The sequence below is a fragment of the Jaculus jaculus genome, chromosome 8 (assembly GCF_020740685.1).
Source record: "Jaculus jaculus isolate mJacJac1 chromosome 8, mJacJac1.mat.Y.cur, whole genome shotgun sequence".
Classification (NCBI taxonomy): Eukaryota; Metazoa; Chordata; class Mammalia; order Rodentia; family Dipodidae; genus Jaculus; species Jaculus jaculus.
In genome coordinates this window covers 134,760,577-134,821,524 of record NC_059109.1, presented here as the reverse complement: position 1 = coordinate 134,821,524, position 60,948 = coordinate 134,760,577, and the positions used below count along the sequence as shown (strand labels likewise).

The window sequence follows — 60,948 nt, the reverse complement described above, 5'->3', positions numbered from 1 at the left end:
CCGCAGCCCTGAGCGTGGTTGGCGTCCTGTGCACACCACACCCGCCTGTCTCCCCAACACAGGTGATGGTTTGCTTTTCAACATCAGGCTGCACGAATCCCCACAGAGGTTTTCCCAAAGAAAGGCTTGCTCAAGTGTATTTAAATTCATTATCACATTTAAATAATATATATTATGACAGACTTGGGACTGGTGAAGTATAAGCTTTTCCTGATTGAGCAGTGGCGTTTATCAACACAGGATCTACAGTGTACAGGACAAGTTAGTAGGGAACCCAACAGAACATGTAATGTATCATGCATCTTTCAGATAAGCTAATAGCAAAAATACATATTTGGGAGCTAGGGGACTGTTTATCTCAGTGGCAGAGCACAAGATTAGCATATGAGAGGCCCTAGGTTCAGTCTCTACCAATACACACACACGCACGTGCGCACACACACACACACACACACACACAATGCAAGAACCAAATACATAATTTGTACCACCCCACAGAGTTAATTCAATCTAAAATGAAACAACTCATTACATATTCTAATGAATGCAATATAAATTCCTTATTTGAAAACAAGCTCCCTTCCCTTTCCTTCCCCAACTTTCTTTTCTCTCTAACACCTGGCACATTGTACATGTGTTTCTTTACTCCCTCGTCTGTCTCCCCTGAGGGCAGCCTCTGCGGTGGCGCTGTCTCTCCTGCCCCAGTAACTTGGCATCGGTTGCTGTCTAATAAATAGGTGCTGAGGGGATGACTATAAACCACGCACACCTCTGATCAACATAAAGCATGACTTCTGCCCAGGCATGGTAGTGCACACCGTCAGTCCCAGCTCTCAGGAGCCAGGAGGATCACTCGAGGCTAGCCTGGGATGACAGATGAGTTCCAGGTCATTCTTGGCTCTAGTGAGACCCTGCCTCAAAAATAACTAAGATGAAAAATAAGGGGGCTGGAGAGATGCCTTAGCAGTTAAGGCACTTGCCTGGAAAACCTAGTGACCCTGGTTCAACTCTCAAGTACCCACATTAAAACCAGATGCACAAAGTGGTGCATGCACCTGGAGTTTATTTGCAGTGGCTAGGAGCCCTGGTGCACCTGTTCTCTGTCTCGCTCTCCTTGAAAATAAATTTTAAAAATTAAAAAAAAAGAAAGAAAAACATGACCTCCACAATACTACTTCAACCACCGCCCACATGGCACGGCATATCCAACCTCACCTGTTCTGACTTAACACTCGACGCTTCCCCGATCCCCTTGGGGCAAATGCGTGGCCTGGGGTGGCTTAGCCACTTGGCAGTCCACTTGGCTGTTTCAGGCTGTGTGACTTTCCACAGGACAGTGGCTCACGCTGCGGGTCTGAAGCTGGCCAGCAGTGGCCCTGTAAGGACGGCTTCACTCCAGCGTCCCTCGGAAGTGCCTCGTGTGACGCTCCAGCTTGTCCAGCGCCGCCCGGAGGTGGCTCAGCGCCGCGGGGCTCGGGTACTGGAGCACGGCGCGCTTGGTGGCCAGGGCCAGGTCCTTGAGCAGTGCGCACAGGTGGCCGCTGCTGCGGAGGATCTCGTTGCGCTCGTCCTTCTCCTGCGTCTCCTTGCACAGCGTGTCCACCAGCTTCTGCCCCACCATGATGACCAGCTTGCTCTGGGTGATGAAGACCTCGGGCGGCTGGCTGCTGCGGAGGCTGCCGGTCAGGACGCCCAGGGCTTTGAGGAGCGCCCCGAAATAGAGCCGGCAGTGCTCGGACAGGTGCACTTTCCCCTCGGGGTTCTGCTCGCCCCGCGGCGGGGGGACGCGAGAGCTGGGGCTCTGGAGGATAGCAAAGTTGGTGAGCCGTTAGCATTATTAGCACAGTGTGGTTGCCTTCCTTTTCCTGTTTCTTTTTTTTGGTGGGGGGGATTTCAAGGTAGTGTCACACCCTAGTCCAGGCTGACGTGGAATTCACTACGTCGTCTCAGTGTGGACTTGAACTCACGGTGGTCCTCCTACCTCTGCCTCCCGAGTGCTGGGATTAAAGGCGTGCGCCACCACGCCCGGCCTCTGGTTGCTTCTTATTCACTTTTAATTTTGGGAGGACTGGGGATAGAACCACACATCAAGCAAGTGATGCGCCATTGACCTACACTCTGAGTCACCTTTGCAGGTTTTTAATCTTTATTTTTGTCTAAGACAGGGCCTCTCACTGATCTGGCTAGACTGGCCAGCCGGCGAGCCCCGGGGAAGCTCCTGTCTCTGGTTCCTCACTGCTGGGATTATAGCCACGCATCTCCACACTTGGCTTTTTTTTTTTTAATTTAATTTATTTATTTATTTGAGAGCGACAGACACAGAGAGAAAGACAGATAGATAGAGGGAGAGAGAGAGAATGGGCGCGCCAGGGCCTCCAGCCTCTGCAAACGAACTCCAGACGCGTGCGCCCCCTTGTGCATCTGGCTAACGTGGGACCTGGGGAACTGAGCCTCAAACCGCGGTCCTTAGGCTTCACAGGCAAGCGCTTAACCGCTAAGCCATCTCTCCAGCCCCACACTTGGCTTTTATGTGAGTTCTCAGGATCCAGACTTGGGTCTTCATGCTTGTGCAGAGAGCACTTGACATTCGGAGCCATCTCCCCACCCTGGTGACACCCTCTCAAGTCTGGTCTGAGGCACACATGTCACGTGGGACAAAGAGCACAGCCTTCAGTAGGATGCCAGGCCAAAGCGAGGTGTGCAGGGTTTAGGGAGCTGAGCACCAGGAAGCCTGAGTGTCTCTGAGAAGACGCATGACCTTGTCCAAGTCATTGTCCTTCCCTCTCAACATGCCCCACAAGCTCGCTGTTAAGCTGGTTCACTAGATAGAGTCAGACAACTTTGCTAACCTTCCCTCCTTCTTGCCTCCCTTAGTATCAACCGACTTTATCCCTGGTCTTTAAATGGGCCCAGTACTTAATTTTTTTACTTTAATTTCATTTAGAGAAAACTTTAAAATTGTTAAGCAGAGGGACTGGAGAGATGGCTTAGCGGTTAAGCGCTTGCCTATGAAGCCTAAGGACCCTAGTTTGAGGCACGGTTTCCCTAGGACTCACATAAGCCAGATGCACAAGGGGGCATATGCATCTGGAATTTGTTGTCAGTGGCTGGAGGCCCTGGAGTTCCCATTCTCTCTCTCTCTGCCTCTTTCTCTCTCTATCACTCTCAAATAAATAAATAAAAATAAACAAAAATGTATTTAAAAAACTGGTAAGCAGAAAGTTAACATCATTTGCCACAAGCAGGAGATAGTCAATAAAAATAAACACAGTGATAAAATCTTTGCTTCAAAGAAGTAGATCAGGTGTGAAAGAAGTGTTAACAATATGCAAACCACAGACCAAACTGTTTTGTTGTTATAATCGGAAAGATGGAGAGATGGCTCAGCAATTAAGGTGCTTGCCTGCAAAACCCAACAAACCTGAGTTTGATTCCTCAGTACCTACATAAAGCCAGATACACAAAAAGGGCCACATGCATTTGGAGTTTGTTTGCAGTGGCTAAAGGCCCTGGTGTGCCCATTCTCTCTGCTTGCAAATATATATTTTTTAATTTGAAAAAAAGACCCCCCCCCAAAAAAAAGAACAACAAGCTATCAGGGGTGGAATACCTTCCAGTGAGTTGTTGGCTAGGGAGGCCCCTGATGCCCCTCAAACAATACTGGGCTGTTGCCAAGGCTCTTGGTTGCCCACAAGAACTAGCTGGTAAAAGCCTAGTGCTGAAAATGCCACATGTGTGGGCTGCAGGTCACTGAGAAGTCAAGCTGGAGCTGAGCTGGATGCCTGCTCCCTGTGGACTAGCTGTCAGGATGCTGGAGAGACTGACGCAGCATACAGCCTTTGAGAGGAGAAAAGTCATAAACAGTCTTAACCAGCCTTGGACACTGCAAGACTTATGGCTGGCCAGTCAGGCCACATGTACCAACTGGTGCAATGGTGGCATGTCTGTTCTGGGGGAAACCAACTGCTCTCGGATTGGATTTGAGGCCTGCTCCATGGGAGGAAATTCATGCTTGGTACTGAAAACCTTGTCAAAATCCCACATAGGTTGGAAGTGGTGGTGCACGCCTGTAATCCCAGCACTCGGGAGGCAGAGGTAGGAGGAGCGCCGTGAGTTCAAGGCCACCCTGAGACTACGTAGTGAATTCCAGGTCAGCCTGGGCTACAGAGAGACCCTGCCTCGAAAAATAAGCAAAAAGCAAAACGAAACAAAAAGTCTATGGAGGTCATAAGCCCTAAGGGAAACTAGTACTGTTGCCTGGCTAAATGAACATGTTTTGCCCACCAAACTGCCTTCTAAACACTTATGTTTATGCTCATAAATTAATGCCACTCTCACTTTTGGCTAGAGAAGCTTCTCTTTTCAGATGGCAGTGAGCACTGAGATAACTCAAAAATGGTCAAGAGCTGAGAAGAAGTGGCAGTGGAGTGTTCAGCACTAAGTGACAATCTCTGTCACGCCCGCCAAGGCTCAGGCACCATCGCAGAAGAGGTGGCAGAAAGAGTGTAAGAGCCAGTGGAAGGGGAGAAATGGCGACGATACTGCCTTCCAGACACAGAGCGGCCTTGACACTCATGACGTCACGGCGGCTGACGCTACCTACACAAGAGCGGCGTAGTCGGGGAAACAGTGATGACATCAAGAAAGAAGAGACACTAATTGGAAAGAGGAAGGGATTCAGTGGAGGGGGATTTGCGAGGGAGAAAAGGGAATATTGGGAGGGGATTATAATCATGGCATTTTGTCTATATTATGGAAGTTGTCAATATAAAGTTAAAAAAGAGAGAAAGTAACAGGCTTGGGTTGTAGCTCAGTAGAAAAGCACTTGTCTATCTTGCACAAGATGCTGGGTTCAATTCCTAGCACACGTGTGTGTGCACACGCACATGCACACAGAACCGTCACAGGAGACGAGACTGCACTCTCTAACACTGTGTTGGCTCTACGACGTAGACCCCTGACCCTGACGCTGAGGATGTCACGACCCACACTGAGTGTCCAGAGCCCGTTCCGCCACAAGAAGGCAAAGGACGCCCCCCCACCCCCGCCCTGCCCCCTGTATTGAGATGCCTGCGCTTGAAATGTCTCTCTGGTCAAAGTGCACCCGTCAGAAATGCTGGAGAGCGACCATGGCAGCTTACCATTGGGCCCAAGTCTTTTTTGTCATCCGACTTTTGTTCCACGATGGGGTTCTCTTTCTCTTCTAAGTTAGGTAACTTCTGCAAAATGAAATCATTCTAGGTCACCACCTGAATGGGTGTCGCATGGCTGGAAGACTGCTGCCTCGGCACCTCTGCTTGTGAGTTACTGTACTTGTCTTTGCTTTTTGGAGGCAGGATCTCACTCTAGCCAGGCTGACCTGGAACTCACTATGTAGCCGAGGCTGGCCTTGAACTCACGGTGATCCTCTTACCTCAGCCTCCCAAGTGCTGGAGTTCACGGATTGAGCCTCCACACTAGTTATTTAGTTATCTGTCCATTTATTTTGAGATAAAATCCTGCTGTGTAACCTGGAAACTGACATCCTCTTGTCTCGGCCTCCTCAGTGTCACGTTCACAGGCATGCGCCGCCATTCCCGGCTTAAGTTTACTGTTACGTCTAAGATTTTGCTCATGGTTCTACCTACCAAGGCCTCTTTTGTCACAATCAAGGGTTGAATTTTGCCTACCAATGTGGTCTAATGTAAAGACCCCTGTAGTTTCAAAGATTACATATGATGTCTAGGATGTGTTAAAGCTCTTCCATCACTAGGCCTTTCAGCAGAACCCTGGATGTGCCAACCCTGTCCTTGTCACACAGCCTGCAGGTCACCTGCTGGCTTCTAGGGCCTGTCCTTCCCTGAACTCAGGTCTCTTCCTATAAGGTCTGAGCGCATCCAGCAAAGGGTTCTCAATAACTACTGGGGCCGGCGGGTAGCTGAGCCCACAAGCTACTGGGAAGAACGCTTATACTCACTCTTCTTTTGGCCCTGAGAAACAGGCCAATGACTAAATTTGTATCTTCCAAACATGTAAGAAACTCTGGGGCTGGAGAGATGGCTTAGCAGCTAAGGTGCTTGCCTGCAAAGCCAAAGGACCCAGGTTTGATTCCCCAGGACCCACATAAGCCAGATGCACAAGGTGGCGCATGCGTCTGCATAGTGCAAGTGGGGGCTTCAGCTGAGCTTGGAGGCCCTGGCGCACCCATGCTCTCTATCTGCCTCTCTCCCTCCCACCCTCTTTCTCAAATAAAATAAAACAAAGCCTAAAACATTTAAAAATAAGAAACTCTGGAAGATTTAAAATTTAAGATTTAAATATCTATCTGAGCCGAGTGTCACAGTTCTACAACATCAGCTACTTGGCAGCCGAAAGGACTATAAATTCAAAGCCAGCCTGGGCCACCGAGGGTTTAAGAACCCCAGAAAAACTAAGGGAGGCCCTGTCTCCACATAAACAGCAAAAAGAGTACAGGGGATGGAGTTTGGCATGAAGTCCTGGATTGGGTCCCAAGAGCCTCACAAAAAAGATTTTTAAAAAATTCAAAACAAGAGCTTTCTTAAAAACATTATGGGCTACAGAGAGGGCTCAGTGGTTAAAGGTGCTAGCTTGCAAAGCCTGATGGCCTAGGCTTGATTCCCCAGCACCTATGTAAAACCAGATGCACAAAGGGGTACATGCATCTGGAGTTTGTTTGCAGTGGTAAAAGGTTCTGGCATGTCTATTTCCCACTCCCAAACATGCAAATTTATATATATTTAATTATATATATAATTTTTTTTTGTGGAAGTGCATTTCAAGGTAGGGTCTCGCTCTAGATCAGGCTGACCTGGAATTCACTACGTAGTCTCAGGGTGGCCTTGAACTCAAGGAGATCCTCCCACCTCTGCCTCCTGAGTGCTGGGATTAAGACATATGCCACCATGTGCAGCACAAATAAATAAATTAAAAAAATTCTTTCATGGTTGGGCATGGTGGCACACACCTTTAATCCAAGTACTCAGAAGGCAGAGGTAGGAGGACTGCTGTGAGTTCAAGGCCACGCTGAGACTACATAGTGAATTCCGGGTCAGCCTAAGCTAGAATGAGACCCTACCTTGAAAAACAAAATAAAACAAAAGAGTAAAATTAAAAATCACCCTTTTAGACTGAGTCAGAAGAGGTACCAAGAGTTGGTGGCCAGCCTAAGCTATATACCAAGTTCCAGGTCACACTGAGCTATACAGAAACAAAGCCCAAGATTCTGAGTGTCCCTCGAAGGAAGGAGTACTCCAGGACAGGCTCAGGTCCTTGTTGTACCACTCAGAGCCTTGAACCCCAGGATCACCTGAAGCCCCCTGGACCTGAAACTCCAGCTGCCAGCCCCCGTAGAAGCACTTGGAACCCCGAACTCACCTGACCACAGACATTCATCCTGCTCTTTGCTAAGCCCGGGGAGCGGTCCTGTGCCCCTCGTTTACTAGCGGGACAACTTTTTTGCAGTGGTTCAGTCTCTCTCAGGGGAAGCTGACTGCTTTTTGCACACTTCCACTCCTCCTTTGGGATCAATGGCTCAGTCTCTTCTCTTTCACAGTTCTGTTTAAAAAGGAGCCTTGCATTGGCCATGACAATAGAAGCAAATCTCTTGACATCTTCCGGAACCATCCGTGCCACCATCACAAACCTCTCTAGGTCATCCAGGCTGTTTTGGACTTCGTCTGTCACTAGAACTTCCAGGGACCAATGGCAGCTGTCCAGGTTTCCCTTTGTGTCCAGCAGGATCTGATAGGAGTTGGAAATGATCTCTAACTGATGTTGAATTCTGGCCTGAAGGTGACTATTGGTGAGGCTGCAGGCAATCACACCAACTTCTTGAGCAAAATCCAGAAACTCTCTTAACGATTCCTCAATGTGGTCCGCAGCCCGGCGGATGGCACCGATGTTGGCCTCCAGGGAGTCTCGGAACCTCCATGTCCTGCTCACGTAGAGCAGCAGACTGGCGGCAGAGCTGGCCACCTTGTGCTGCAGGGCCATTGCTGCCTCCTTGGCCCCGCTCGCGTCCAGGGAGAGCTCCTTGGCGGAGTCTTCCAAGGAGGAGGAGCTGGTGGAGGAGTCAGTCGACGCAGAGGAGCATGAGGACATCACACTAGCTCTGCTGTGTGAGTTGGAAACAAATAGCTGATGGAGGTCCGGAGACAGGGACGTGGTCTGTCTGGAGATCCAAGAGGGATGGTGGCCTGCGGAATTCTCCGGAGCATCCTTGGCTTTCCCTGGCTTGTTCCCAGGGTGGGACACGCCTGGCGTGGCTTTAGGGATGTCATAAATGTTGGGCTTGGTGTTCTGCTGTTCCACTCGGGGGATCAGAAAGCTGGAAGGAACCTTGTAGCTGATGCCTGCCTGGGCAGGGAGCGTGTTCCTGGGTACTGGAGAGGCGTAGTCAGAATCTTCTGGAAGGCACCTTCTCTTCTGCGCATCGTTGCACGGCTGTGGCGGGGGAGACGTGGCTCTGCTGCTCGGAGGACTGGGGACAGTGGAGATGGAACTGGGGGCACCGGCGGCTTCTGGTTCTCCCGTGAAGCTGGTGAGACATGGGTTCCTGGCATCACTCCTCCCCTGCAGCAGCGGAGTGTCGTAAACCCATTCTGACTTCTGAGGGTCTGGTAAGGTGTTGTAGCCACCTCGTCCCAAGGCAACCGGTACTGTCAGTGGGACACTCTGCCCCTGGGGAAGACACACATGAAGTAGTCCAGGTTAGTAGTAATAGAAAGAGAGCTGTCAGTGTCAATAAAAAGAAAAAAAAGTTTGTTCTTTTTTTTTGCTGGGCATGGTGGCGCACACCTTTAATCCCAGCACTTGAGAGGCACAGAGAGGAGGATCGCTGTGAGTTCAAGGCCATCCTGAGACTACATAGTGAATTCCAGGTCAGCTTGGGCTAGAGCAAGACCCTACCTCAACACCCCCCCCAAAAAAAAAAAAAGTTAAAAAATCTTTGAAGAACAGCAAGAGCAACAAAAAGAAAGCGTAACCTTTCCTTTCCCCCGTCACTTCTCAGATGGTGGCCAGGAGCCTAAGTACACTTGCCCTCACACTTGGCTTTCACACTATTTCTTCAATATCTCTCCTTTGTTTTACTTTGCAAAAGAGAGAAGGAGAGAGAGAGAGAAGAAAGCAGGAAGACAGGAAAGGACAGATGGAAGGAGGCAAGAGGAGGGGGCTCGGGCCGGGGCAGTGGCTCGGTGGGTGAGAGCACTTGTCACGCAAGCGTGAGGACTTCTGTCAGCCCTTAGCGCCAGTGTAGAAATGGCCATGCAAGCCTGTCACCCCAGCACTGCCGGGTGGGGCGGGAGGCTCGCGGGGGCTCACTGGTCAGCCAGCGTAACTGAGAACTTGCCCAAGTTTCAGGTTCAGTAAAGGACCCTGCCTCAGAGGAACAAGACAGAGGGAATAAGAGAAAGGATGCCCTCTTCTGCTTTGCTTTGCACACACAGCACGCATACTGAACACAAGAGGAGAGAAAAGAGAGGGGCTCTGAGTGACTCATTCTTTTAAAATAGTTTTATTTATTTATTTGCGAGAGAGCGAGAATGGGCATGTGCCAGGGCCTCCAGCCACTGCAAATGAACTCCAGACAAATGTGCCACCTTGTGCATCTGGCTTGTGTGGGTCCTGGGGCAAGTGCCGTAGCCACTAAGCCACCTCCCCAGCCCCACGAGTGACTCATTTAAGCCTGCTGTCACTCAGGTTTCTTCAGTGGCTCCCCATTGCTATTGTCACTAATGTCCCTTACAATCCGGCTTCACCTCTTTCAAACCTCTCTGCTCTTCACTTCCACCATGACGGCCCCATCTTGTCTGCCAGCCCCTCCTTGCGGGTTCAGAAGCTATTTACCTCCTCTGACCTCAGAACACTTCCTCGTGCCCCTATATTTAAATTGGCCCACTGTTGTGGTTTGAATGTGAAATGCCCCATGTGCTACCTTGTGCATCTGGCTTACGTAGGTACTGAGGAATCAAACCTGTATCCCTGGGCTTTGCAGACAAGTACCTTAACCGCTAAGCCATCTCTCCAGCCCCTGTACTGAATTTTGATCAAATGCTAGAGCTTGCATCTTGAACCCCGCCCCCCCCCCCCCCCCCACACACACAGAGGCTCAAGTGTTGAAGGCGCTGTTGAAAGAGGTAGGAGACTCTTTAGGAGGCAGGGCTAGAGGGAAGAGATTGGGTCATCAGGGAAGAGCCACTGAGGGGAGTTGTGGGACTCCGTCCCTAGCTACTCCTCTCACTTTGATCCACAGCCACTGTGGGGGAGAATCGTCTTACACAGTGCTCTCTCCAGGGCCATGGGCAGAAAGAAGCCTCTGGAACAGAGAAGCAAAGCAAAGCTTTCCTCCTCACAAGCTGTTACCTTGGGTGTTTCATCGCAGCACTGGAAAGCTGGCTACCCCATCACGCTAACCGAGCTCCCAGAGGACGCTCAGTCTCTGGGCTTTCCATCTCAGCCCTCGCTCATACTCACGCTGGTCTGGCTGGCCGAGGGCTGAAGCGCTGCCTTTGGGGAGCTGGTGGGTACGTCGTACAGCTGCTGCCTCTCTCGCTGTTAGGGAAAGACCACAGACAGGAAGGGCTCAGGTTTTGGTTTTTTGTTTTGTTTTGTTTTTTCGAGGTAGGGTCTCACTTTAGCACAGGTTGACCAGGAATTCACTATGTAGCCTCAGGGTGGCCTCGAACTCATGCGATCCTCCTACTTCTGGGATTAAAGACGTGCACCACCACACTGGCTTTTTTCTTTTTTATAAGATATTCTTATTTATTTATTTGAGAGAGCGAGAGATAGACAGACAGAGAAAGAGACACAGAATGGGCACGCCAGAGCCTCAAGCCACTGCAAAGGAATCCAGATACGTGCGCCATCTTGTGCATCTTGCTTATGTGCGTCCTGGGGAATCGAACCTTGGTCCTTTGGCCTTACAGTAATGTACCTTAACCGATATGCCATCTCTCCAGCCCATGCAAACCTTCTTTATGGAAGCAAAATGCTATGTCTGTGTGTTGGCAAGAGGCCTGGTGAGGCAGGGCTGCCGAGTGAAGCTCACCTTTGGGGTCGGGGGTACCCGGCTCTGGACAGGCACGTCACATACCTGGGAGGACAGAGGTGGCGACGAGGCCCTCGCAGGTCTGGGAAGCACAAACAGGGCCTTGAGAGGGAGAAAGAAGAGAGCCAAGATTGTCACAGTCATGTTCAAAGTCATCTTCCAAGTAGTGGAGAGCCTTTGGGTGCTCATGCAGGCCCTCCTTCACTGTGGAGCACGAGGCTGGTGGGCAGCTCCCATGGTGGAGGGCTAACAGGTTAGAATGCAGATTCCTGGGCTCTGGACCTGGTGCATCTAAGTACAGAGGGGCCGCAGGAGCCTATAGTGGAAGTGAGCGCACCCCATCTTCTTGAGTTTCTCTGCGGGCCAGGTGTCTGGCACTGAGTTACCCACACTCGTCTAAAGAAGCTGAGGCTGGACCACCAGCCACATATGCAGAGCCAGCTTTCCCAGTCATGGTGGAGGGACCACAGAGGTCTGGGGAAAACAGACCTTCCTAAGGGCATGCCACTTGGAGTGGCGCTGGGAGGGGTATAGGAGGTGGCCAGGGGACCATGGGTGGCGGCTTTGGCTGGCAGGAGCGGAGGAGACCTTGGTGTCTGAGGAGCAAGAGAGGGCAGGAGGGAGAGATCAGAGCCACAGCAGCATCAGGTTGTTAAGGAGAGAGAGACAGGGAGAGAGAGAAAGAGTAAGGTAGCTAGGCGTGGTGTCACACATCTTTAATCCCAGCACTCTGGAGGTTGAGGTAGGAGAGTTACTGTGAGTTGAAAGCCAGCTTGGGGCTGCAGAGTAAGTTCCAGGTCAGGTTGGGCTAGAGTGAGACCCTACCTAGAAAAGAAAGAAAGAAAGAAAGAAAGAAAGAAAGAAAGAAAGAAAGAAAGAAAGAAAGAAAGAAAGAAAGGGAAAAAAATAAAAAGAAACCGAGGTCCGGGCTTCTCAGGACCTCTAGCCACTGCAAATGAATTCTAAGAACTCGCGAAGCATGAGCCACTTTGTGCATCTAGCTTTACATAGGTATTGGGGGATCAAATTTAGACCAGTAGACTTTGCCAGCAAGCACCCTTAACAAGTGAGCCATCTCCCCAGCCCATTATTTGTTTATTTGCTTGTATTTTTGAGGAAGGGTCTCTCTCTAGCACAGACTGGCCGCAAATTTACCATCATCCTTCTATCTCAGCTTCCTGAGTGCTGGGATGACAGGGATGAGCCATCACACTTGGCTTTTGTTTTTGCTTTTCTTTTCTTTTTTTTAAATAGGGCAGAGGATGCTGGCTATTGGGGCTTACAGTCCAAAGGAAAAAGAGTATGACTTGGCACACAGAGGCCACAGATAGTGGAGCAAGATGGGCCAATAAGAGAGGCAGAGAGGCTGGAGAGATGGCTCGGCCATTAAGGCACTGTCTGCAGAGCCTGACAACTCTAGTTCAATTCCCCAGGATCCACATAAAGCCAGATGCACAGTTTCACATACATCTGAGGTTTGTTTGCAGCGGCTGGGGCCCCGGTGAGCTCTTTCTCTCTCTTCTCTCTCTCTGCTTGCAAATGAGATAATTTAAAAAGTTAAAAAGAAGACAGGAAGAGATAGAGGTGAAGTTTGCAAGAGTCCAGAGGGAAGCCGGGCGTGGTGGTGCACAACCTTAACCCCAGCACTCAGGAGGCAGTGGCAAGAGAACCATGGTGAGTTCGAGGCCACCCCAAGACTATATAGTGAATTCCAGGTCAGCCTGGGCTAGAGCGAGACCCTACCTTGAAAAACCAAAAAGAAAGAAAGAAAGAAAGGGGAACGAAGCCTCCCCCATCTCCACTCTGCAATTCCCAAGGGGAGGCCATGCAGCGCAGGCTGGTGCTGACCCCGGCAGCCCGTCCATGTCGGCTGTTGGCTTACATGTCACCTCCACCCGGCCTTTCCCCTAAGGCACACTTCTGCAGCTGTTTCTGAGACGAGACGCTCCAGTATGCTGCGCTCTGTGACCTTTGTCATGACAGCCAGTAGCCCTGCCTGTGTCCCTGAAGGCCCTCCAGGGGTTCCAGCCTTTTAACAGTGCAACATGACGCTGTCATCTACTCATGGCTTGGCCACATTCGTAGCTGTCCTGGATGAATGAGGCTGTGGACCCCAACCTGGACCAGGATGACTTAGCTCATCATGGTTCCTGCTATGATTTGAATTAAATCCAAGTGCTTCACCAGGCCTCACAGGCACTGTCCAGGGACCATGTAGCAGTGTCCCTAACCACCAGCGGTCACCTCTGAGTCTCTCTCTCAGCCCTTAGCCCAATCCCCCCAGCCGCCTGCCCCTGCTGTAGGCCTTTTCTAAATCCTTGCCCACCACCATCCCCCGGGACCTCAGCCCATTTTACTTATATGGCCAGCTTTGCGGGTCACACTCTCCTCCTGGAGCACCAACAGCTTGCCCAGGGACTTTGCTGTGTGTGACATCTCAGACAGAATGATGCCACCTAAAAAAAAATGCCCAGTATTTCTTGAAAATCTGTAGGTTCCAGATAGCCATCAGGTTAAGGAAGGAACATGTCTGGGCACTGTGGTTTCGGAAGCTTAGGGAAGTAGACGGAGGAAATAGTGGCTCCAGAAACAATCTCACCAGGAAATTTGTCCCTGTACACTCAAAATACCAAAAGCCTCTCAATTTAAACCAAAATCAAATGTTTTGTAAGTGGTCTTTAAAAAATTTTTTTTGCATGTGTATGTGTTTTTTTTTTTTTTTTTAAGCTAGGTTCAAAGTCGGGTTTGGGGGCACACACCTTTAATCCCAGCACTGAGGAGGCAGAGGTAGGAGGATCACTGTGAATTCAAGGCCACCTTGAGACTACCTAGTGAATTCCAGGTCAGCCTGAACTAGAGTGAAACCCTACCCCGAAAAACCAAAAAGTAATTCAGGTCTAGGAGGAAAAGATAAAAATTAAAGAGAGACTAATTGAGAGGGGGAAGGGATATGATGGAAGGTGGATTTATAAGAGGAAAAGCAGGGGGAGAGAGGGAATTATCATGGTTTGTTGTCTATAATTATAAAAGCTGCCAATAAAAGGGTTTTTAAAAAGTCATCAAAAAAAAAAGTCAGAAGCGGGGCATGGCGGTGCACGCCTTTAATCCCAGCACTCAGGAGGCAGAGGTAGGAGGACTGTCATGAATTCCAGGCCACCCTGAATCTACAGAGTAAATTCCAGGTCAGCCTGGGCTAGAGCGAGACGCTACCTTGAGAAACCAAAAAAAAAAAAACAAAGAAGTCAGGTCTACGTGTTATATATTAAGGAACTTGGAGTGAAACGTGAAGCAGAACTCAGGTTACCCAGGGGAAGTGGCAGGAGGAAGGGGCTGCGGGGGAGGGGTTCTGAGAGCTGTTTCCTCATTACTCTGGATGGATATCAAAGGTGAGACTTTTGCCAAAAGCTCTATAGAAAGGACAGCTGCCGCCAGGCAGAGGAGGAGGCCGGCAGTGAAGGAGGCGAGACGAAAGAACGGAGTGAGGCCGAAAGCTCTCCCTTTGGGCCCCATGGGAAGGGGGCACAGGCTCGCTCAGAGGGCCTGGTCCCAGCCCTTTATTCCCATCCAGTGGGCCTGGTGGGCAGTTTCGCCTTCCTGTTATGAATGTTCTTCTCTGTCAAATGGAAAACTGTATCTGCACAAAGCCTCTCCTGGTGGAGAAATAGCTGATGCTGACATGTAGATAATTCTCTCAGGACAGCTTAGGAAAGTGACACATTCCCATTACCTTTACTTATTATTGCTTTAAATTTCTTTTTATTTACTGATGGGGGGGGGGAGGCAGATAAAGAAAGAGAAAGAATGGGTGTGGCAGGGCCTCCAGCCTCTGGAAACTCCAGCCACATGCGCCAACTTGTGCATCTGGCTTAACTGCTAAGCCATCTCTTTAGCCCTTTATTTTTTATTTTTTCTCTCCAGCCCTTTGTTTTTATTTTTAAAAATATTTTCATTTATTAGAGAAAGACAGAACAAATAGGGTGTGCCAGGGCCTTCTGCCACTGCAAATAAACACCAGATGCATACGCCACTTTGTATATCTGGCTTTATGTAGGTACTAGGGAACTGTACCCACGCCATCAAGCTTTGCAAGCAAGTCTTTAACTGCAGAGCCATCTCTCTAGCTCTTCATATTTATTTATTTTGGATTTTTTTGGTTATTCAAGGTAGGGTCTCATTCTAGTGCAGGCTGACCTGGAATTCACTATATAGTCTCAGGCTAGCCTTGAATTTATGGCAATCCTCTTACCTCTGCCTCCCAAGTGCTGGGATTAAAGGTGTGTGCCGCTATGCCTGGCCTATTTTTTTTTTTGGATTTTTGAGGTAGGGTCTCACTCTAGCCCAGGTGGACCTAGAGTTTACTATGTAGTGTCAGGGTGGCCTTGAACTCATGGTGATCCTCCTTCCTCTGCCTCTCAAGTGCTGGGATTAAAGGCCTCTTCCACTACACCTGGCTCCAGTTTTTTATTTAAAAAACTATCTTTGGGGGTAGGGAGGGAATTACCATGGGATTTTTTTTTAATAATCATGGAAAATGCTCATTAAAATTAAAAAAATAAAAAATATCTTTAACCAGGCATGGAGTGAGACCCTACCTAAACACACACACACTCACACTCACACACATACATATATCTTTACTTATTTTTTTGTGAAGACAGAATAGGTGCACCAGGGTCTCTTGCCACTGCAAACAAACGCCACATGCACCACTTTGTGCATCTGGTTTTACTTGGGTACTGGGGAATCAAACCCAGGCTGGCAGGCTTAGCAAGCAAGTGCCTTTAATTGCTGAGCCATCTCCTCAGCCCCCATCTTGACTTTTAATTCTGGGTCCCTCTAAATGTAGACATAGTCAATACAAATATAAAGGGAGCCCATGCAATGACTCTCCCCAGCCAAGGCCCAAGCCTGTGAATGCCCAGTGGAAAACAGCTGGAAGCCAGCATCTGTGGAAGGGAGAGCGCTTCTGCCTGGAGCACGTTCCCTGCCCGACGTCAGGCTGAGGCATGACTTCCGCACGCCCAAGCAGGGAAGACCGGCCTGCCTTTGCGGTGGGCTAGAGCATTCCCAGCGGATCACACACCGCCCCGCTTTTCAGAGTAGAGGAGGCATGGAGTTACGTAGGATTGCCTAGTGGGGATAAACATGATGGCAAACGTTTTTAATCTCAGCTCTTGAGAAACGGAGGTAGGAGGATCACTGTTAGCTTGAGTTTGGGTACATACAGAGAGAGTTCCAGAGCAACCTTGGCCAGAGACTCTGCTTAAGAAAAAAAAGGGGGGGGGCTGGGTGTGGTGGCGCATGCCTTTAATCCCAGCACTTGGGAGGCAGAGGTAGGAGGATCACCGTGAGTTCGAGGCCACCCTTAGACTACATAGTGAATTCCAGGTCAACCTGGGCTAGAGGGAGACCCTACCTCGACAAACCAAAAAACAACAAAATGGGGGGTTCTGGAGAGATGGCTTAGTTGTTAAGGTACTTGCCTGTGAAGCCTGAGGACCCAGATTCTATTCCCTAGTAGCCAAGTAGGCCAGATGCACATACATCTGGCGTTTATTCATTTGCAGTGACTAGAGGCCCTGGTGCACTCATTCTTTCTCTCCTTCTCTCTTAAATAAATCAGATAGATGGTAGATAGATAGATAGAGATAAACAGATTGGCTGGAGAGACCACTCAGTGGTTAAGGTGCTTGCCTACAAAGCTTGCCAGCCTGGGCTCAGTCCCCCAGCACCCATGGAAAGCCAGGTGCACAAAGTGGAGCATGCATCTGAAGTGTGCTTGCAGTGACAAAATGTCCTAGAACACATGTATTCTCTTTAAAAACAAATTAAGTAATTAAAAAAAAAAGTATTTCCTAATGGTGCAATTGGGGGCTAGCCTTAGATGTAATTGGTCCAAATCTCTCTTGACACAGAGGAAGAAACAAAAACACCAAGGATGTTGGGGTGTTTCTAATGCCTGCGGTGACAGCGCCTGCCTCTGAAGCCAGGGGAGCCAGAACAGCAGACCACTAAGTGATGAAGAGGAGGATGAGGAAGAAGAGAAGAGGGAGGGTAAAGCCGAGGAGGAGGAAGAGAAGGAAGCTGAGATGTAGCTAGGACTGGCAAGGAAGGAACTTGAGAAAAGGCAAGGAGCCCTCAGGGGTTTTACTGTGATGCCCCCATAATCTACCCAGAGACACCAGAGGACCCAACACCCCCTCCAGTAACTGCTTCTCTTGGTGGCCGAGGGCAGAAGCCAGAATGGCAACAGAGAACCTCTTGCAGCCCACGCCCTGCCTTGCTCATCGTCCTGAGCTGATGGGCGTTGACGTCAACTCATCTCTCCTGACACAACATTGTCTCAGAGTGGACAGTGCAGTCTGCGTGTCTAAAGCCTTACGTTAGACTGGGCCAATTTATTCATTCTGCCAAGGGCTACCAAGTGTCCTCTGGTGGCCTGGCCCTGCATTGGGTGCTGAGGGCGCCTCACATCTGTTTTTCTTTCAGAGAGAGGGGGAAAATGCCATTGAAAATTTCTTTTGTGGCCGGGCGTGATGGCGCACGTTTAATCCCAGGCAGTGGTTGGAGGATCGCTGTGAGTTCGAGGCCACCCTGAGACAGCATAGTGAATTCCAGGTCAGCCTGAGCTACAGTGAGACCCTACCTTGAAAAACCAAGATAAATAAATAAATACATTCTTTTGTGTGTGTAGATATGTGTGGTGTATGTGCATATGTGTGGGCATATAGGTGTGTGTGTGTGTGTGTGTGTAAGAGAGAGAGAAAGAGAGAAACTGTGGAGGCAATTCCTTAATTGCCCTTTACCTTAATTATTTTATTTTTGTTTGGCTGATGCAAGGTCTTCCTCTAGGCCAGGCTGACCTGGAACTCACAGCAATCCTCCTTCCTCAGCCTGCTGACAGGCAGGTGCCACACACCCAGCATTTGTGTGGGTGCTGGTGATCCGAACTCAGCTCCTCATGCTTGTGCAACAAGCACTTTACCAACTGAGCCATCTCCCCAGCCTTTTTAGTGGTTTTGGAAAGAAATTCAAACTCTCCCCAGGCCTCAGTGCTGAGTCAGCTGCTCGATGCCTGGTGCAGACAGGCCAGTTGCTCTAGACAAGCAAGCCAGTGTCCACCTTGTGGATGGCTTTTGGAGGCCACACTGGCATCTGGAGCTGGCGTCTGTGTGTGGCAACTGTTCTGTGTGACAGCTGTCTTCGTCAATGCCTCACAGCTTAAGGACTTGGGAAGTATTCCCAACCTTTGAAAGAACCACTTTCCCATTTGCAAGAAGCCAGTAAGAGGGAAGTTCAGTGGTGAGTACCCAGGAGCCCAGCCACAAGTACCTGAGAAGAGCCTAGGCTAGCTACAGAGTGAATTCCAGATCAACCTGGGCTCAGTGGTGAGTACCCAGGAGCCCAGCCACAAGTACCTGAGAAGAGCCTAGGCTAGCTACAGAGTGAATTCCAGATCAACCTGGGCTAGAGTGAGACCCTGGCTCAAAAAGCAAGAAAACAACAGCAAAAATATGGCAGGTTGTGGTGTCTCATGCTGTAGGAAATTGCTGAAGAGTTGGAGGCAGGAGGGCCAGAAACCTGAGGCCAGCCCGGGGCTACACATCTTAGTCAGGCATGGTGGTGCATGCCAGCCCTTGGGAGGCCGAGATAGGTAGGTAGGAGGATGCTATGAGTTCAAGGTCAGCCTGGGGAACTTACTCTGTAAGTTCCAGGTCAGCCTAGGCTAGAGAGAGACCCGGCCTCAAAGGAAAAATTGCAGATGTCATGTGTGTCTTCTGGAACACCCAAGCCAACTTCTGTTTTGCCATCAGCTATTTATCAAGGACCTGCCTCCTGCGAGCTGTGGCGCTGAGTGGGACAGGGACAGAACAAAATCAAGGTCTTCATTTCCTCCCTCCTTGCTTCACTTCCTGGAAACCACCACTGATGTGAGTTCTTCTAGGTCCTCCCCACTTATGAGCCTACATGTGGGTATCTGCTTGCACAGATCCATGTGGTGCACACATGCACATATGTGTGCCCATGCCTGGACACACACACACCCATGTGCACACATATCCGCTTACACAGGCACACACATCTGCATACGTGTGTACATGCCTGAAGACACACACACAGCCAGGCACACACATACATGCGCTTTGTTTGGCTAAAGGGCTCCGTCTTCCCTCCTGCAAAATGCTTCAGGGAAACACCTCATTTCTTACCCTGGCATATGATACCTGCAAACTTATCCTCCCCACAGGAACCCTTGGGCGCCTTGGGCTTTCCCTAGCACCAATCATGGGTTCCTCCTCCTCCTGGTCTCTGCTTGCCTCACTGTGTATTCTGTAACAATTCTAGAAGCAAACCTCCTGTTTTTTTTTTGGGGGGGGGGCAAGGTTTTTGAGGTAGGGTCTCTCATTCTAGCCCAGGCTGACCTGTAATTCACCATATAATCTCAGGGTGGCCTTGAACTCACAGCAATCCTCCTACCTCTGCCTCCCAAATGCTGGGATTAAAACTGCGCCAGCACGCCCAGCTTTAGCAGTAAGCTTTCCGGGTGTGGAGAAACGCGCATGACAAATGGGTGAGGGCCTTTTTGTATTGGACACAATAGGAATTCAACCTGTATCTGTCACCAGCAGCCCTGGGACACACATGAGCCTTCAGTTGACAGCATCCAGTGGCCAGTCCTGGCAAGCTGAGCATTTGCAGGGCTCCTTAGAATATGGAGGACATAAGGCCAAGAGGACGTCATGATTACCAGTGCTCTGGGGCCCCTGGGCCCTTTTGACCCGGTGAGGGCAATGACTGAGGTTAGTGAAGCCCACAATGGCCGAGCATTCCTGTGCTCTTGGCCCTTCTCCGTTCATTTGGAGACATGCATGCTCACCTGTTTTGGGAAGCTCAAAGTCTTTTCACAGATGATCCTGGCACTAGAAGGTGGGTAAGGCAAGTCGTTGGCTTGGGCTTTGGCTGGCAGCGGCCCTTCCACCCAGCTCTTCATCGGCTCGTACACGGGGCCCGGGGGTGGAGGGTGAAGCAGTGTGGGCACCTGGTGGCTCTCCTCTGAGCTGGCGAGGTCTGTGTCGGGGCTTCTCAGGACCGGGGCACAGGATGCGTCCGCAGCAGCCTGCGGCACGATCCGGAGGCGGTTGGCCGGGGCCAGGCCTTGTCTCCCACGCAGCGCGCACTTCCACCAGCCCTCGCTTTCCGGCACGTTTTGCTCCAGGACGGTCAGGATGTCTCCCCTGGAGAAGGCCAGCTCGTCGGAGCAGTCGGGGTGGTTGTCATACAGTGCCCTGGCCAACAGGGTCTGCAGTGGGGGAGGGGAGAGCACACCGTTACCATCACTGCCAAGGGCCCCGCTAGGTCAGTGCCACCCAGGCCGACACCGCGTGCTAGCGACCCAGCGGCTCGCTTTCTTCCCTCCTCCCACGGTGGAGGCGCCGGCGTTGCTCCTGCCGTCCCCTTCCCCTTCTTGGGCTCTCTGGTAATGCCACACCCTCAGGGCACCTTTAGCTGCAGGTCCACCTTCCAGAGATGCCTAGGCAGGGCTGGGGAGATGGCTCAACAGTTACAGGTGCTTGTTCGCAAAGCCTGTGAGCCCAGGTCTGCTTCCCCAGTGCCCAGGCAGAGCCAGATGTGAATTCACTTGCAGCAGCGAGAGGTCCTGTTGTGCACACGCACACACAAATGTTTAAAAAGAGATGCCTATGCATATTATTTTGGTATTTGCCCTTACAGCTCTTTTTGTTTTGTTTTATTTTTTAAATTTAAAATTGTTTATTTGAGAGAGAGAGAGAAAGAGAATGGGCGTACCAGGGCCTCTAGCCACTGCAAATAAACTGCAGATGCATGCACCACTTTGGGAATCTGGTTTTATGTGGGTACTGGGATTTGAACTCAGGTCCTTAGACTTTGCAGGCAAGTGCCTTAACTGCTAAGCCATCTCTCCAGCCTTCTTTTTATTTTCTTTTTCTAAAAATTCTTTTTATTTATTTGACAGAGAAAGAGGGAGAGAATGAGAGAGAGAAAGAGAGAGAATGGGCACACCAGAGCCTCCAACCACTGCAAACAAACTCTAGACACATGCGCCCCCTTGTGCATCTGGCTAACGTGGGTCGTAGGGGGTTGAACCAGGGTCCTTTGGCTTTGCAGGCCAATGCATTAACCTCTAAGCCATCCCTCCAGCGTTTTTTATTTTCTATAAATAAGTTTATTATGCTTTTTTATCCTTTCCCTGACTTATTCCACTGAACCCCTTCTTTTGCTCAACTAACCCCTCTTCTTGTGTGTGTGTCTGAGAGAGAGAGAGAGATCCACTGAGTTTAATTAGGATTGCCTGCATGAGCTTGGTAGGAGGATATTCACGGAAGCACGCGTAATTTACCAGTGGCCACACTGCTGCAGAATGTGCTTCCCACTGCCCCTTGCAACCATTAACTGCCAGTAGCTGCTCAGGTGGGGGTGAGGCCCTCATGCCCTCTACCATCCCTGACTTTTTTTTTAATTTTTAAATTTTTATTAACATTTTCCATGATTATTAAAAAAAATCCCATGGTAATTCCCTCACCATCCCTGACTTTTAATACTCATTAGCCCTCGTGTATACCCTTTATAAACGAAACAAAAGTGAGCCGTGGCCCCGTGACATTGGTTGGGGTTTGTGCTTCTTGCGTAACAATTTTTTTTTTTTTCTGTTACAGAAATGAAATAGGGGGCTGGAGAGATAGCTTAGCGGTTAAGAAAAAAAAAAAGAGTTGCTTATCCAGTCATCATAATTCCTGTGGATACGTTCCCAGCACTTTTAAAGGGGAAGGCCTAGGCTAGGGAGGTGGCTCAGTCTGTAAAGCCTGCAAGCCCGAGGTTCAATTCCCTAGCCACCACGTAAAGCCAGATATGGACATTGTTCACAGTGCCAAGAGGTGCCAGTGTGTGCGCACACGCATGAACACATATGTGCACATGCAAACAAATACGTACATAAATAAAATGCTGCATTCTTGGTCTAGTAATCTGAATTTCATGCAAGTACTGAAAAATAAACTGTGGTGGGAAGAGTGTGGCATCTGTCGAATTCACTGTGGTGTCCAAGGACAGTCATTGAAGAACAGCTGAAGGCAGTGGCTTCCTGCTGGGTCAGACAGCTGTGACAGGAAAGGATGTTTCCAGAGGACAATAGGCCTTTCGGATCCTCTACTCCAGGCCTCCTCCCCATAGCTGCCCTGACGGACAGCAGCAGTCTCGTTCCTGGGACGGGTGTCCTGCATCCTGGCCCCCTGCTGCCTCAGAACACAGGCCACATCTTCAAACAGTGAAGGGTGGCTGGAGAGGTGGCTCAGCAGTTAAAGGCACTTGTTTACAAAGCTTGACAGCCCAGGTTTGATTCCCCGGTACCCATATGAAGCCAGATGCACACAAAGTGGCACATGTGTCTGGAGTTCACTTGTAGTAGCAAGAGACCCTGGTGTGCCCATTCTCCCTCTCTCTTCCTCTCTGTTTGCAAATAAATAAAACTTCAGAGGCTGGGCGTGGTGGTGCACTCCTTTAATCCCAGCACTCGGGAGGCCAAGATTGGAGGATCATCGAGGCCACCCTGAGACTACATAATGAATTCCAGGACAGCTTGGGGTAGAGGAGACCCTACCTCAAAAAAAATTAGAAAAAAAAAACGTGAAGGGAACCCCTAAATATGCCACACAGGTCCCTTTGGTATGACACTTCATTGTAAGTATCAGAGAGTGACTCTGGATATCTCAGGCCACCAATTTATAATGTCTCCTAATGAAATTATTATTTGCAGCACTGGGATGGACCACAAGGCCTCATGCTTGCTAGGCAAGCACCTTACCACTGAGCCATACCCCTAAGCCTGAGTCTCAGGATGTTAACCTCAGACCATCCAAGTCTGTTGCATGAAACAAGTGAGGTATGGTGACACACAGCTGTAATCTCGGCGCTTAAAAAGTGTGGGCAGGGGGATCCTGAGTCCAAGGCCAACCTGTACTACTCTGCAAGTGTGAGGTCGATTTGGACTACATGCGAGTTTATCTCATTAAACACAGAACAAGCGCCAGGTATGGTGGTGCACATCTTTAATCCCAGCACGTGGGAGGCAGAGGTAGGAACTCACTCTGTAGCCCCAGACTGGCCTTGAACTCATGGTGATCCTCCTACATCAGCCTCCCGAGTGTGTGCTGGGACTGAAGGCATGCATGAAACACTTTTGGAATTTTTTTTGGATTGGCACACCAGAACCTCCAGCCACTGCAAACAAACTCCAGACACATGTACCACCTTGTGCATCTGGCTTACGTGGATCCTGGGGATTCAAACCTGGGTCCTTTGACTTTGCAAGTGCCTTAAGCGTCAAGCCACCCCTCCAGCCCTGCCTTTTGATTTACCCAGAGAGCTCACACACACCTTTGGGATCTTTCCCTGGCTGTTCCTTCTGAGCTAGCATTTGGAAGAAAGAAGGGGGGGGGTGCTTAGGGCCACAGAGGCAAAAAAAAAATAGGGGTGCCCTCAGAGGGGAGGATTTATGCACAGGTTAGAACACTCTTCCACTGGGGCTTTGCACGACTGGCTCTCCTTCTACCTGCAACCCTCTTTTCACACAGAGCTGGGCTCCCACGTGAAGACCCTTTCTCTAGGGGAGGGGCCCGTGCTGAGCAGGGGAGGCGGGAGAGCAGCGCGGGCTGGTGGCCGCCGCAGCAGCAGCCCTCCAGGGAGACCCGTTCCTGGCACCCTGGCACCGTGCTCGCTCTCCACAGATAACAGAAGCAGCCAGCAGCACAGCTGAGGACCCTACAACCAGGACAGTGCTTTCTCGGGCCACCTTTCAAGCCAGTCTAAATAGGGTGTTAATCTGAAAATACTGGCAGGAGATATGGTTATATTTTGATCCATGGGGGGCACACAGATGGACTCCAGGTAAAAGAAATATTGTTTTTTAAAAATATTTTGAGGGCTGGAGAGATGGCTTAGTGGTTAAGTTTGCCTGTGAAGCCTAAGGACCCCGGTTTGAGGCTCGATTCCCCAGGACCCACATTAGCCAGATCACAAGGGGGCGCACATGTCTGGAGTTTGTTTGCAGTGGCTGGAGGCCCTGGCGCACCCATTCTCTCTCTCTCTCTCTCTTTCTCTGCCTCTTTCTTTCTCTGTCTGTCGCTCTCAAATAAATAAATAAAAATAAACAAAAAATTTAAAAGTATCTTAAAATATTTTATTTTATTTATTTTTTAGAGAAAGAGAGAAAGGTAGGTAGAGAGGTAGAGAGAGAGAATGGTCACACCAGGGCCTATAGCCACCGCAAATGTACTCCAGACATATGTGCCACCATGTGCATCTGGCATTATGTGGGAATCGAATCTGAGTTCTTTAGGCTTCTAAGGCAAGCTTGTTTCAAACTCCCTAGACAGCTGAGGGTGACCTTGCACTCCTGAGCCTCATGCCTCTGTTTCTCAAGTAATGGGATTACAGACCTGAGTCCCCACAACCAGTTTGGGAGAAATGCTCTTAATCAGTGTCTAAAGGGACATTTAGCTGGTTGTGGTGGTGTAAGCCTTTAATCCCAGCACTAGGGAGGCAGAGGTAGGATGATCACTATGAGTTCGAGGCCACTCTAAGACTACATAGTAAATTCCAGGTCAGCCTGGGATAGAGTGAGACCCTACCTTGAAAAAACCAAAAAACCCTACATGCCCATCTTCATGCAGCAGAGAGGCATGGGACAAAAAAAAAAGCCACAGGGGGAAAAAAAAAATTCATAGCTAGGTGTGGTGGCTCACACCTTTGATCCCAGCACTCAGGAGGCAGAGGTAGAAAGATTGCCATGAGTTCAAGGCCAGCCTGAGACTACAGAGTGAATTCCATGTCAGCCTGGCCTACAGGAAGACCCTACCTCAATAAACAAAATGAACGGCAGATGGTGTTTGGAGTTCGTTTGCATTGATTGGCAAGAGCCCCTGGTGTGTCCCCCCACCCCATCCCAAATGAATGAATGAACGAATGAATAAGAGAAAGTTGCAGCTAGAGGGCAGCTCAGCAGAGATCATGAGATAGTTCGGATCTAAGTGGTCCAGAGCATTGGAAGAACTGATCATGCCACAGGGCCACAGGAGGCAGCAGCGAAGAAGAGCGTGCGTAAACAAGCACGGGCCGACGTGGAAGGGACTCAGCAGCAAGCTGACCTCTAGTTCAGTTCTGCGCAAAGCCGTAAAGACTTCGAGAATAGCAAGGATATTCATTTCCTACTGAGAGCTCTCTAACATGGCTCCAGCCAGCATTTCAGCTTCCTTCTCAGAAGTTCCATGGCTCATTTTCAAGAATTCTTAGTTCTGAGGGAAGGTGACAGACTCGCTCACACTTCCTCTCTGGGGGCCATGAGAGACTAATTACATAGGAGCCTTGTTTTTTTTTTTTTTTTTAAAGAAAGCATACACTGTATACATCACCAGGTTTTTGATGTCTGGAAAATGTGAGGTTCTTGAGGGAGCCCTGTAAGGAGGAAGCTTGAGCTCTAGTCAATACAGGAGCCCCTTATCTAACTTCACATGGGATCGAAACCCAGGAGACAACATGAGGAGGAGACACTTTGATCGTTTTTAAGGACAAAGTCTCTCCTTGAATATCTCAGATGTGTTTTGTATTGTGTAAATAAACGCAAAGCTTGGCTAGGAGAGATCTAAGCAGGGAATGATGATCTTATCTGCCATCCTGTGAATGTTTACTTCCCATCATTTCTAAAAAATATTTTAAATGTATTTGCAAGGAGAGAGAGAGAGAGAGAGAGAGAGAGAGAGAGAGAAAGAGAGAGAGAGAGAGAGAATGGGTGTGCCAGGGCCTCTAGCCACTGAGAATGAACTGCAGATGCGTGTGCCACTTTGCGCCTCTGGCTTTACATGGGCACTGGGGGCTCAAACTCTAGTAAACTCGAGTTATTAGGTTTTGCAGGCAAGTGCCTTAGCAGCTGAGACATTTCTTCAGCCACCCATCCTTTTTTTCTTTCTTTTCTTTTTTTTTTTGTTTTGTTTTTCAAGGTAGGGTCTCACTCTAGCTCAGGCTGACCTGGTATTCACTATGTAGTCTCAGGGTGGCCTCAAACTCATGGTGACCCTCCTACCTCTGCCTCCCAAGTGCTGGGATTAAAAGTGCGCCACTATGCCTGGCCTTTTTTTTTTTTTTTAAAGTATTATCACATTAAAATAAAAACCGAAAGAAAAAAGCTTTCAAGATCATAAAAAAAATCCCTCCCTCACCACCTCCATTTTCCCACCCACCCACATTGTCTGAAAAGGGAAGCTGGGGGAGGAACGAGGGTTCCAGGGAAGAACAGTGGAGTACAGCGACACTTCTCTGGGGGAGAAGTCTGAGGTGAGCTCCCTGGAGATGAGAAGAGGCCAACATGCTTAAGGGGTGGCAGTAAAGATGACCTAGAAAGGGTCCCCATGTCGCAAACTCCACATAACCACACAGACTTCCTATGGTCCTGCGTGTCAGCTAATGTCACTTCCCTGTAATTCATCAAAATGGGAGAGCGTCCTCTTTATTGTCCTGGGTTCCCATTAAGTCTCCAAGGAAACCCCAGCGTGGTGGGGAGCAGAGGTCAGAGAGTCACAGGGGCTCATGGGAAATGGCAAGCTCTGGAGTCACTGAAACTCCTTCTCCAGGAAGAACAGGCAGATGAGCGGTGGGGGACATCTGATGCTTCCTCCGGCCTCTGCCCGTGTGCACACCAGGTGTTAACACTGGTACGTACATGTGCACACAACACACACATACACCGCCGCCACAGAACTATAGACACACACATGCCAAAAAAATTTTCTTTTTGAGGTATGGTCTCACTCTAGCCCAGCATGGCCTGGAACTCACAGTGATCTACCTCTACCTCCTGAGCTCTGGGATTAAAAGCATGTGCCACCATGCCCAGCTCAAAACAAAATATTTTTTTTTCCAGCTTTACTTTTTATTTATTTTTATTTTTTTTCTCAGATTTTTATTAACAGTTTCTATGAGTACCCTCTCCCCCCCGCACTTTCCCCTTTGAAATTCCATTCTCCATCATATCCCCTCCCCATCTCAATCATTCTACTTACATATATACAATACCAACCTATTAAGTACCCTCCTCCCTTCCCTTCTCTTCCCTTTATATCTCCTTTTTAACTTACTGGCCTCTGCTACTGAGTTTTTTCCTTCTCATACAGAAGCCCAATCATCTGCAGCTAGGATCCACATATGAGGGAGAACATGTGCCGCTTGACTTTCTGGGCCTGGGTTATCTCACTTAGTATAATCCTTTCCAGATCCATTCATTTTTCTGCAAATATCATAACTTCATTTTTCTTTACCACTGAGTAGAACTCCATTGTATAAATGTGCCACATCTTCATTATCCACTCATCAGTTGAGGGACATCTAGGCTGGTTCCATTTCCCAGCTATTATAAATTGAGCAGCAATAAACATGGTTGAGCATGTACTTCTCAGGAAATGAGAAGAGACCTTAGGATATATGCCTAGGAGTGCTATAGCTGGGTCATATGGCAGATCAATCTTTAGCTGTTTTAGGAACCTCCACACTGATTTCCACAATGGCTGGACTGGATTGCATTCCTACCAACAGTGTAGAAGGGTTCCTCTTTTTCCACATCCCCGTCAACATTTATGATCATTTGTTCAAAACAAAATATTTTTATATATTTTTTTAATCTTGAAAGACAGGGTCTCAAAAAGGGACTCAGGCTGGCCTTGGACTCATTCTGTCGCCCAGACCCTGGACTTTTGTCTCCTGCTCCGCCTCTCAAGCGGCTGAGATTAGAGGGTTGTACCACTGGGTCCGGCAAGAAATTGCTTTGTTTTTTCTTTTCTTTTTTATATTTCAGGCGTTTTTGTTTGTTTGTGTTTTTGTTGATTGTTTTGTTGGTTTGGCTTTCTGAAGTAGGGTTTCACTCTAGCTCAGGCTGACCTGGAATTCACTATGTAGTCTCAGTGTAGTCTTGAACTCATAGTGATTCTCCTACCTCTGTCTCCCGAGTGCCAGAATTATTGGTGCGTGCCACCATGCCTGCACCATGCACAATTAAAGGTCTCCCCCCTCACAAGGTCGGGTCTCACTCTAGCTCAGGCTGGCCTGGAATTCACTATGTAGTCTCAGGGTGGCCTTGAATTTATGGCAATCCTACCTCGGTCTCTTGAATTAACTTTTTTTTTTTGGCTTTTAGAGGTAGGGTTTTGCTCTAGCTGTGGCTGACCTGGAATAGTCTCAGGATGGCCTCAAACTCACAGCGATCCTCCTACCTCTGCCTCCCCAGTGCTGGGATTGATTAAAGGCGTGCACCACCACACATGGCAGATTGTAGGTTTTTTTTGAAGCAAGGTCTTATAACCCAGGTTGACCTAGAACTCGCTCTGTAGTCCAGGCTGGCCTTGAACTCATGGCAATCCAAATACTGAGATTAAAGACATGTACCACAATGCCTGGCTAAGAAACCACTTCTTAACTTTTATTTTTCCATCCTGAACTTAAGCAACTCTCCCTATCAGCATTTGCTACTGTAATCAGAATTTTATTACTATAAAAGTTCATGAGTTATGGGGAACTGAGAGTGACTTAAAATAGCAAATGAGGGCTAGTGAGATGGCTTAGCAGTTAGAGGCACTTGCTTGCAATTGCTAGCCCAGGGCCAATTCCCCCAGCACCGAAGTAAAGCCAGATGCACAAAGTGGCACCTGTGTCTGGAGTTTGTTTTCAGTGGGAAGAGGTCCTGGCTTGCCTACTTTGTTTGTTCGTTTGTTTCTTTTTTTTTTTTTTTTTTTGATGTAGGGTCTCACTCTAGCCCAGGCTGACCTGGAATTCACTATGTAACCTCAGGCTGACCTCAAACTCACAGCGTGTCTTCTATCTCTGCCTCCAAAGTGCTGGGATTAAAGTTGTGTGACACCGTGCCCAGCTGTGTGACCATTTTCTTTCCCTTTCTCTCTCTCTTTCCTTGCAAATAAATAAATAAATTTTAGCAAAATGGGTCTGGAGAGACGGCTTTGCAGTTAAAGCTTTTGCTTGCAAATCCCAAGAACTCATGTTTGACTCTCCAGGTCCCACGTAAACCAGATGCACAGTGACACAACATGCAAGGTCGCACATGTGCACAAGGGGGCGCTCATAGCTGAAGTTCGACTGCAGTGGCTGGAGGCCCTGGCGCACCAATCTTTCTCTCACTCTCACATAAAAAAAGGCAATCTGTTGTGCTTGCCTTAAAAAGAAATAAAAAATAATAAAATAAATAAAAAGCAAAATGAGGTGGAGAGATGGCTTAGCAGTTAAGGCACTTACCTGTGAAGACTTAAGGACCCAGGTTCAATTCCCTAGTACCCATGTAAGCCAGATGCACAAGGTGACACATATGTCTGGAGTTCACTTGCAGTGGCTGGAGGCCCTGGTGTGCCCATTCTCTCTCTCTTTCTCTTCCCTGCCCCCAACTTCTTTCTCCCTCTCTCTTAAGTAAATAAATAAATAAAAATTTAAAAATAGCAAAAAAGAACAACAAAGCAAAAAACAGCAAAATGACTTGATATTTCAGACCCAGAACCTGCCCTGAGAAGCTGATTTTATCTAACTCACCCAGCTGAGGTGGTGGGCACGCCAGTGGTGTGTGGCAAAGCACCCACCAGCTTTGCTCCATCCTTAGCAGTCTATTAGCAGAAGTATTTGGAATGTTTAAATGAGGAGGTAACTCCGCAGCTTCTTGCATCATCCTGTGACAAACGGGGGAGGGGTGTTCCCTTTGGAGCTGTCTTTAAGGGACACAGCAGTCACTGGAAATGTGGTGCTGAAGAGAAACGGCTGCCTTCTCTCTTGAGCACGTTAACAATTCGGGATTGAGTGGCTCTAGAGGGTATAGAAAATGACCTAAAGCCATTTATCTGAAAGTATGATATTAAGACTTCCCATTTCTTTCTACTTAAAAATTTTTTTTTTTTTTTTTTTTTTGTTTCCTGAGGTAGGGTCTCGCTCTAGCCCAGACTGACCTGGAATTCGTAGTCTCAGGATGGCCTTGAACTCAGGGTGATCCTTCTACCTCTGCCTCCTGAGTGCTGGGATTAAAGACGTGCACTGCCACCACACCCAACTTCTTACTACTTTTTATGTGACACAAACATTTAAACAAAACAAACTGAGCTGGAAGCCGGGCGTGGTGGCATATGCCTTCAATCCCAGCACTTGGAAGGCAGAGGTAGGAGGATTGCCATGAGTTCCAGGCCACTGTGAGAATACAGAGGGAAGTCCAGGTCAATCTGGGCTAGAGTGAGACTCTACCCCAACCCCCTCCCCGACCACCAAAAAAAAAATCTGAGCTGGGCATGGTACCACAGGCCTTTAATTCTAGCACTCAGGAGGCAGAGGTTAGGAGGATCACAATGAGTTCCAGGTCAACCTGAGACTACAGAGTGAATCCCAGGTCAGCCTGGGCTAGAGTGGGTCCTACCTTGGAAACAAAACAAAACAGCGGAGTAGAAGGTGACTCTGCCCCCTGAGTGCTGGGATTAAAGGTGTGCACCACCACGCCTGGCTTACTTTTTTTTTTTTAGATTTCTTTTTATTTGTTTATTTGAGACAGAGAGAAGGAGGGAGGGAGGGAGGGAGAGAGAGAGAGAGAGAGAGAGAGAGAGAGAGAGAGAGAGAGAGAGAGAGAGGGAGAATGGGTGCATCAGGGCCTCTAGCCACCACAAATGAATTTCAGGTGCATGTGTCACCGTGTGCATCAGGCTTACATGGGACCTGGAGAATTAAACCTGGGTTCTTAGGCTTCACAGGCATGTGTTTTATTTTTTATTTTTTTTATTTTTTAAATTTTATTTATTTATTTGAGAGCAACAGACACAGAGAGAAAGACAGATAGAGGAAGAGAGAGAGAATGGGTGCGCCAGGGCTTCCAGCCTCTGCAAACGAACTCCAGACGCGTGCGCCCGCTTATGCATCTGGCTAACGTGGGACCTGGGGAACCGAGCCTCAAACCGGGGTCCTTAGGTTTCACAGGCAACTGCTTAACCGCTAAGCCATCTCTCCAGCCCCAGGCATGTGCTTTAACTGCTAAGCCATCTCTCCACCCCACCCCCCTTGTTTTAATAGACAGGGTCTTACTATATAGTCCTGGCTGGGCTGTGACTTGCTAGGTAGCCCAGGCTGCCTCCAACATGCAGCAGCGCCCCTCCTAAATGTCGGGTTACAAAGGCATGCGTGCCCCCTTCCTCACCACAGAATGGAGCTTCTCAAACAAAGCACAGGTTTTGTTTCAAAACCTGGCACAAGAAACAATTTTGTTCCCAAGTAGTAGACTGTTTCTTTTTGAAACCATCATTACTTCTGGAAGACCCCTGAAACAATCTGAAATAGGCTCAAGGACCCTTCGCACAGGGCCACTAGCAATCTAGCTTTGCAGGAAAAGGGAGTCGAGGGGGGAATTCGGATGGATACTCACGTTTGCCTTCATCTGGCTCCTCTAAAGAAACGCTTTGTGAAAGCGACTGCCGCTTAGCCTGGCCGACCCCAGCAGAGTGGGCGGCAGGAGGGCGCTCTGCACCCTTCGTGCAGGAATGCGGGGGTCACGTGCCCCGACATGGCTCTGGAGCAGCTGTCCTGGCCTGTCCCTGTGGGCTGGAACCCGAGCACTGGCGGCGTGCACAGGGCCTTCCCAGCCCCGCCCCGCCTCCCGCCGGCCTCCTCACTGCAGGGAGCATTCAGGCGCTGCTGCCCCTCCAGAGACCCCGGGGACAAGATGGGAGTAAGCCTGATGAAGTTGGCCATGAGGTGGGGTACAGGAGAAGCCGCTGTTGATCAAGGGCTGGCCAAGCAGCATGAGGACCTGCGTTTGATCCTCGGGACCTACACACCAAAGCCAGGGATATGGGGCTGGAGAGATGGCCTAGCTGTTAAGACACTTGCCTTCAAAGCCTAAGGAGCTGGGTTCAATTCCCACGTAAGCCAGATGTACAAGGTGGCGTATGCGTCTGGAGTTTGACTGCAGTGGCTGGATGCCATGGCATGCCCATTCTCTCTCTCCATATATATCTGCTTCTTTCTCTCTTTCCTCTCTCTTTCAAATAAATAGATAAATATTTAAAAAAAATTAAAGAGCCAGGCATGGCTGCACACCCCTGTAATCCCAGTGTTGGGGTGCTAGAGGCAGGAGGATGGGGGAGGAGAGGGGTTCACTGGCCAGTTAGTCTTGCCTACGTGGTGAGCTCCTGGCCAACAAGGGACCCTGTTTCCAAAAGGGGGTTGGAACCTGAAGAGTGATACCAGATGTTGTCCTTTGACCTCCGCACACACGCACACAGAAGGGTACACAAATATACACTATATGCTATATGCTATACACACATATACTACATACTACACACCACACACGCACACTGCACACCCCGCACACGCACTATACACACTACATACTATATACTAGACACACATATACTCTACACACATATACTACATACTACGAACTATATTCTATACTACACATGCACACATATCTACACAGACATTAAACATAAAGGCTCACTCCTTGTTTTCCTAATACCTCTAAACATGCCCCTGGATGATGGCATGTTCTGGAACAAATGTGGACTTGAGCTGACTTTTCCATGGTAGCAATGAACTTTGACCCATCCAGGTTTAAATTCTTCCTGCTGGCTCGAATGAAACATTCACACTTTGTTGCAAGGACCACTCATGGGACTTTGACGAGGAGGTAGTGGCCAGAAAAAAAAGAAAAGAAAAGAAAAGAGGGCTGGAGAGATGGCTTAGCGGTTAAGCGCTTGCCTGTGAAGCCTAAGGACCCCGGTTCGAGGCTCGGTTCTCCAGGTCCCACGTTAGCCAGATGCACAAGGGGGCGCACGCGTCTGGAGTTCGTTTGCAGAGGCTGGAAGCCCTGGCGCGCCCATTCTCTCTCTCTCCCTCTATCTGTCTTTCTCTCTGTGTCTGTCGCTCTCAAATAAATAAATAAATAAAAATATAAAAAAAAAAAGAAAAGAAAAGAGTCCCCAAACCACCAGTGAAATGCAGCCTTTTCTTCCCTGGGGTCTGGACACTGAGGTTTCCCAGCGGGTTTGGGTCTCACCTACATCAACTTCTGCTGGTCCTGGGAGACTTGCAGCTCCACTGACCTGGCCTTCATCAAGCGTGGCTGACCATGGGTGCTGGGAGAGGAGAACCAGGCTCCCTTGGTCTAAGCTCAGATTTTTTTTTTTTTTTCAAGATAGGGTCTCAGTCTAGCTCAGGCTGACCTGGAATTCACTATGTAGTCTCAGGGTAGCTTTGAACTCATGGCGGCCCTTCTACCTTTGCCTCCCGAGTGCTGGGATTAAAGGCGTGTGCCACAATGCCTGGCTTAAGCTCAGCATATGCCTGCTATCTTGTGCATTTGGCTTTATGTGGGTACTGGGGAATTGAACCAGGGTCCCTTAGGCTTTGCAAGCAAGCACATTAACTACTGAGCCACCTCTCCAGCCCAAAGCTCAGAATTTTACCTGTTTGTGACAGGGTCTTACTCTGTAGCCCAGGTATGCCTTGTACTTGCAGTAATCCTCCTGCCTCAGCCTCATGAAGGCTGGGATTACAGGTGTGAATCCAGATTAAATCAAGCTGGACATTGAAATGAGGCACTAGTGAAGATCTCTCGGGCTTCAGAGGAAACGACTCTCTTCAATGTGGCTCGAGTGAGATCGGGGTCAGAGCACGCTCTATCCAATTCCTGGATTCCTGCCTAGCTGTCCCCCCACCGCCGCCCCAGCCCGCTCCTGGCTCGTTGTCTTAGAGTTACTGTCTTAGACATCTGGCTTGGGAAAGGGAGGGTCTGGGAGAGATGCTGAGTCAAGTCAGATGTTTAAGAACTCTGCCCAGCTCATGAGAAACCCCCTAGGGAGACGGACAAATACCCAGAACTTCTCTGGGCCTCCCTGTCATCTCCAGATGGACAGGGAATGTCACAGCGCAAGAAGACCTACCCCGTGCGCGGCTGCTGTCCTTGCTCCTGCCCCTTGGCTCATGAAAGCCTCCGCAGGGTCGAGAGGGAACTAACACGCAGGGCCTTTTCCTTTCTAATTTCTGTCCCGTTCCTTCCCCCTCCCCCCTCCCCCCTTTTCAAAACATTTTATTTAGTTAGTTATTTGACAGAGAAAGAGGGAGATCTAGAGAGAGAGAGAGAGAAGAGAGAATGGGTGTGCCAGGGCCTCCAGCCACTGCAAACAAAGTCCAGACATGTGTGCCCCCTTGTGCATCTGGCTAACATGGATGCTGGGGAATCGAACCTGTGTCCTTGAGCTTTGCAGGCAAGCACCTCAACCACTAAGCCATCCCTCCAGCCCCCTTCCCCCCCTTTTTTATGAAGGGAAAAGAGGAAGGAATTATGAAGTCTGATTGGTCATATAGACTTCTTCCAACTCCAGTTAGAAAAAGCTGGTCCTAGACTGGGATTCTCAGGCTTTGGATGCCTACCAATTGCATGCTTCCAGTCACATCCAAGTGCCACTGTTTGTACAGTTGAAAAGGTAAAATATTAAATTGGGTCATTAAAAAGTGATCAAGCCATGATGGTACACGCCTTAAGTCCTAGGACTTGAGAGGCAGAGGTAGGAGGATCACCATGAGGTCAAGGCCATCCTGAGACTACATGGTGAATTCCAGGTCAGCCTGGGTTAGACTGAGACCCCATCTCAAAAAAACAAAAAACAAAAAACAAAACAAAACTCTGGGCATGGTGGCACATGCCTTTAATCCTAGCACTTGAGAGGCAGAGGTAGGAGGACCCCTATAAGTTCAAGGCCATCCTGAGACTACATGGTGAATTCCAGGTCAGCCTGGGCTACAGCGGGACTTCCTCAAAAAAGAAAAGGGACTCAGGCTCGGTGTGGCTGCATGCGTCCGTAATCCCAGCTACTCAGGAGACTGAGGCAGGGTCATGAGCTGGAAGCTAGGCTGGGCTACACAGTAAGATCCCATGTCTAAAAGGAAACAACAGCAACCCAAACAAACTGCAAAACCCACCACTCTCCCTAAGCAGTATTACCCGTAAAACAGAGATTGGATGAGCTACTTTTACAACACACAAAGCAGAGTGACGGTCATGCTCCCTTGCTCATTTTTCCAGGGTCATTTTAGGGTGTGACCAAGGCAAGGACCATCTTGTCATGTCAGTTTGTCTTCTCTCTGCTAGTGTGAGTACATGCAAGTATACATACATACATACATACATACATATACATATATATATATATGTGTATATATATATGTATATATACATACATACATACATATACTTCTCTTTTTTTTCGAGATAGGGTTTCACTGTAGCCCAGGCTGACCTGGAATTCACTATGTAGTGTGAACTCATCACTCACAGCGTAGTCTCGATCTCACTGAGATCCTCCTACCTCTGCCTCTCGAGTGCTGGGATTAAAGGTGTGCCCCACCACACCTGGCTCTACAGTGATATTTTTACATTCTATTGTCAATAGGAGTCATAGATGAACCCATCCTGAGCCTAGTGGGTAGCTGGTGTCACTGGCTAGGTTATTTCACAGTGGCTCTTGATCCTTAGGAAATGTTCACCTGAGAGAGGACGCCCCCGCCAAAGTATGAGTTATTAGTAACTGATGGTCTTTTCATTCCTCTTTCCACTGGGGTGAGCCTGAAGCAAATATTTGTGGTTTTTTTGTTTAGTTTTGTTTTTTGAGGTAGGGTCTCATTCTAGCTCAGGCTGACCTGGAATTCAATATGGGGTCTCAAGGCAGCCTCGAACGCACCAGTGATCCTCCTACCCTCTGCCTCCTGAGTGCTGGGAGTAAAGGTGTGTGCCACCATGCCCAGCTCTTTGTTTGTTTGTTTTGTTTTGTTTTTGATTTTCAGTTTCAAGGTAGGGTCTCACTCTAGCTCAGGCTGACCTATGTAGTCCCAGGCTGGCCTCAAACTCATGGCGATCCTCCTACCTCTGCCTCCCCAGTGCTGGACTAAAGGCCTGTGCCACCACGCCTGGCCACAAAGTACTTTCTCATCATTAACCAGATGGAGAACATCTCCGAGGGATCCCATTGCTTTCTTCTCTCATTTTTGTTCCCCCAAAAGACAGACAGCCTGGCCCATGGCAACATACACACAACAGACAAAGCTTCTCTTCACCCCAAGCACAGCACCGCTCAAAGGAGAAGGGCAGTGCTTACACTCGCCAGGCCTATGCCCACGGGGTGGTGCAGCTTTGGGGTGCACACCCCTCCCACGGGAGCGCTGACGCAGCAACGGAGGGGCACGCAGGTTGTGGTGGCATGGCTGTGCTGCTCGTGGGTGCCCGGCCCTCCTCACCCCCAGCTAAGGGGTGCATGCGCTGCCACACATGGTTGGAAATGGCTCCTAAAAACTCAGTTCTCCTTTTTGCGACTCATGTTGGAGACTAATGTCCCTTCCCCACGTCCTTCTTAGTGGCTTCCACCTTCCTCCTTTTTAAAGCCATGTCCCACAGGCCCTGTCATTTCCTCCTTAGTCATTGCCGTCCCAGGATGACTGGGGCAGGTCTCTATGGTTCCTTCTCCATTCCATTATCATGTCGGCCACTCTCCCGTGAACCAGCTGTTACTGGGGTGATGGTGGCACCATGCTTTGCTTTTCTCTCTCTCTCTCTTTTATTTTCTAAGTGTCTTCTATTGGAAATAAAATGTTCAGATAAAGGTCATTAAACAAGAGAATTAATAATGACCATGAATGGATTTCCTTTTTTAAATCCCTGGGTGTAGTGGTGCCCGCCTTTAATCCCAGAACTCAGGAGACTGAGGTGGGAGGGTCCACCACTGAGCTTGAAGTCAGTCTGGGCTAGAGTGAGACCCTGCTACAAACAAAGCAAAGCAAAACAAAACTATAATGACAAGCTATTGAATAATGAGACAGGGGACCAGACGCTTTTTCCTTTGTGGCATCCAGAATAGTGCCTGGCACAGAGGAAGCACTCAGTATGTGTGGAATGAAAGAAGGACACATGGTCTCCTCTTACACAGGACGCAGAACCATAGCTAAACCAAAACTGTTCCCACCTGTATTTACCATTGGTCCATCTGTCGTCTTAAGTAAACCAACAGTTTAATTCTTTTCCAAAACACAGAGCAAACACAGAGGGCAGAGTATGGCTCCCTGGACTTTCCTAACTTACCTCAGGGCTTCTGGCCTTTCCCACCTACAGTCTCTCTGTTGTGTAGCAACCGTGGTGCCTACACACATCACTGGGATGGTGTCGCCTCCCACTCCTGGTGGTCTGATGGCTTCCTTTGCAACCAGAACACACTTCAGAGTCCTGCCGCAGCAAGCGAGACCCCCTGTAACCCAAATCACCCCTCCAGTCCCTTTCTCTTTACAGCGCTCCAACCGCTCTGGCCCTTTCATGAAAGCTCTACTGTACTGGGCTCATTCCTACTACAGCTTTCTCGCCTGCTGCCCCCCTGCCTGGGATGTTCTTTCTGTCTTTGCCTCTGCAGAGTGACCCTCTGTGTCCATCACATCTGTCCACCACCTCGTTCTGTTTCGCCTGTGAAGGCGCCTTCCGATGCCATCATGCCCGTTCATTTGTCATTCTGACCCTATTGCTGCACCTGCTCCAGCTTCACCCCAGCCCTGGAGCCCAACACCTCTCTGCCGGGCTCAAGGTCAAACAACGAAAGACAGTAAATCTGCTTCCCGTCGTGTCTGAGTTGTTTTGTCCCGTGAGACAACGAGGGAAGCCACTGGTCATTGTGGCCTTGACTTTATTCACAGTGACTCCCTCTAAAGCACCTCCTGACTACAGAAGCAGGTGGAGGCCAGTTCTCCAGGATCCAGGCTGAGGTGGGGTTAGCGGGCTGAGAATCTGGGGTGACTTTTGTTTCCAGACACCTGATAAATAGGAAGTGCATTCTTGTCTTGCGGTGGGGCTGTGAAGCAATTCTCCTGGCTTCCCTGTAATCTCCTGTTCATTCATCCATGACCACGAGGCATTTCCCGAGCACCTGCTGTGAGCTTACTCGGCTGTAGGGACCAGACTCGCAGCGCCGGCAGCAGGTCAGCTATACCCCGCTCCCCAGAGGTTCCTTTCCAGAGACACAAACAATGAATCGACCAGGTGAGACGGTGCCTGGTCTTGCTAATGATCACAAGGGAGAGGGTGAGCGGGATGAGGATGGGTGTGAAAGGGAGGCAATCAAGACAGGGTCCGGAGAGGCCACTGGGTGGGGTGGGGCCCGATGGGAGGACGCACGTGACCAGCCGCAGTGAAGCAAGGCATAATGGAATGGCCCCAGCTGGGTCACGCGGATTGAGCGTGAGAACTTAGCACGGCAGCATGGACAGAGACACAGGAGGAACGTGAGACGGCGGCACGCTCACTCGCAAGGCCTCTGAGAGCCCCGCCCACGCAGCCGATGCTGCCCTTGGCCTCACCCACGGTGCAGGTTTGGTTTTTCAACTCTGCCTGCACCCGCATCTTCCGCGAGTCTAGAACCACTGCCAACCATGCCAGTATGAGCTGCGATGCAAGAGGACTGTCTCTGAGCTGAATCCACAATGTCAAGAACATTTAGGTGTTCTTAAAACATAAGTTATTGGGACTGGAGAGATGGCTCAGCGGTTAAGGCGCTTGCCTGTGAAACCTAAGGCCCAGGTTTGATTCCCCAGGACCCGTGTAAACCAAATGCACATGGTGGTGCATGTGCCTGGAGTTTGTTTGCAGTAGTGAGAGGCCCTGCTGCGCCCATTCTCTCTCTCTCTCCCTCCCTCCCTTTTTTCTCTCTCTTATAAATAAATAAAAATTTTTAAAAAAATTTAAAAAAGATAAATATTGGATCAATCATCTCTCAGCAATATGATGAAGATAACTGAAAACTCTTTTAGAAACCGGTAAGCATACAGCTGTCTTTTTGTAAGGTAGGGAGACAGGATCTCATGTAGCCTAAGATGACCATGAACTCCTGATCCTTCACATCCCAAGTCAAGTGCTAGGACTATACGTGCATGCTACTACAGCTAGAAAATATGGTTTTTAATTTTCAAGGTAGGGTCTCCCTCTAGCCCAGGCTGACCTGGAGTTCACTATGCAGTCTCAGGGTGGCCTAGAACTTGTGGCGATCCTCCTACCTCTGCCTCCTGAGTGCTGGGATTACAGGTGTGCGCCACCACGCCAGCTCCCTTTGTCTTTCTTTTATCAGCGACGTCTAGTACTTTCCTGAGTGGAGATGGACCCCAGCTGGTTGAAGCACAACAAGCCAACCCAGGCGATGACAGATGTCGCTCTGCTGCGCACCCTGGTTCTGTCCACTGCACCCGCAGGAGTTGAGGCCACCGGGGCTTTCCTGCCACTAATACTGTTTATTTTTAAATGTCCTTCCTGTCTTGTAAGACCATGAAGGAAAATGAGAGGAAGCAGGCTGGCTGCCAGACAAACCTGGCCCAGTACAAAGGACAGAGCTCCGGCAGCCCCCCACTCACTTAGCTCCAGGGGACGCCCGTCAGCTGAGGGGTGAGTGGCAGCCCCATCATCAGGCCTTAGAGCTGAGGACGACTTCCACCCTGCCCCACTACAGAAGTGAGTAATAACAAGCGGGGCAGGCCCACAAGGAGGGGAGTGAGGTCCACTGATATACTGTGGACTCATACATGCAGGAGAGCGTGTGACCTTGTATGTGCACTGACAGGGGCACCCCAGAAACTGACACACAGAAGCAGCCGGAGCCAGGCTGGGCAGAGGGCTCAGTGGTTAAATACACTTGCTTGCAAAGCCTGCCAACCTGGTTTCAATTCCCTGGTGCCCATGTAAAGCCAGATGCAAAAGTTGTGTATGCATCTGGAATTCATTTGTAGCAGCTAGAAGCCCTGGTGTGCCCATACTCAATCTCTCTCTCTCTACTCACAAATAAATAAAAAAAATATATAATTCAAAAAGAAAAAAGAAAAAGAAGAGAAGCCAGGCATGGTGGTACACACGCCTTTCATCCCAGCCCTTAAGAGGCAGAGGAAGGAGGATCGCCGTGAGATCAAGGCCACTCTGAAACAACATAGTGAATTCCAAATCAGACTGGGCTACGGTGAGACTCTGCCTTGAAAAACAATAGCTGAAGTCACCTCTGGCCCAGGAGGTGGAGGGTGGTGACTGGTCACTCAGGTGCCACATTGCTGGAAGGGGCAGCTGTAAGCTCAGACAACAGCTCCATATCTATCCCAAAGTCCTGCCTGAGTTAACAATGGTTCTACGGGGCTAGGGAGATGCTTGGAGGGTCACGTGCTTGTCTTTCAGGCGAGAGGACCCAGGCTGGATCCCCAGAATGCCCATTAAAAAAAGCCAGGGGGTGGTGGGAAAGGGCACTTTTGGAAAATATGGTCTGAAATTCAAGTGGCATTACTCAGTCCCTGTGAAACCTCCTCGGAGTGGGGGCAGGAGAAGAATGTCCTTGCTCTTAGGAGACACATGATCAAGTTTGGGGGTGAAGCATCGTCATACCCACTGTTAGTTTTCAGATGTTTAACGATGACAGAGACGAGGTCTCTGCCCCTTATAAACACGCGAAGGTGAAGACTATGTTGGGATTTGCTGAATACTTATTATCCCAATTCTTGGAAAAATTTCAAAGCAAATTGTAGGACAAAATACTGATACAGCTTAGATATTTACATGACACATAAATCAGAGGTTACCATGAGAACTCAACCATACATCCCTCCCCCCGCCCCCCGCCCCCCAGGGCAGCGATGCATGGTTAATTCCTGTAAGCAGCCTCCCCATGCGGTAACTGTGTCATTTCTTTCTTTTTCTTGTTCTACTTAGAAATGTAAAAGGATGTGGCAGAATCGCAAAACATGTATCATGAGCTTTGTTCCCTTGTGGCTGAGAATTTGTTTGTTTTTCGAGGTAGGGTCTCTATCTCTCTCTAGCCCCGGCTGACCTGGAATTCACTATGTCCCAGACTGACCTCTAACTCACAGAGATCCTGTCTCTGCCTCCCAAGTGCTGGGATTAAAGGCAGGTGCCACCACATCCAGCGAGGATTGGTTTTGGCGCCCACTTTGTCCTTCTAAGTAGGACTGTCTCTTGATCCACGACATGTAGTTGCAATCTTACACAAGTTTCAGTCCCACAGTCCACACATCAACAAGAAGACAGTCCACTGGGTGACCGCGATGGGTTCAGCAGAACACACAATTGAGTTCTGGGCTCTGCTCAGGAAAAGTGAGCCCAGAAACCTGTCAGGACCCTGGAGCCTCCCTGAGCATCTTCAGGATCCAGAAACAGAAGAAGCCTGGTGTGGCGGCGCATGCCTTTAATTCTGGCACTTGGGAGGCAGAGGTAGGAGGACCAGCTGTGAATTCGACTTTAGAGTGAATTCTAGGTCAGTCAGGGTTAAAGCAAGTCCCAACATAAAAAGCAAAGCAAAACAAACAAACAAAAAAAGAAACACAAGAGGTGACTGAGCTAGGGCAGAATTCCACATGCTGTTTAAGAGGTTTGTGGGTGGACACAGGTGGATTTCTCCTGGGAAGTCATTTTCAGTCATTGCAAAACTGGTAAAAAGAGAGCATTCACCTATCACCTATCTATCTATCTACCTATCCATCTATCCATCCATCTATCTTTCCTTCCTTTGTACCTTTCTTTTCAAGTAGTTGCCCCTTTATTATGATTTATTATTGACTAGAGTAACAGTCATAGTTAATTTCACTGAAAACTTTGAAAACACACAAGCCACACTAATGATGCCATTGTCACAGTGGCCCAGGGGGAAAAAGAAAAGCAAAAAACTAAGGTCATAACAGGCTTTTTTTCCTAGAGCATTCAACTTTCCCATCCCAAACCCAGAGGCTGCTAGGACTCGCCCCTCGCCTTCACCAGGAGAGAACTAAGAATGGCCGCGTCCCCAGCATTCCCAGCCCCCACACCCACAGCCCCGTGGCTGCCACTCACCTTGGGCGCCCCGTCCCTGATGCCAGTTCCCCGCATGTCGGTGATGTGAATGAGCCCCCAGGGCTCTCCGGCCAGTATCTGCGGCTCCAGAAGCCAATTGTGCAATGTCACTGCATGCTGCTTTCTGGTTCTCCGAAGCGGGGTTCTATGGAACTGTCTGACAACACACAGGAGCCTGTCACCAGGGTTCTCCCAGGAGGCCGACTTGCTGGCAAGCTCGATAAGACCCAAAAGAAAGGGATGAAGGAAGGGGAAGACCAGAGCCACGGGCCACACTCACGCCTCAGCGCCCGACGCCTCCCTTGGTCTGTAAGTAGAGATTGTCACTCATTCGCTATGTGAAACCACAAAAGAAAAAAAGAAACCCTCTTCTGCTTTCCAGGGTGAAGTTCCTGCTGTAGCCAGCCCAGCGCAGGGCACATCATAGTCTTATCCCTTGAACCCTGCGAGCAAGTCCTACCCAGCAGACCAAAGTCCTCTCCCCACCGGGCCACTTGGCTAAGTTGATGGTGGTAGTCAGCGGTTCCTCCCCCCTTTCCCTAATCAAAGCCAGGGTAATACTGGTCAACCGGGATGTGCTGGGGACAGTCCCGGCTCTGAGTGCTCCTCTCCGTGCTCTGGACTGCAGACCCTCGCCTGTCTTTGCTGCAATCTTTGGCGATGAACATTTCCTTGGTGTTGGCTCAGCACTGAGCGCCACACTCCTGCTATCTCTGAGATCTAACAACCCATCGTTTGCTCTTGAAACCCCACCGCTCTGGCTCAGTGACTGACTCAAAACTTGCCGGGTCTCAGACCATCCCCGACATCCAGGAAACACTTACTGCGCAGCAGACTCTGAAAAGTTTGCAGCCCAGTGTGGTGGGCTCGCCTTTAATACCATCACATAGGAGGCAGAGGTAGAAGGATCACTGAGTTCGAGGCTAGCCTCGGACTACAGAGTGAGTGCTGGGTAAGCCTGGGCTAGTGTGAGACTCTACCTTGAAACAACAACAAACCAAGTTTGAGCCAGGTGTGGTGGCGCACTCCTTTAATCCCAGCATTTGGGAGGCAGAGGTAGGAGGATGACATGAGTTTGAGGTCGGCCTGAGACTACACAGTGAGTTCCAGGGTTGCCTAGGCTACAGTGAGACCCTACTTCAAAAACCAGAAAAAAAAAAAAAGATGAGGTGGAGAGATGGCTTAGTGAAAGCCAAAGGACCCAGATTGGATTCCCCAGGACCCACGTAAGCCAGGTGCACAAGGTGGCACATGCATCTGGAGGACCTGGTGTGCCCATTCTCTCTCTTGCTTCCTTTTCCTTGCTCATAAATAAATAAATAAATAAAGAGATGGCTTAGCAGTTAAGGCATTTGCCTGCAAAGCCAAAGGACTTTGGTTCGATTCCCAGGACCCACATAAACCAGAAGTGCACCCATTCTTTCTCTCTCTCTCTCTGTGCCTCTTTCCCTCTCTCAAATAAATAAATAAAAATAAAAGATGAAAAATAAATAAATAAAAATAAGAGCCTGGCATGGTGGTGCATGCCTTTAATCCCAGCACTTGGGAGGCAGAGGTAGGAAGATTGTTGTGAGTTCAAGGCCACTCTGAGACTATCAAGTGAATTCCAGGTCAGCGTGGGCTGGAGCGAGACCCTGCCTCAAAAGACAAAAACAAAAAACAAAACAAAACAAAACAAACACACATATCCACACATACACATGTTAAAAAAGAGGCATAGCCAGGCATGGTGGTGCATGCCTGTAATCCTAGCACTCAGGGGGCAGAGATAGGAGGATTGCCATGAGTTTGAGGCCACCCTGAGACTACATAGTGAATTCCAGGTCAGCCTGGGCTAGAGGGAGACCTACCTCAAAAAAAAAAAAAAAAAAAAAAAAAAAAGAGGCATAAAAAGAAAACACACAAGTTTGCATTTTAATTTCATTTAAACAAAATGACATGTATTCTTCCAAGCTGGGCTCCAGGTCCACACTCGGCCAGCTGTCTTCTGGGTGACCCATGTGTCTGACTGCCCACATTGAAGTGCCAGGATGTATTTTGCAAAGAGATAGCCGGCTGATTTCTGGTCACAGTGATGTGTACTTTTGAATGCTATTCTTGTTTGAAATTAACTGCAAGTTTCAAGGAACAGGCATGGTGTACATGGTAACAGATAAAGGAGGGGCACGAATCCCACCGAACCACGTTCATTCATAAAGTTAGAGCCAGGTATGGGGACACATGCCTATAATCTCTGCACCCAGGAAGCTGAGGCAGAGGATTGCCGCTTTTTTGAGGCCAGCCTGGGCTATGTAGTGAGCTCTAGGTGAGACCAGGCTCCAGTGTTGTGACCCTGTGTCAACAAATGAAACTGGAGGCCCACAGGGAGGTGGAGAGTAATTTTTGGAAGGCTTTCACAAGGAAGATAGATCTGGAAAAGGTGAGGCGACTTAGAACAAGCCAGATCTTGCTCTTGTATATCTCAAACACGTAGAGAAGGGGGCGGGGGCGGGGTGGGCTGGAGAGAGAGCTGAGCAGTTAAAGGGGCTTGCTTGCAAACATAGCCTGTTGGGGTTTAATTCCCCAGCACCCACATATAGCCAGATGTACAAAGTGGCTGCTGCTGTTGTAACCACATGGCAGCTTTTACCTCAGTTATTCACAACAGCCTGAGAGACAGCTATACTACTACACCATGTCATTGAGAAGAACTGGGCAGTGTATTAATTTGGACAAAGAGCCTATTTCTTCAACAAATAAACTACAGGGGAGAAAGAGAAATGAAGTCTAAAGATGAAAAGAGTTATAAAAAGCATCAAATCACAGTATATGGGCTTATTTGGACCTTAATCTAGGACACATTTGTATAGAAATTCAAACACTGATATGTGGCAAAATGACTAATGTGAAATTAGGTGGCATTAACACTTGCAGGTGTAATGTGATAGTTGTGTGTTCACAAGTCTCTAACTTTTGAACATATATATGAAAATATTTATAGATAAATTTGTAGCTGAGATGTTGCTTCCAAGCCATTCAGGAAAGGAGAAAGTGAGTGGAGGTTTAGGTCAATCAAGATTGATCATCATTGGGCTGGAGAGATGGCTTAGCAGTCAAGGCATTTGCCTGCAAAGCCAAAGGACCCTGGTTCAATTTCCCAGGACCCACATAAGCAAGTTGCACAGGGGGTTGCATGTGTCTGGAGTTCACTTACAGTGGCTGGAGGCACCAGCGTGTCTATTCTCTCTCATTAATAAATAAATAAATAAATATTAAAAAAAGATTGGTCATGATTGGGCTGGAGATGTGGCTCAGTGGTAGATCGCTTATCTTTCTTGGGCAAGACCCTGACTTCAAACCCCAGGACTGCATACACATATTTACCTTTTTATTTATTTGAGGGAGGGAGGGAGAAAAAGAGAGAGAGAAATGGACACATCAGGGCCTCCGGCTATTATTGCAAGTGAACTCCAGACACATGCGCCACCTTATGCCTCTGGCTTATGTGGGTCCTGGGGAACCTGGATTCTTAGGCTTCTCAGGCAAGTGCCTTAACTGCTAAGCCATTTCTCCAGCCCCAGTACACACATATTTAGAAAAAGGTTTGGCTATGATGAAGGACTGCATGATGGATACACTGGATGTCATTGTGCCATAGACGTGTGTGTGTGTATGTGTGTGTGTGTGGGGGGGGCATGAGTGTATGGGGACCAGAGACTAGTGTTGAGTGTCTTCCTCAGTCACTCTCCACCTTTTGATTTTGAGATCAGGTCTCTCATCCAACCTAGAGCTCATCGATAGCTAGACTAGCCAGCAAGCCCTAGGGATCCTCCTGTCTGCTTCCCCAGTACTGGGATTACGGGCATGCACTGCTTTGCTTGGCTTTTATGTGGGCAATGGGGATTTGAACTCAGATCTTCATAATCACATGGTAAGCACTTTACCAACTGAAACATCTCTCAACACCCTAGACATTTTTCAAAAATGGAATCCCCAGCTGGGTGGGGTGGCGCACGCCTTTAATCCCAGCACTCGGGAGGCAGAGGTAGGAGGATCACTGGGAGTTGGAGACCGGCCTGAGACTACAGAGTGAATTCCAGGTCAGCCCGGGCTAGAGTGTCAGCCTACCTGGAAAAAGAAAAGAAAACAAGACCCAAGCTGGGTGTGGAAGCAGACACCTGTAACACCCAGGAGGCGGAATCAGGATTGCCACAAATTCAAGGCCAGTCTGGGTTACAGACTACTATCTCAAACAAACACCTCCAGCTTTATTAAGATATAATTCAAGGGCTGAAGAGATGACTTAGCAGTTAAGGTGCTTGCCTGCATAGCCAAAGGACCTTGGTTTGATTCTCCAGGACCCATGTAAGCCAGATGTACAAGGTGGCTGGAAGCCTTGGCATGCCCATTCTCTCTCTCTCTCTCTGCCTCTTTCTCTCTCGTAAATAAATAAGATATAATTCGAATAATATAAAATTCATCATTTTGAAGTGTATAAACCAGTTTTTCAAAGCATATTCAGTTTTGAAGTGACCATCACTAATCACCCTAAAGAGAAATTTACCCCCAAGAGCCTTCATTCCTCTCACTCCTCTCCCCAGCCCAACAAGCACTGTTTCTACAGTGTCACTGGCCTTGGTTGACATTTGAAATCAAAAAGAAAGCTGAGGGCTGGAGTGATGCCTTAGCAGCTAAGGAGCACGCCTGCGAAGCCTAATGACCTAGGTTCTCCAGATGCACAAGGTGGCACACGCATCTGGAGTTCATTTGCAGTGTGGATGGAGACCCTGGGATGTACATACTCAATCTCTCTCATATATATATACATTTAAGGAAGCTGGGGCCTGGAGAGATGGCTTAGCAGTTAAGGTGCATGCCTGCAAAGCCTATGGACCCAGGTTCGATTCTCCAGGTCCCATGTAAGCCAGATGCACATGGTGGTGCATGTATCTGGAGTTCGTTTGCAATGGCTAGAGGCCTTGGTGTGTCCAATCTCTCTCTTTCCCTCTCTCTGTCTCAAATAAATAAATAAAAATGGATTTTTTTTTTTTTTAAAGGAGGCTGGGATGGCAGTACACGTCTGTGATCCCAGCTCTTGGAGGCTATGGTTGGAGGACTGAGGGTTTGAGAGCAGCCTTCTAGTTGCATTAAGAAAAACAACATTTAATTCCAGCACTTAGAAGGCAGAGGCAGGTGGATCACCCTGAGACTACATAGTGAATTCCAGGTCAGCCTGAGCCAAAGTGAAACAACCCTACCTTGAAAAACCAAAAAAAAAAAAAAAAAAAAAAAAAAGGAAAACAATAGTAAAAAGCAAGGGAAGACCACCTTGCTCAAAATCAGAGTTGAGAAGTACTTGGGCCAGAATTTGGAGTGCAGACACCGCCAGCTGAAGTCCTGATAGTTTTCCAGCACCCTGGCCACCACCGAGCAGTGGCCCTCTCATACTGAAGGGGTTTTCAAGTTCGCAGGACTGGCTGCAATGTTGCAATCTGCGTGTTACGTTTTCTAGAGAACTTAACCTTGACCAGAAAACAAAACTCAGACTTCAAAGTAATGGGACGTGGCCCTGAAACTAGACCTAGCTCCTAGGTGGGTGACTAGGATGGAATTTTGTGAGTCGGGGCATGACTCCTCAGTCTCCCATTGGTTCCTCTGATTTTTGTCAATGGAAGGTGTGAGAAGGCTCCGCGGACGCTCTGCTGTGGTCTGTTTTGTCTTAAGGCAAATGAGCCTCTTACGTGTGCGGATATTGCAAGAGCCAGTTACTCTAGACAACTGGGCGCTTTCGAAATACTGAGTCAGAAGTTGAAACACATAGTGCAGAGCCAACTGAGGGCCACGCTGGCCAGGTTAATTCTGCTTTCCACTTTTATTTTATAGGATAGGGTTTCCTGTACACCAGGATGGCGTCTGTGTTACAGCCTACTATCTCAAATCTCTGTGTGGTGATCTTGAATTCCGGAACCTCCTGCTTCTTCCTGCCAAGTGCCAGGATGACAGGTTTGCACCACCGTGCCCAGCTTCTAAGTGGTTTTCTTTCCAAGGTAGGGTCTCAAGCCTTAACCACTATACCATCTCTCTAGCCATGTTTTTTTAACTTGAAAAAAAAATTTGGACTGGAGAGGTGGCTTAGTGGCTAAGGCACTTGGCTGGGAAGCCTAAGGACCCATGTTCAACTCTCCAGGTGCCATGTAAGCCAGACTCACAAAGGGACGCAAGTGTGCAAGGCCACACATGTGCACAAGGTGGCGCACATGTCTGGAGTTCGACTCCAGTGGTTGGAGGGGCCCTGGTAATTCTCTCATATTAAAAAAAAAAAAAAAGAAAAGGCCAGTCTGTTGAGCTTACCTCAAAAAAAATTATTGGTGTAAACTGGGTGTGGTGGTGCACGCCTTTAATCCCAGCACTCAGAAGGCTGAGGTAGGAGGATTGCTGTGGGTTCCAGGCCACCCTGAGACTGCGGTGAATTCCACGTCAGTCTAGGCTAGATTGAAACTCTACCTCAAAGAAAACCCCACATATATATGTGTGTGTGTGTGTATTTATGTATGTATGTATAATGTGTGTGTGTCTGCCTGGGTCTTTTGCTCTTGCAAACAATTACCTGTTTGGCTATATGTGGGTGGCTGGAGAACTGAACCTAGATTGGAAGGCACTCCTTTTTTTCCAATCAGTTCCACTTCTTATTTATTTTGTTTTTCGAGGTAGGGTCTCACTCTAGGCCAAGCTGACCTGGAATTCACTATGTAGTCTCAGGGTAGCCTCAAACTCATGGTGATCCTCCTACCTCTGCCTTCTGAGTGCTGAGATTAAAGGCGTGCACCACCACGCCCGGCCTATTTTTTTTTTTTTTTTATTGACAACTTCCATAATTAGACAGTAAGCCATGGTAATCCCGCCCCCCCTCCACCGTCCATTTATTTTGATGTCTTCTCCACCACCCATGTCACCTCACCATCCATAAATGTTGATGGGCCTAGTCTTGTGCGGGCTCTGATGGTCACTGCTGGGTCATGAAAACAACAGCCGCCACATCCAGAAGACAGCGTTCCAAAGTACCCCTCCCCATCCTTCGGCCCTCAATGCTTTCCATGCCACCTTCCAAGGCTTGATGAGCGTGATAGAGATGTCACGTTTAGTGCTGAGCACACAACGGTTGGTTAACCTCATCACTTTGAGGATTTTTTTTTTTTCGAGGTAGGGTCTCACTCTAGCCCAGGCTGACCTGGAATTCACTCTGTAGTCTCAGGGTGGCCTTGAACTCACTGCGGTCCTCCTACCTCTGCCTCCCGAGTGCTGGGATTAAAGGCGTGCGCCACCACGCCTGCCACTTTGAGTTATTTTGAATCTACCCAGTAGTCATTGCCAACTGTAAAAAGCAGCTTCATTGACCAAAGGTGTCTAGTGAGGGTAACTAATGCTTAAAACAAATGTGCTTTATTTTTTATGTTCATTCTTTTCAGGGGTTGGGGAGAGCCTCATTCTGTAGCCCAGGCTGAGCTCCAACTCTGGGCAATCCCCTGTGGAGCCTTGGGGTTCCAGGTGCGCACCACCCCACTCGGCTTTGGAGTTTTCTGAGTGCAGTGGCTTTGAAGCCTTCATTTCTACAGTGCCTCAGAGACAGCCAAGAAGGCAGGTAACTTTTGTGTCCTCTGAACTTTCCTAGTTTTCTCATCAGCTTTCAGCTCTGCCGGCTGCTGAGGGGGTGGTGGCCAGCACGGGTGCCTGAGCTGCACTCCTGAGCACCCCACGCTGCTGGGCACGGCCACGTGTGCAGGCAAGCCTTGTCCTGAGGAAAGCGGAAACTGGAGTCACTGGGGTCACTGGTCAGCAAGTCTCAAAGTGGCAGTTCTGGGTTCAGTGTGACTGTCTCAAGGGGACAAGGGATGACAGGGGACACTGACATTCTCCTGTAGCCTGTGTACACGTGCATACATCTGCATACACGCATACACCACAAACATACCTTACCACTCGCTGCATGCACACATACACAATGTCCTGCTCACATTTGTATGCAAAGGGCCTCAGAGGGCTTGGTTTGCTATTGTTTTTAGAAATAAGTCTTTCATCAGGCACGGTGGTGCACAACTTTAATCCCAACACTTGGGAGGCAGAGGTAGGAGGATTGCCGTGAGTTCGAGGCCACCCTGAGACTACAAAGGAATTCCAGGTCAGCGCAGACTAGAGCGAGACCCTAACTCAAAAGACAAAACAAATACTAAAAAACTCTTCTCCCAACCTGTTTATATCATGATGTGCTCAGAAGGAACTGGATGGATGGTGAATATGCTGGGGGCGGGGACACAGCCCTTAAGGACAGAAAAGCCAGGATGGAAGAAGAGCTCGCCTGACCACGGCAGAGCCGAGAGCAGACTCCCCGCTCTGCCTTTCTGAAGAGAACCCAGGCAAAGGCAAATAGCTTTCTCCAAGTGACACAACAAAAGTGAATCAGACTAAATTCTTCAAATTCAGAGAGAAAAGGAGCATGGATGTAGACAGTGGGGCTCAGCTACAAACATGGCTTCAAGAACAAGCAGCGCCTTGTGAACGTGGCACTCACAGTGGCAGCTTGAGAGTCGATGTCCAAGTATGGGAATGCCCAGGGCACTCTGCAAAATAATGACCTAGCGCTAGATGATCATTATATAAAAAAGTTTATTTTAGAAATCACATATCTGTAAAAAATAACATAGAAGGCATAAGTTATCATTCTGAACAGATATAAATTCATCATGGTACACTAATGAGACCCCAAGTCCATGTAATATTCTTGGCATAGACACCAGCTCCAAACATTAATGTGACTTTTAAAAGGAGGAGGGAGGGAGGGAACTAGTGTGGAATCACATGGACGCATCTTGGTCTTATAAACTACAGCCACCTGTGAAACGATCTTGAGACACACTCACCAGGACGAGACAGCTCCCAGGGCTTGTGTCAGGAGTGCAGAGCGCTTTTGCCACTGCAGCCGGAGTGACATCTTAATGCACTACATGGGGCAAGCCTACAGCTTCACAGGGGGAAGCAGAGAGGTCAGAAAAAGAACAAGGGAGATTGAACAGTAATTTTTTTTTTCCTGCATCTTCAGATGGCCAATGCAAAGCAAAGGTTTATATTTATTATACTTACCAAGAATACAGCTCTAGAAATATAAACTAAACCCCTATGATTTAACATGTGAAGGTTGTAAAAATGGCTTGACAGAACAAGGAATTGAAATCCTCAAGGGTGAGGAAAAAGGCCAATTTTTGTGTAAGACATTCCTACAACGAACAGCAGCCAGAAGCTCCCTGATTTTTACCAGTATTCCCAGCTTCTCTTTTTTTTTTGGGTGGGGGGGGGTTCAAGGTAGGGCCTCACTCTGGCCTAGGCTGGCCTGGAATTCACTGTGTAGTCTCAGGGTGATCCTCCTACCTCTGCCTCCCAAGTATGGGATTAAAGGCGCCACCACACCGGCTCCCACCTTCTCTCTTTCTAGGTCCTTTTATACCCAGACCACCAGGTATTTGTTCTTGGGAGAGAGCAGAGGCCATGTTACTAAGAGGGGAGCTCAGGGTTCTCTCACCTATGTGGAATTAAATCCAGGGAAATACTATCAGCCTCTAGAACATTGCAATAAAAGGAAGCTTGTATCAGATAACTGCATACATCTGAGAACAGTTCCCACGTGCACCCACGTGACTGTAGGGCTGAAGAGAATTAAGATCACCAAAGTACTAAGGTGATTAACCATTCAGGAAGATAAGCAACAGTTGGGAGTAACAGCATGCACCCTTATTTTTGTTTATATCAGACACATTTTTGATTACATGTCCCAACAAATCATTACCATTTTTTTACTGGTTGTCTATGTGGCCCAGACTGGCCTTGAATTCGCTATGCAATCGAAGTTAGCCTTGGATTACTGACGTTCTTGCCTCTACCTCCCAAGGGTTGAAATTAAGGTGTGTGTGCCATGGCAGGCTTTACCATCTTTTTTTCTTTTGTTTTATCGAGGTAGGGTCTCACTCTAACCCAGGCTGACCTGGAATTCACTATGTAGTCTCAGGGTGGCCTCGAACTCAAGGTGATCCTCCTACCTCTGCCTCCCGAGGGCTGGGATTGAAGGCGTGCGCCACCACGCCTGGCAGGCTTTACCTCTCGTTAGGATGCATTCACTAAAGACCTGACAGGACTGTGGGAGGCAAGAATGACAAGATGGAGTTTTATTGAAGTGGAAAATATAGTAAAGATGCAGAGCTGAGCTTTATTACCAGAATGATGTTATCTCAGGAGAGCACAGGTTCCCAGAACTGGCTCAATATGGCACAAAACTGCAGGTCCTCCGATGCCTACACACCCATCAAAACGCACCTGGAGAGGAGGGACAGGCAGGCAGAAAGACAGGTGTGAGGTGACAGAAGAGCCAAATGCAGCGCCGGTGACAAGAGTCCAAGACCTAGAAAGCACTTTAATGTTGTCCGTCTCCAAGGACCGAGAGTGAGGACACAGCAAGTCCTGTGCTTACAGAGCTGGTTAAAGTCCCCGCACGGCACTGACGATCCACGAGCAGTGACCGCACAGACGTGGCTCCCACTCTTCCCAGCAAACTCTGCAAATCCGAGGATGGAGACGATGCAGCAGGGCTGGCCATGTACTACGGAGGCTGGCGGCCAGACACGGGGAGGAGGGCAGAGTCCTGGAGACGAATGCCATTGCTGAGGTGGCTCAGTCAGTGGTGGACCTCCGGTACCAGAACCGCGCCCGGAAGTCGTCACTGCAGGTCATGAAGCCGGGGTTGGTGGGCGAGTGCACGATGCAGCGCACGATGTTGTTGTGGCCCAGGGAGAGCAGGTTCCTGCGCTCGGCCGTCCTGGAGTCCCAGCAGCACAGGCTGATGGTCCTTTCGTCGGGCAGCAGGATGTAGTCCTCCGTGTGGTTGAACACGGCCTGTGTCCTGTGCACCTGCCTCCCGCTCAAGCCAGCGCCTGCCGCACAAACGAGACGGTAAGGGTCTCCCAGCCCCTCAGAACGTTTCGTATTGTGACTAGGCCTCTCACTGTAAGAACAGCCTTTTTAGAGCTGGCAAACGGATACAGTACTATTTCAGAAACTAAAACCAGCTTGATCCCACAGGGATGATGGCACACGACTTTTGTCCCACCATCTGGAGGCAGAGGTAGGAGATCACAGGTGCTCGAGATCAGCCTGAGGCTACAAAGTGAATTCTAGGTCAGCCCGGGAGAGCAAGACCCTACCTCGAAAACAAAACAAAGCAAAAGAAAAGCAGGGCTCAGAAGACACCGGGGTGGACAAGAGACGCTGCTCAAAGCGGAAGGCATGAACCACACTCGAGGTTGCCTTCTAACCAGCACATGCAGCTGTGGCACGTGTGTGCCCCGTACACACTCTCAGTGCACAGACACAAAAGAAAAGGAATTCTCCAGGCCCTCCACCAGGGGCAGGTCTGCTACTCTCATGGACTTCTAGGCATGAAAACAAAGCTGATGCCACAGCCCGTATCTTCTGCAGTGGTCTAAAGCACCTCTGTGGGCTACATGTTTTTACTAGCTTCCAAGTCGCCGAAGTTTCCTAGTAGCACTACTAGATGTCTGACCATTTTAAATTCATTTTTTCTTTTGTTTTATGAGGTGGGGTCTCGCTCTAGTCCAGGCTGACCTGGAATTCACTATGTAGTCTCAGGGTGGCTGTGAACTCTCGGCGACCCTCCTACGTCTGCCTCCTGAGTGATGGGATTAAATATTTTGACATGACAAAATGCCTTCCAGAAATACGTTTCCTGCCTACCAACAAAATGTGCTGGCCTCTTCCCATCTCCACCAGTATTAGATAACACCAAAATACAAGGTACTCCCATTTGTCCTCCTTGGGGCTGGCTATCAACTTTCTGCACATTTTTAAAAATTAGACTTCTAAAATTATTTACTTATATGGGGGGGAGGGAGAGTATATGAGTGAGTATGGGTGCGCCAAGGTCTTTAGTGGCTGCAAATGAACTCCAGACACATGTGCCAATTTGTGCACCTGGCTTACATGGGTCCTGGGCCCTTTGGCTTTGCAGGCAAGCACCTTAACTGCTAAGCCATCTCTCCAGCCCACTTTCTGCACATTTTTCTCTCTTACAATATGCTGCAGCTTTGGCTCTTTTCCTACCAAATTTGGGTCTTTTTTCTTTGTAAGTCTCCTTAAAGAATAAACTTAATCTGTATGGCATATGCATGTGTTTGGTGCTGACTCAGTATCCAAGGGCTAACGACCACCCCTCTTTCTGTCATTACTTCAGGCACACTTTGAATTCCAACTAAATCATCAACGTACTGGCACTTGTAATGCACCGACATAGCAGGGTCTTTGTGCAGAACAGAAAAAGGGAATTTGTCTGACTACAAATCCTATCTATAAAACGAAATTGAAATTCTGTGTAAACAAGCCAACCAACCATCCACTCTCTGAACGGGCCCCAGTGCTCATAGGAGCCCAGGTTCTTTCTGTCAGGGTCTGGGCTGTCAGCCCCTGCGCGAAAGCCTCGGCTCCAGCTGCAGGGAAGCTCGTTTGCACATGCACTCTGTGAGACCTTAGAAAAGCCCAAAGCTGTTTTCTTGTGAGCCGTGGTCTTGGTGAGTGCAGGGTAAACGCTGTGGTGGTTTGATTCACATGGCCCCATAAACTCAAACATTCTGAATGCTAGGTCCCAGCTGGTGGCAATTTGGGAACTGGTGCCTCCTGGTGGTGAGGAGGCAGTGTGTGTTGGGGTGCGCTTCTGGTGTCACTGGTGGTGAGGAGGCAGTGTGTGTTGGGGTGCGCTTCTGGTGTCACTGGCGGCTTCCCCTTGCTGGTGTTTGGCGCACTCTCCTGCTACTGCTTCCACCTGCTACGGGCCAGGAGGTGGCTCCAGTCTCTGCTCATGCCATGATTTTCCTTGTGTCGTGGAGCTTCCTCTTCAGTCCGGAAGCCAAAAATCAACCTTTTCCTCCCTCAAGCTGCTTTGGACAGTGCTTTGCACCAGCACTGAGGTGAGCAAAGCACACACCCACACGGCTCCCGGACGGGTATGTATGTATGCGTGTGTGTTGTGTTTTTAGGCAGGGTCTCACTCTAGCCCAGGCTGACCTGGAACTCTCTGTAGCCCAAGGCTGGCCTTGAACTCGCAGCCATCTTCCCACCTCAGGCCCTGATGACATGAACTAATGGAAGAACTGAATGCGTTCAATTTGTTTTTCTGTCTAGGTTCAGGACACTGCAGGCACCACTGAGGGCTATGTCTGTTCTCCTAGGAATGGCCGAGCTCTTCCCTGAGTTCTTTCCCCTCTCCACATGCATGCCATCTCAGAGATCCACTGACAGGCTTTCCTGCCCCTGCTCATGATTTTGAGGCACGAGGGCCAGCCACTCCTCTAGGTCATCTGCAGACTCCTGACCACTTTGTTCCCAGTTCTTCCCCTTCCTTCTTAAGTCAGCCTTGGCTAGTGATCGAATCTCTTTCTTTCTGCTGGATTCACCTAAGGACCCTGCCCATGCTGGCCAGGAGCTTCCCTCACTTCTACTCACACCCCCACGACAACCTCTCAGCTAAGCTCTGCTGTGACCCACACAGAGGCACCGCGTTGCGCCACTGTGAAGACCTCGGAGTTCTACAGAGTAAAGCCCCACAGAAATGCTGGCTTCAAGTTCTCACGTACCTGTGTATCTGACCAGCGTGCGTCCTGTTGAGATTTCCCACAGTTTAGCCACAGAGTCTTTCCCACTTGACAGAATGTATTTAGAATTCTTGGAAAAGATGGCAGAACAGACTTCAGCACCATCATGGGCTTTCTCAAAGGTTGTGATGCAGCGATTTGAAACACCATCCCACAACTTGATGCAGCCGTCTTTGCTGCCAGTGACGTACATGTTAGCGCTAGGATTATAGTTCACGGAACAGATGGCATCGGTGTGCTGGTCTTGAGGATTGCAAGAGACAAAACACTGAAAGGTGTTGATGTCATAAAGGCGAAGTGTAGGGTGCTGAGTTCCGACGAGTATAAAGTCTCCAGAAGGATGGAAAGAGATGGAGCGCAACATTTCAGCTTCCTGTCAGGACAGAGGCAGTAGCGTAAGTGACCAACTGGCCAGAGGAAATGGAGAAAGCACGACTATGCCAAGAATCCACAGAACAGTGACTGATGTGACACAGGAACTGGGAGGAATAGAATCAAAGCACTTCCTGGAATGCACAAAAGGTTTCTTTTTTGGAGCAGAGATTTCTAAAGCGATTTGTTCCTCAAACTATAGAAGTGAACACCAGGTGAAGTCAGATGGAATTTTTAAACAGATTAATGGGTTAACCTATGACATATTCCCTGAAGATAAAGAACAGCATTTTGGACTGGAGAGATGGCTTAATGGCTAAGGTGCTTACCTGTGAAGCCTAAAGACCCAGGTTTGACTCTCCAGGTCTCACATAATCCAGAAGCACAGTGATGCAAGCGTGCAATGTCACGTGTGCGCATGAGGGGACAGGCACGTCTGGAGTTTGATTGCAGTGGCTAGAGGCCCTGATGTACCAATTCTATTACATTATAAACAAAACAAAACAAACCAGCATCTTGGGCTGGAGAGATAGCTCAGCAGTTAAGGCATTTGCTTGCAAAGCCTAATAACCAGGCTTTAATTGCCCAGTGCCCAAGTAAAGCCAGATGCACAAAGTGGCACATGCACCCAGAGTCCATCTGTGGTGTCTGGAGTCTCTGGCATGCTCATTCTCTTTCTCTGCTTTCAAATAAATAAGTAAAAATAAAAATAAAAACACCACAAACGTTTTTTTTCTTCTAAAAAAGAACAGTACCTTGAGGGGCCGGGAAGACGGCTCAATGACTGCGCACCTGCCAGCCCAAGTTCAACCTAAAGCATCCACATGAAGCCAGTTGTGACGTGCTGCGCATCTGGAGTTTGTAGTGAAAAGGGACCCTGGTGTGCCAACACACACACACACACACACACGCACGTGCATGAACATGCAAATCAAGAAAATAAGTAACTGCTTCTTTAACTTGTTTTACGACTCTAGATATTAAGGAAAAACATTAATCACTGAAAGATGGAGGCCAGTTCTAAATCCTAGTATTTCTGCAACACACATTCAACATGGGGCACCAATGCCACTTGCCCAAAAATCCCTTGACAGCTTCAGCTGAGTACTTTCTATGGTTCCTCTGTTTACACTTCTATGAAAGGTAGTAATTTTGTTTTAAATGGGAGTCTTTATTACCTATCCTCTCCTTTTTAGGTTTTAAATTTTTAACTTTTTATTCTTCCTTTTACTTCTTTTTGTTTTGTTTGTGAGACAGGGTCTCACTCTGTAGCTGACTGACATGGGAATTCAATCCTCCTGCCTCAGCCTCCTGGGTGCTGGGATTACAGGCACAAGTCAAAAGGCCGAGTCAAGCTGCAGTCTTGAAAGAGTGATGAGGAATGTGAATCCTGGTCACATCAGCTGTCCTCACTAGACAGAGGAAGTGGGCACATGACACTGGGCAAGCGAGGTGCCAGTGGCATCTGAGCCAGGAGCCCTCTGAATGTGCCACTGAGAATACTTTCAAAAAGACATTAGTGGGCAGGAGAGATGGCTTAGCAGTTAGGGTGCTTGCCTATGAAGCCTGAGGACCCAGGTTTGACTCTCCAGTACCCAGGTAAGCCAGATGCATAAGGTGGTGCATGCATCTGGAGTTCATTTGCAATACTAGAGGAACTGGCACACCCATTCTTTACTCCCTCCGAAATAAATAAGTAAAATATTAAAGACATTAGTTATAAAACAACTCAATACATCCAAGAGTATAAAGTTCCCTTCTAAACGTTCCTGACCTGGATGTACTTGAAGGCTCTTTTTGCAGACGGCTTGGAATAATCAAACAGTTTAAGAGTATAATCCCTTGAGCCCGAGGCCAGGATCTGTTCGGTTGGGTGGAAAGCGAGACAGGTGACTTCATCCACGTGGTCATAAAGAGTTCGGATCACTGGATGGTTTTCCATGTTCTGCTGTGCGGTCTCATTCATCATGACCTGGATCAAGAAGAGATGCTCAAGGGCAGAACTCCAAGTCCAGGCACCCAGAGCAGGGCTGGGGAATGGTGCTGCAGGTACAGGTGCTTGTTTGCAGAGCCTGCCCAACCAGGGTTCGACTCCCCAGAACCCACATGGAGCCATGGCCATAAAACGGTGCATGCCTCTGGAGTTTGCAGCAACAGGAGGCCCTGGTATGCCTATATTCTCTCTCTGAAATAAGCTGGTAAACATCAGGGCACACTAAACCATGTGAGCTCTGGGCTGTAAACCAAACCTGGTGTAAATCACATGTAGCTGCATACTCTGGAGGATGAGCCACAGGAGGAGGGTCGGTCACCAGACCACTTACCTCGATGGGCATGGCGCTCTTGGCCAGCATTCTTTCTGTATCAAGTATTTTTATGGACGCATCAGCAGAGCCTGTAGCTATTAACTGTCCATCTCTGCTGTAGGTGGCCACACGGCACGGGCCTTTATGGGAGGTGACATAGCATGTTTCATACTCAGAAGCCTCTGGGGACATGGTCTGGACATCAGCGTCAAATTCCAGGTCAATCCCTGTGCCCGGGGCAACTGTATCTGACCGACCAATGGCATACTGAACTGCAGAGTCATCATTTTCCATTCCTGAAGGAAATCAAATTAAAAGCTTGAATAAACATTGTTAAATGCTGCAACGTGCACTACATCAGAATGAAAATATGCATCTAGTGTCTACTCTTAGAGGTGCCTGATGCCAAATGCTCTACAAAAGGATCCTGTCCATGCTACCCAAGGCTCACAGTGCTGAGGCCCATGGGTGGGTAGAAAAATTAAGCTCTTGCCGGCTGTGGTAGCGCACACCTTTAATCCCAGCACCAGGGAGGGAGGCAGAGGTAAGAGGATCACCATGAGTTCGAGGCCACCCTGAGACTACATAGTGAATTCCAGATCAGCCTGGGCTACAGCAAGACCTTACTTTGAAAAACAAAACAAACATACCCTTGTATATCACATAAATAAATTTCTTAGAACATGAAAAATTAGAACTATTTAAAGAATAATTTGATCACTCAGAGAGGACTGCTCTGGGGCACCGTGGTACGAACCTGCCCTCTTCCCATGTTACGACAAAAAAGACAGACTTACACAGAGGTGTGTTGTGACTTGCTTGACCAGTGAACTGTACAGTGTGTAAACATGCCTGAGCTAAATCTTCATCTACAGCACTATTATACTGTTGCATTCCATTTTAGGTTTACTTCAATTTTACAGCTAGTCCCTACTGTGGGGCATGGGGCATTTTAGTTTACCCACTGTATTTCCTTCACGCACTAGCAATATGAAGACATGGAAGTAAACATGTTGGGCAGTTCTGTTACTACGTGGGCATGAATGTGGAGACCCATCGGCTAATTGCTGGGTGTCTTCCTTAGTCTACACCTCATTTAAGACAGGGTCTCTCACTGAACCCTGCGAGGGAGGGGGTCATCGATCTGGCTAGGCAGGAAGTTTTGGACACCCCCCTCCTATCTTTGCCTCCCCAGTGCTGGGGCTACAGGTACGTGCTACCATGCCTGGCTTTTATGTGGATGTTGGGGATCTGAACTCACACCTGAGGGGTGAGCACTCTACCTACTGAGCCATCTACCCATCCCCAAATGTTCAGTATCATACTGAAGGCAAGGGAGGCACCAGGATATTCTACCAACCAAGACAAGGTCCTGATCTTTACTGAGTTTCCCTTTTTTTTTTGTTGGGGGGGGGGAGGTGGGATGGGAAATTGAGCACTATGTGGAAGCAACTTAAACAATATAGAAAGCTCCAGATATAACCGCCCCCCGCCATTTTTAAAAAATATTTTATTTTTAGCGGGTGTGGTGGTACACACCATTAATCCCAGCACTCAGGAGGCAGAGGCAGGAGGATTGTATGAGTTCTAGGCCACCCTGAGAGTACATAGTTAATTCCAGGTCAGCCTGGACCACATCAGTGAAACCCTACCTCCCCAAACAAACAAATAAACAAAATATTTATTAGAGACGGGGGTGGGGGGGCGCAGCAGGGAGGGAGAGAGAATGGGCGTGCCAGGGCCTCTAGCTTCCGCAATGAACTCCACACACATGTGCCACCATGTGCATCTGGCTTATACCTGGGTCCTTAGGCTTCACAAGCATGTGGCTTAACCGCTAAGCCATCTCTCCAGCCCTCCAGTTATAACTGTTTGAAGGACATTGATCATTATTGCAGAGAAACCAAGGGAGCACCAGGACCATGGTGGGATGATTTTAAAAGGGGCAAGGGCTGGGGAGATGGCTTAGTGGTTAAGGCGCTTGCCTACAAAGCCAAAGGACCTTGGTTTGATTCTCCAGGACCCATGTGAGCCAGATGCGTAAGGTGGCACATGTGTCTGGAGTTTGCTTGCAGTGGGTGGAGGCCCTGGCATGTCCATTCTCCCTATCTGCCTGTCTCTCTCAAAAAAAAAAAAAAAATTCTTTAAAATAAAAGGGGCAAGAGGAGGAAGCTGAGGTGACATCTGAGCTGACTTGAAGGATAGCTACCACCCACATAGCACCCTGATCGCATGCATTAATCACTAAGATCATCTTAAAGGCTGTGCCTGGTGCATGTACCTGAAGCTTCATGATGGGCTCTGAGAGCCTGCAGGAACCACTTACCCAGCTTGATGAGGTGCAGGAGCTGCTCTGAGGGTGCGCACACCGACTGAGGCTTAATCTCATTGATGAGGCCGTTGGCGATGCTGATGTAGCCATCGTACAGCAGCTGACTAATGATCAGCTTGTACAGCTGCTGGCGGTCCTTCAAGCCCACCTTGGTTCTGTACATCTTGTGGAAGGCGAGGACAGTTTCCTTGCTGTCTGCAAGAGAAAACAGCAGTGAGTGAAAGGCAGATGCAGCCATCACAAGAACACTTGTC

The 60,948-nt window shown here is 48.8% G+C and overlaps 2 protein-coding genes across 5 annotated transcripts in view; both read right to left on the bottom strand.

Moving 5' to 3' along the window:
* Positions 1–1,361: 1,361 nt before the first annotated feature.
* Positions 1,362–31,654, bottom strand: Cass4 (Cas scaffold protein family member 4). Its single transcript, XM_045157471.1, has 7 exons — positions 31,521–31,654; positions 19,929–20,351; positions 11,051–11,152; positions 10,474–10,551; positions 7,375–8,679; positions 5,142–5,219; positions 1,362–1,801 (listed from the first exon to the last, which is right to left on the bottom strand). The coding sequence occupies exons 1-7, from the start codon at positions 31,530–31,532 to the stop codon at positions 1,391–1,393; spliced, it is 2,409 nt and encodes an 802-aa protein (XP_045013406.1). The 5' UTR covers positions 31,533–31,654; the 3' UTR covers positions 1,362–1,390.
* A 20,508-nt stretch (positions 31,655–52,162) lies between these two features.
* The window catches only part of Cstf1 (cleavage stimulation factor subunit 1), a 10,772-nt gene continuing 1,986 nt past the window's right edge, over positions 52,163–60,948 (bottom strand). For 3 of the 4 annotated variants that reach the window (XM_045157478.1, XM_045157479.1, XM_045157480.1), the window contains exons 2-6: positions 60,689–60,889; positions 58,381–58,658; positions 57,831–58,028; positions 55,667–56,057; positions 52,163–52,954 (exon numbers count right to left, since the gene is read on the bottom strand). In XM_045157478.1, coding sequence (XP_045013413.1) covers positions 52,695–52,954; positions 55,667–56,057; positions 57,831–58,028; positions 58,381–58,658; positions 60,689–60,857 — 1,296 coding nt within the window. In that variant the 5' untranslated portion in view covers positions 60,858–60,889 and the 3' untranslated portion in view covers positions 52,163–52,694. The remainder of the gene's footprint in view (positions 52,955–55,666; positions 56,058–57,830; positions 58,029–58,380; positions 58,659–60,688; positions 60,890–60,948) is intronic. The other variant, XM_004663845.2, reaches the window with a different exon arrangement.

Bases quoted from the DNA above. Each gene is read 5' to 3' on its own strand.
- Cass4 (XM_045157471.1), bottom strand. The intron at 11,153-19,928 runs GTGAGCATGCAT...CTCCCTCTCAAG, and splicing joins CTTTGAGCTTCCCAAAACAG to GCCCTGTTTGTGCTTCCCAG. The intron at 1,802-5,141 runs GTAAGCTGCCAT...GCTATCCTCCAG, and splicing joins AAAAAGACTTGGGCCCAATG to AGCCCCAGCTCTCGCGTCCC.